The following is a 72,089-nucleotide window of genomic DNA, read 5'->3' on the forward strand; positions in this document are numbered from 1 at the left end:
CGGGGACCGTAACTATAGAAAGGTAGTCCCCATTGCATGAAACAATCTGCCTTTCATTTTTTTTATTTTTTAATATTTCAAGGTATTAATCAAAATTTTGAATAACCCATCTTTTATGCACTTTTATTGACTTTTATGAACTTCTTATAATTTTGCTTTTTAGGGGGTAGATCAGTAAGGATTACAGATCCCTACCTGTTTTTTAAAAGATTCAATTTTTTTTTAAAGTGTCAGTGATAATGGAGGCCATTACCTTTAACTAGGGCTCAAGTGATCTACCACTACGACCTCAACCCCATTCTCCATTTCAAATAAATTCTATTACTTATTTCATATTTTCCGAACTTCTAAGAATTTTTTGTTTTTTTTTGTTTTTTACTTGTGCACTACTCATCCAAGCCACTCAAAGTCGGCCTTAGTTACTCGGCTTGAAACATTGATAAGACACCATAAATTACTACTCTAAATATGCCGTTATAAAATGGAAACCTTAAACAATTGGTTCTCCACCATGACCCTCGTTTCAAAATTTGAACATTGGGACCAAAAAGGATATTTAGAGAGGCAAATATGGAAAAATGAGCGCAACATACAAAACAAACATAAAAGAAGCAACCCACTGGAGAAACATCAAGCCGACCAAACTACCAGTCTTTGAATCTAAAAGTTTCATCTCTCATTTCACATTGTAAACAAGAGAAAGAATACATTTTATTTTCTTTATTTTTCTATCATTTCGTGGCCATATGATATAAAGGTAGAGATTATTGAAAATATAGAGTAAGGCCCCCAATCATTTCTCTTAGTTAATTATTGGGGGGTTAGGGGTCGGAGGGTGGGTTCTTGGTGGATCATAATCAACATTAAAGGATGCAAGAACAACTTCTTCATTTGCCTTCTCTTCAACTTCATGTTTTTTCTCTTCAACTCCTGCCTTCTCTTTCATCGCAGTCTCTATCATCGCCATTTTCCTCCCTTTCAAACCTTTGGATTCCACCATGACATCCTGCAATTGATTTCTTCCATGAGAGAGAGACAGAGAGAGAGAGAGGCAGTGTATATTGAAGAACAGTGGACATCCACTTACTCGTTGAACAGCTTGCAAATTTTCGTCAGTAATTGGAATCTTGACTTCCTGTGCCTTAACCACTGCATGCAGGGCGATAGAATAGTGAGTATAAACTTCCATATAGACGGTGTTGCAAGAAGAATGAAGGAGATACTGAGAAATTATAAGATTTGCACAGAAGAGAGAGACGACAGAATGATATTTGCACCAACAAATAGAGACGGTAGAATACGATTTGCAGTGTTTAAAAGATCAACTTGGCCAAGGTACTCGGTCCTTGGGCAAGTAATTGGTAACTTGCCCGAGTTCTGCACACTTTTTTTTTTAAGAAAATGAACGTATGTATGGGATTTGGATCCGGATCCGGATCCGTATCCAGATCTGATCGGATCCAAAATCAGATTTGAATAGTATATATGGTATATGGATTCACATCCGATCGGATTCAAAAAACTATTTTATATTTATAAAATATTATAAAGTAATATACAAACAGAAAATACAATTACATATAGGGCAAACTTTCTATGCTTCCCCTACAACATAAAACTTAAGGAAAATATCATACAAAACCCTAAGTTTCCATTTTATTTCACGGTAGACCCTCCTTCCAATTTTCTTTCAAACGGTATAAATAAACCCTCAAATATTTCACCCAACCCCCTCATCCCTTATTTTCTCTTTTTTTCACTTTTGGGTATAAAAATTGACCCCAACAAACTATTTTATTCCGTTTTGTATTATTCACGAGTTCCTCTATCTTCCTGTTTGTCTAGTTTCACTCTCCATCTTTTGTCGATGTTTCTCTCTCGAAAACTGTAGATTGGTTTTTTTCTCTCTAAATCTAAAATTGTGTTTCCCTCTAACCTTTGAGAATGTGTTTCTCATTGAGACCATAAATAGGTGCCTCTGCTGCAAATGGGTTCCTTCCTCTATAAATTCTTAAGTGCTTAATATTTTTAGATTTTGAAAATGGATTGTCCAAAATTTAGATACACAAGAACCCTGATTTCTATAAGACAATGGAGGATTCGAAGGCAGAGAGAGAGAGAGTACCAGACAGTGAGAGCAATTGAGGTTTTGAAGGCAGGAAGAGAGAGAAAGGAGAGAGAAAAAGAAACTTACCGTGAGAAGTAAGCAAACTCCACTATGGTGAATGGAGATAGATCCCTTGCCATAGTAGAGAGAGATATTACCGTAGTGAAAATGACAATAAGGGAAAAGTAAAAAGGATTTTGGACTGAGACGGAATAAAATAGTTTGTTGGAGTCAGTTTTTATAGCCAAAAGTGGAAATATGGGGAAATACGAGATGAGGGGGTTGGGTGAAATATTTGAGGGTTTACTTATGCCGCTTGAAAGAAAATTGGAAGGAGGGTCTACTGTGAAATAAAATGGAAATTAGGGTTCTGTATGATATTTTCCCTAAAACTTATACACCTCCCCTTATCCAACCATCCATTCTGAATGGAGGTGTAAGATTGTCCCAATCACAATGTCACGTCTCTACACTATCTTTTTTTAAAAAAAAAATTTATAAACTATTTTGACACCAAATTTTGGACATTCAATCCTCTATTAAACTGGCACTAGCGAAAAAAATATATAAAAATATTTCCAATAAAATAAAATGATCAAAATACCCTTGAAAGTTTTAAAGGTATTTTCGTTATTATATTTTACAAAAAAATATTTTTAATATTTTTTATAGGTGCACCCCAATGAGAAAATGACATACCAAATCTCATATTCATACAATTTGTTTAAAAAAACTAAAAATAAAATACTTTGAGATGTCGAATCTAAGATCAAACGGTGAATGGCTCTCTTAATCAAAATTGGACGGCTTGATGGTGGGGGAAGCATAGTTCTTCTATGTAGTAGGGGAAGTATAGAACCTTTCCCTTATGTATGTGTGTTTATGTCTATATATATATATATATATATATATATATATATATATATATATATATATATATATATATATATGTAAATATATATGAGAAAAGTTTATATAGAGCCTAGGCTCTAAATAATCAAATTAGAGCCTACCTCAAAATTTTCGATAGAAGAGGTTGTTTTGATGCCCAAATATCCTCAAATTGATCATCTTGACATCAAGATGAGTGGACTTAAGAAAAAAATGGATTTAAAGTTTTTGAAATAGTGCATCTTGTAACGCATTTTTGGACCGTCAATTTTTAAGTTATTCAAGTTTTCATAGATCTGCTCCATATAAACTATTTTTGAAGCTTTAAATTTTATAATTATAGATGAAAATATATTTTAAGGCTGGTTAAAGATTTTCAGAATTGAAACCACATTTCTCGACGCTATTTGAAGGTGGGCTCTAATTTGATTGTTTAGAGCCTCGGCTCTATACAAACTGTACCATATATATATATATATATATATATATATATATATATATATATATATATATATATATATAGATCAAATCTAAATCAGATCTACCTCTAGCCAAATCCGATCCAAATGACTATGTAAAGATTATATATTCTCAAAAACTTAGGATCGATTTATATTTAGAAAATATATTTATTGCCAAGCCAGCATTTCTACAATATTGGGGCTGGCCGTATGCTAACCACGTCCTAAACATTTTAGCGGCCTTTTAGGTAGCATACTCGCCTACTTGTCATCGCGGAAAGGATTCGAGATGCATGCTAAACGCATTATTTTTTTTTTCTTTTTTTTTCTTCATATTTATGATCAGCTTGACTTAAATGATCATATTTATAATCAGCTTGGCTTAGATGATGAATCCCTAAAATATCAAATAAAAAATTCATCGCTATGGTAAAGTTTAGAGGGGGAGCGCATGTAGATATGAGTTGTCTGACTCATAGAAACCCCATCCATAATAAAAAAAAGTAAATTAAATATGTACATTGGATGACTAAATGCCATTCAGACCTTTTCTTCATTTCGAGTAACATGGATCCATGGTGAGAGTGATAGGCCCCCAAATTGTCATCAATTGTTACTGGCCCAATAAATAAAGGGTACGGTTTGTATAGAGCCGAGGCGAAGCACACCTTTAAATAGTGTTGGGAAATGTAGTTTCAATACTAGAAATCTTTGTGATACCTTTAAAACATATTTTCATTTTTAACTATACAATTTAAAGCTTAAAAAATATTGTAGATCGAATGGATATATGAAAATTTGAAAATCTTAAAAATTGACGATCCAAAAATACTTTACAAGATGCACTATTTCCAAAACTTGAAATCTATTTTTTACTCATTTCCATCCATCTTGATGTCAAGATGATCAATTTGAAGATATTTGAGCATCGAATCGACCTCTTCTTGTGAAATTTTTGAGGTGGCTGTTAATTTGATTGTTTAGAGCCTCAACTCTATTGAAACTTTTTTTAAAATAAATAAATAAATACGAAATAATCGTTGTGTGCCTTTAAAAATATTATAAAAAACTCATCAAGCGAACCATTAGGTCACCAAACTACTAAACAAACACAAAAACATCCCCTGATGTAATTTGAACCCCAAAGACAATATTTTCCTTCAAGATTTTCATAGAGTGTTGAAGATTAATTGCCCTTCTTAAAGATATTCCTTTTTTGAAAAGGATAAAGATTTCTTATGCTAGGGCTTTAAGAAGAAACATAAATGCACACTCAATTTCATTCAAGACCAGAGAAAGTACTTTTCAAGGAAAGGAGCTGGGGCTGTGGTGGTAGCATCCCCTTATTAAGTCGCCACATATCCATTCTTACCGCTGACACACCCAATTAGTACCTTCAAAATATAACATTCTAATCTATGCCTAAACAACGAGCAAACACTCGAACGTGAGTGCAAGGGCATATCTTCCCTACCGAATTACCCCAAAAAAAAAAAAAGTCCTAGTATTCTAACATTTAGGTAGGGCAAGTTGAGAAAACATACCTTGAACAAGAGCAAAGAGGGCAATTAAGACGGCAAAAGTGAGGGGAGGGCGAAAGAAGGCCATCTTTTGGCAGTGGTTAGTACTGGATGGGTTATATATCTTGGTATGATTGCATGTAAAGGTTGAAGGGTGATTTATAATCGTTTAAGGTGAATGAATCCATAGGATAAATATGAATTTAATGGAGATAAGCATTTGTTTATCTTTATATTAATGCATGCAGATCAATTTAGAATGTAGCCAGGCAAGAAAGACTGGCCATTTAAAGTAATGCTAAGATTAGGAAATGATTAAAAAGCCTAATGGTAGGTGGGGCCATGCATAGTCTGCACTTTAATAATTGATTGTGGCCTTGAAACCTACTCTGGGAAATTACTCAGGCCCGGTGTCTGGGTTTGACTAGGCTTGGGCTGCATTGGCCTACAAAAAAGGAATATATACTCCAGCTAGATCACAAAAGTCTTTTTTCAATAAATAAACTTCAAATAAAATAAAAGAAATAAATCTAGGATCTCAAAACTTGATGCCACATAAAACATTTTTTTCAATAACAAAAAAAAGACACAAACTATGTTTGGGAATGATAAAATACATAAGAAGTAAATATACAATAAACAAAAGAAAGTGTCAGAGATTACCCATCTTTTTAAAAGTAAATAATTTAGAATGTGACCTCCTTTTTTTTTTTTTTTTTTTTTTTCAGAATATTTCAAGGTATTAATCAAATTTTTGAATAACCCATCTTTTATGGGCTTTTTTGAAGGTGTCAAATTATTTTTTTTTTTAAAGTGTTAATGAGAATAGAGATTGTGACCTTTAAATGGGGCTCAAGTGATCTACCACTACAACCCCAACCCCAACCCCAACCCCATTCTCAACTTCTAGTAAAATCTATTATTCATTTGACAGTTTCCTATGTTGTAATAAATTTCTATGGTTTTTCTTTGTTTTGACTTGTGCACTACTCGTCCAAGCCGACTCAAAGTTGGCTGAGTTACTCGTCTTGAGCCAGAGCCGAGTAGCTCCACCAAGTCGAGGGAAGAGACACCAAGTCGAGGGAAGAAACATCGGTAAGACACCATAAATTAATAGTAGAAATATGTTACTATAAAATGGAAAACATAAACAATCGGTACTCCACCATTACCGTCATTGCAAAATTTGAATTTTACGATCCAATAGGATATCTAGAAAGGCAAATATGGAAAAATGAGTGCAACATACAAAACAAACATAATAAATAATAAATAATAAATAATAAAAAGCAACCCACAAGAAAAATCAAATCAACCAAACTACCACTCTTTGAGGATAAAAGTTTTACGTCTCATTTCACATATAATCAAGAAAGATAATACATTTAATTTAATTTTCTTTATTTTTATCTCATAGTATGCCCATTTGATATATGGGTAGAGGCTATTGAAAATATATAGTAACGTCCCCAATCATTTCTCTTAGTTAAGCAATGAAGGGGGGTTATGAATTGGAGGCGTGTGCCTTGGTGGATCATAATCAACATTAAATGATGCAAGAACAACCTCTTCATTTGCCTTCTCTTCATGGTTTTTCTCTTCAACTCCTGCCCTCTCCTTCATCACAGTCTCTATCATCGCCATTTTCCTCCCTTTCAAACCTTTGGATTCCACCATGACATCCTGCAATTTATTTCTTCCATGACAGAGAGAGAGAGAGAGAGTATTGAAGAACAGAGGACATCCACTTACTCGTTGAACAGCTTGCAGTTTTTCTTCAGTAATTGGAATCTTGATTTCCTGTGCCTTAACCACTGCAATAAGGGGGGTAGAAATTATAAGATTTTCCCCCAGAGAGAGAGACGATAGAATGATATTTGCATCAACCAAATAGAGACAGTATAATGCGACTTGCACAATGTTTAGAAAATTGACTCGACCAAGATGCCCTGGCTGAGGCTATTGACTCGGGTGAATCTTTGTAACTCACCCGAGTTCGGCTCACTTTTCTTTTTAAAAGAAAATGAACATAAAAGTGTGCTATATATAATTAGCGGGAAATGTTTCTTATTAAAAAGCTAATTGCTAGTGGGTTAAACTGCCTGACATAAGAGGTGTAAAGTTCGATTCCTAAGGGGCTACTTTTATCCCGTTGCAACACAATGCTGCGTTACTCAGCCGAGTCCAATTGGCCTCGGCCAAGTCTTTGAACTTGCACCACCAAGAAAAACGTGGGAGAAAAATATGTTAGAAATATGGAGTGGGAGAAAAATATGTTAGATATATGGAGTGTGTTGCTTAAGAGAAAGCAATTTAGAAAGGAAAACATTGTATTGTGAAAAGGTTATATTTTGGGAGTAAAAACAACTTCCATTTATTTATTTAAATGTCCTTTCAAGTCATGCATGGGACTTTTTAGTGCATTGTGACTAGTGTTGAGAATGGGCTGGATAGGATCTGGATCGACCAGGATATAAATTTGGATTCGAAAACTATACATAGGATTCAGATCTAGATCTAAATCTCATCGGATCTAAAAAATTATTTTATATATTATTTTTATCTAAAATATAATATATATTAATATACAAACAGAAAAATACTATTATATATATATATATATATATATATATATATATATATATATATATATATAATATCAATAAATGGGTCGGATCAGAATCAGATCCACCTCTACCTAAATCCGATACAAATTACTATTTGGATCCAAATTTCAGATTCGGATCCAAATCTTGGATCCATACCCAAATCCAAATAAAATATAAAATTCGAATTACGGATCCAAACTGGGTATATTCTCAGCCCTACTTGTGACAAGCTACAACCCAGGCTTAAGGCGTCCCTGTGCCAATGCTTGCACATAAAGCGCCCTCTTGAACAATATGCATTGAGTCTCCCCTTCCTTAGTTTTTAAAATAGAATAAAATGGATATTATTGTATTTAAGCATAAATTTTTTTTTTCTATTTTCTAACGTGAGACTAAAAATCCATTACTTTTTTATATTAATACAATGTCAAATTTTTCAAAAATTAAGATTTAAAAAAAAAAAATTTGTTTTGAACTAATACCTAGTATTTTACTAAAGCATAAATACTAGGTGTCAGTCGACTTGAGAGAGAGAGAGAGAGGACCACCAGGTTTGAATGATATTTACAATAGAGTTTGCAAGGGCTACAAGAATAGGCTCTCGGCAGAGGCAGCCATAGCATGACATCTAGAGTTTTATTCTAACCGAGACCCACTGAAAATAATAAAATAAAAATAAAAAAATAAAAATCAGCCATCGCTAAGCAGAGTGTCCATCAAGTGTAGATCAACGACTGATTGCAAAAGAGAAAACGCACCTTGACCAAACACACACATTAAGAGGACAAAAGTGAGAGGTGGGTGGAAGAAGGCCATGGTTTGCTGAGCAAGCTTTTAGGCAGTGTTTGTAGGAGAAGGATTGTTTATCTTGATAACCCTACACGGCATAGATAGAGGAACAAGGTGTTTTATAATGCTAAAAATATGCATGAATACATAAGATGAGGAAGAATCTAATGTAGATAAGCATGAATTTCCTTTTAAATGCAAGATTCTATGACTGTGTTTCTATTCTTTTACTATCTAAAAGGAAATAAGATTTAATGGCCTTGCCCTAAACACAGGCCCTGTGGCTAACATAAATTAGACCATATTTCTTATTTGTACCAAAAAGTAAGTTGTCCTATGGTTCTTATTGCCAGTATTAAAAGTTAAGAGTGATAAAAGATTTGTTGTTACACCTTTTAATTTGTTGAAATAAAATTAGGGACATTTATGCTAATGTCCTTTATAATTACAGTTAAAAATTGTTTGTAGTATTTTATGTTTTATGTTCATGCCCTTTTTTTACTTTTTGCTTTTCCCAAACGCCACCGATTTGGAACTCGGTGTGTCGAACTGGACTCTTTATCGTAGGTTTAGAATGACACATTTTTATGTATAAAACGCTAGTTTACCAGGGCTTAATTGGTTAGCGCATGACAATTTGTAATGTTACTTTCTACGCTCAATTCCTACCAAAGGTAGTAGCACTCTCCCCACTTACTCACCCAAAAAAAAAAACACAAATATATAATCGACCCAGTGCTAACTCTTAAAGGGTGTTCCATTAATAAAAACATCATTTTGGAAGCTAGAACTCAGGGACCAATGATAGATGTATCAAGTTGGAACTGTTAGTTTTGAAGTGGGGCCCTTTGGAAAAAATGAGGAATAGGAAAAAAAAAAGGGTCATGAAGGTAAAATATAAAATATCGTGGAAGTTCTTCTAATTCTTCAAATTACAGGGGATATTAACGTAAATTTCAATAAAAATAATAACAAATTCATAATAACAAATTTAGTCATAATCTTATATTAACTTTGTAATTCTACCTTACTGGAAAAAAGGGCTGGGTCGTCGTGGTAGCACGCCCACACCCTAATCACCATATGGAATATGAATTTGTTTTACCTTATTGTGCTCACTATTTGCAGCTATTGTTTAACCGTAGGAAAATTGTTTCATACGACCAGGACTGCAAATGTAGGTATAAGGCATCAATCTTAAAGATGGATCCAAATAGGTGGTCAATTTAAAAACAATTGAATCTAACAGCCCAAATATTTTTCTATTAGAATTATTATTTGTAATTTTGAAAATTTATTTATTTTTTCATATTCATGACCTCCATAATAAAGATTACATGTCCTTTAAAATTAGGCTAAAAAATCCATCTTAAGATTAGGTTTTTAAGAGGTGACTCATTTCTACATAGACACATAGAAACCGTGTCCTTAACTGTAAGAATACGATTTATTCTCTCGAGCCACATTGTTCATTGTATAAAGTGATGTGCGTTTTTTCAAGCATCAGAGTGTTTTTTCAAATTATTTTGGATCAGCTGGATGTGCTTTTTCGCAATATGGGATTGTATACAATGGGACCGTTTTAACTTTGATATAAGGAGGGTACAATTACTTATAACATTCCAATGTGAAATTGATAACTTGAATGTGTCACAAAAATTGAGAAAATATATTTTGAGCTTTAAACTTAGTCAATGGATTAAACAGCTACCCGATTTCACATCCAATGGTCAAGATTAATTGTGACCGCCTTGTATCAAAAGTAAATGTATTTTTGCTTTCACATCCAATGATTAAGATTAATTGTGACAACCTTGTATCAAAAACAAATGCACTTCTCCTTTCAAAATTCTACGCCTGTAGTATTTTTCTCTCCCGGCACCTAGCACCTGGACTGCACAAGTTGTAAATTGATCATATTTCCAGACTAAATAAGTTCTAAAATGATCCTCAAATTGTATGCTGTCTCCTTCTCAAAATCAAATACATGGGTCACAAAAGACATTCGGCTCCTACTTAGAGTATACTGTCTCAAAAATTTCTAATTACACCCTCTATGCAGTTAAAAGGAATTATCTCAATATTGAGTAGAGACTATCTAAACTTTGGATGGTGGAATCGAACTGCTAGATACTTCAAAATTAATATTTTTTTTTTTTAAGAATAATCATCTAGTAATTCTTAGATGATTCCCAAAATTTCAGATTGAGAAGATGCTCCCAATAATTTGTTTAACGAGTACATAAGCTTAACAAACATGTTCTTTGGACAATGCATATCATGGTGTATAATTGTAGCAGGGATTAGTTAATACGAGGGATGGTCAAACATTATACATTGTTGCAGGGATTAGTCAATACGAGCGATGGTCAAATATTATGGATTTTTTAAATGTAAAGTATAAAAAGAGACCATTTATCTTTGAATCAAGGTGTTGTATTAATCTTGACTATTGGAGGTGAAATTGGGAAAATGCAATTATTCTATTGATCAAGCTCAAACTTCTAAAGAAATTTTCTTGAACTTTATGACGCATTCAAGCTATCTAATTTTACATCATGGTGGTAAGTAGTTGTGACCACCTTGTAATGGTCTCATTGTATACATTCTTTTTTAAAAAATACATAGGAAGTGCATATCACGTAAATGTCGATATATTGGATTACAAATCTGAGAAATAAGACGGCATAGATGAATACAAATCCTACTGCACATTTTATTTGGTAAAAACATTGGCATCATAGCTGATATAAATCTCCTCATTTCCGGTAATTCACCAAAATAATGCCCAAATGGAAATTAACGGGATTAATGGGAGTTTGCATGAATGAACGTATTAGAAGACATGAAGAAATTCGTTGGCTGGTGTGTTTCTCCGATACTCTTACAGGGGATTGGTGTCGTGTATCGACACGTGTTGGCACATAGATACTACTTACGTGTCACTGTAGATAGAAAAACTAATATCAAAGACATGCAGCACAGCACAGCACGGGGCTTTTGAAGCTTGAATGTTACATTTGTGGGGCTTTTTAGGCAATGTTACATTTGTGGGCCCTTTTAGGCACGCTACCGTCCAAGCCACTCGGTAGGTTATGTCAAGTTTTGGAAAATTTTATATAAAATAAGGTGTAGAACACCATATGGACAAGTGGTCACTTTTTAACATCCCGTACTAGAAAACGGTTAGCTACCGATGTGAGTTTTAGTAACACTGCTAATGGATGCAACATTCAAGGGTTAAATCATCATTTATATGATTTTTATGATGATTTGCGAAGTTTTTTCAACATCCTCGTGTTTGTGTTTGTGTTTTTTTTTTTTAATATTTGAACGTATTAATCAAATTTTTGAATAACCCATCTTTTATGTAGTTCTTTAGACTTTTAAGGACTTCTTCTTCTTATTTTTTTTACTTTTTAATTTTTTTTCAAAATATTTCAACGTTTTAATCAAATTTTTGAATAACCCATCTTTTATGCACTTCTTTAGATAAGTGGGGATTACAAACCCCTAACAGCTTTTTGAAAGTGTCAATTCTTTTTTTTTTTTTTAACGTGTTAGTGAGAATAGAGGCCGTGATTTTTAATTGGAGCTTAGATGGTTTACCACTATGGCCCCAACCCCATTCTCAACTTCTAATAAATTCTATTATTTATTTTACATTTTCCTAACTAGTGAGAAATATTTATAAGTTTTTTTTTCTTTTTTTACTTGTGCACTACTCGTCTGAGTTCATTCAGAGTTGGCCGAGTTACTCGTCTTGAGCAAGAGCTGAGTACTTGGGCCAAGTCGAGGGAAAAACACGGGTAAGACACCATAAATATTCACGGTTTCTTTTCTTTTTTTCATTGTTAGTCACTAGTTTGAAGAAGTTACACCTCAAAACTTTGCACCTAGGTAGCTAACCCTATGGATTGCTTAGAAATTCTCAAACTTTCAGTCTTAAAAATTTAATGGCACTTCAATTTAAAGTAGTGTTTTAAAAGAAAACAAATCAGTGGGATACATTGTCTACTTACCCATCTTGATCTGAATCAGCATTATGCTAAAAAAAAAAAGAGAACAATCCAAAAAATGAAAAAAAAATTGTACATACCCATCAAGAAGTATTCAATCTCGTAACAAGACCGACGTTACTTTTTTAATCTCGCGACACTCAACTATATATCATCCCACCCCTTCCACACCTCCATACAAAATATGCAAATTTTATGCGAAGTACAAATGACAATCTATGCTAACCATGCTATTTTAGCTTCCTAGAAATAGCATTTAATACCATGTATTATATATTTGACAGAATTAGTATAGTGTTCACCGATTCCCAATCTAAATCGGCAATTTCCAATCTTGATAAATGATTTATGGTGTTATGTATTTTGCACATTATGTAGTTTTAGCTCCTAATCTTTTGTATCCACAAATGTATAATGAAATATTCTGCGTAAAAAAATTTTAAATATTTTCTCTTTTTATTTTATAGATTTTCAGGTTTTTTTCTATTTTTATTCATTTTTTTACTTTTCCATTTTTATTTTTATAATTTTAACTTATTAGTTTTCTAGAATTTTTCTTATAATTCTAAATTTTTAGTTTTGTCCTATTTTCTATATTTAGTTATTTTTATATTCTTACAAAGGGTTAGGTTAGGTTGCGAATACAACGGAGTAATTTATCATTATACTCAATAAATCGTGAACACTTTTATACCATTGTTTTGAATGTGAAGCATTTTTTATCATTAGGAGGGATATGATGTCATCGACATGAGGTATAATATCACACACATGAAACACACTAGTGGTATCTAATATTCTATGTGGGTGATGTAGATGACATCACACATCTCTTAATGATAAAAAATACCCTTATTAAAAAAACTCTATATACAAAATAAATGTATATAAGTAACTAAATTTTGTTAAGTATACAGATAAATTATTTCATAGTATGAGCACCTTAACATAACACAAAAAAAAAATTATATTTTAAAATTTTGATAAGTTTGAACAGTGAAGCATAGTGGTCCACCCAAAACAATGACAGTGTTAGGGAATAGTTCTTCCAACAATCATCATGCATCGAGATTAGAGATATAACCTCGTACCCACGACACAAGTAGCGTGTCAAGTCTCATACCCTTAAGAAGCGGAACGTGTCTATTGTAAGAAATCAGGTTTCATCCCCACGATAATGATTCTAAACATGTAATGCAACATGTACCAATTCTCTATGCATGCGTACTAAAGTGATGATCATATTCCTATGTTCCGAAAGCAATTGGCAAAAAGTTTACATATGGTTAGTACCTTAGAAACAGAAGTAAGATTAAAACAACCTATGTATTTTATTTGGACAGTATAGATTTGGTATTATTTAAAAAAACGTACAGCTTTTGATACTATTTGAAAAGATATGGAAAAATATATAATGAGACCAGTGGTTTAAAAAAACGAATCGATGCCTTGGATTGGGCACCCCAAAAACCCATCCGGATCTTCATCGATTCAGATCGGGAGTCGGCTGAATCGATTAGATTAAGCCTTCAAAAAAATCCCAAAAAATTATTAAATTTTATTATAAATGTTGTTTTTTAATAATCCAATAGGAAATTGGGGTACTATATTATTAACTTTCATTTTTTTTATCAATATGCGATATTGAAATTCTCGTTCCCCGTATGAAGATTTTAATCAAATATTTATTAAAATTAACTAAAGACAATATTATACATTAAAATTAGAATTATTGGTATGTGTTTTATTATTTTATCATTATTTTACTATACAAATAAAAATAAATTTGAAATTTATCTTATAATATCATCTAATTTAAAAATCTAAAAATTTAACAATAAATTAGGAGAATCGACCAAATGAGCAAATTTTGCCTCAAAATATTTTAAAAAAATCATTATAATTATTTTAAAATAGTGGTCTTTTAGTTTCTAAAAGAAATTAGTTGCCTTAGTCTAACTAAGCCTTTATACCTAAAAAGGAAAAAGTTTACATATAAGGTTACAACCTTAAAATATAGAACTACGAACACACCTCAAATATCTATCGGAAATGTTGTTTTAGTAATGAAAAACCCTCTAATTGATTGTATCAATGTCTAGATGTATGACTATGAAAAAATAAAGGATTTTGAGTCTTAAACGTGATGCATCTTACAACACATTATATAGACCGTCCGATTTTCATATGATTATAGATCTACTTGATTTTAATCATTTTTAGAATTTAAAATTTTATAATTAGATATGAAAATAGATTTTGAGATAATCTTAATAATATTTTTACATCAATATAATATGCTACAATGGAAGTGCGCCTTAAATAGATTGTTTAAGATTGCAACTTGCAACCTTATGGAAACTATACCCTTATAAATGAGCTCCAAATAAGTCTTCCATCGCACTCAAAAACCAAACCCGAATTGTCCCACATCCATCAAAAACCAAACACGAATTGTCCCACATCCACCGATTAAAGGCTGGATAGCCATATAATACTTTATCTATTAGCATTTCTTGCAAAGTTGCATGCTCAGAATGGTGGTGGGTAAGGAACTAATGGTAGCTGCAGGTATGTATAAGAAGTTTTAAATAAAATAATACAAATGGTGAAATAAATTCTACATTAAAATAATGTAAAAAACCTGATTCTTTCGGATCTTGATATATCATTGGATTCGGATCATTTTAAACGATATTTGATCCAAATCGAGTGATTTTGATCCGAATCGATGATTTTTCAAACATTGAATGAGACCATTTACCTTTGTACAAGGTGGTCACAGTAAATCGATGATTTTTCAAACATTGAATGAGACCATTTACCTTTGTACAAGGTGGTCACAGTAAATCTTGAACATTGGATGTGAAGGTGGTCACAGTAAATCTTGAACATTGGATGTGAAGTTGGGTAGTTGCATTTATTTTATTGAACAAGCTCAAAGTTCAAAAAAAAAAATTTCGAAATTTTTTTTTGAACTTTGTGACATGTCTAAGCTATCAGATTTTTTGTTGGATGGTTGTAACCAATGGTTTAAAAAATAGATCGGTGCCCCGGATCGGGCACCCCAAAAACTCATCCGAATCTGTGAATCGGCAATCCGAAATGGAAATCGACTGAGTCAATCGGATTAAGCCTTTAAAAAAATCTAAAAAAATTATTAAAATTCATTATAAATATTATTTTTTATGAATCCAATAAGAAGTGGGGGTACTACATTATTAACTTTAATTTTTTTCATCAATTAGTGAATATTGAGATATTTTTTTCTGTACGAATTTATGTTAACCATTAAATTTACATCACACAAAAGTAAAATCATAGAATTATCATGGATGAAGTATATAATCATACATGGATAAGAAAAATATGATATTTGTTGTAATACCTTTTACTTTATTTTTTTGACAAGAAATACTTGTTGCATTACTTTTTATTTTTTGACAAGAAAAATAAGAAAATAACAAGAAATACTTGTTGTATTAAGAAATACCTTTTTTTCTTTTTTTTACAATAAATACTTCAAAGGGTACAATTTAAGCTGGAGTTGTGGAAGCCTAAGTACCTATCCCTGGGAGGTCGCGTTACTTTACTCAACTCTTGTTTAGCAAACCTTCCAATATATCAAATGTCTCTGCTGCGTATGTCGAGAGCTATGACAAAGCATATCGAATGTATGATGCGCAATTTTTTATGGGGCTCGTTCAGGGATGAGAGGAAATATCAACTCATTTAGTGGGACAAGGTTTGCACACCTAAGAGGGAAAGAAGGTGGTTTAGGGGTGAGGAGATTGCCAATTTTGAATGAAGCGTTGCTCTGAAAGTGGAGGTGGCGAAATCTTACATGCAAAGAACATCTATGGTGTAGAATACTCTTATCAAAGTACGGAGTCCATAGTTTTGGTATGTAGATTTGCAGAGGAGAGAGTAGGGAAAGCACGTCTCCTTTATGGAGAGATATTTTTACCCTAAGACAGATAGTTGATCGTAACACTCGGTGGTTGGCGGGTGCGGGTACAGTGGTTTCGTTCTGGCATCATAACTGGCTAGGAGATGAGCATTTGAAACATGTTTTTCCCCTTTTGTATGAGAAGTTCAACTTTTCGCAGGCAACGGTAGCATATGTGATGGAGTTTAGAGGCAACAAGATTAGCTAGAATATCATTTTTCCTTATGATAGAATTCATAGTCATCTCTACCCGCCTTTTGTTAATCTGTTACGAGAACTTGAGCTTACTTTTATTGCGCAGCATAATAAGGATGAAGAGGCGTGGGAGATTGAAAATGATAGCCAATTTTCGGTTTAAGTCTATCTATAATATTATGTTCTTTGATAGGATTCGTTGGACTCTACCAAAGATTTCACAGATATGGAGATGGCCTATTCCACATAAAGTTCAAGTATTCCTTTGGTTAGTGGCCCAAGACAAAATCTTCACTATTGATAACTTGATTAAGAAAGGAAAGATTATCACTAATGTGTGTCTCATGTGCAAGGCAAATGGCGAGAGAGGGTCACACTTGTTTATTCATTGCTCGTTTATATCCAGAATATGGTGGTGGTGTTTTCAGTTGCTAGGCCTTAACCTGACCCTACCACAATTTGTCCTTGACCTGATAAGCCAACTTGAGGTGCCTTTACGGAAGATTGGGAATTCTATCTGGAAGATTCTCCTATGTGTTATTTTGTGGAAAGTGTGGTTGGAGAGAAACAGAAGAACGTTTGAAGGAAGAGTTTGTAGCTTTAATATGGTGTTAAATAAAATCAAACGTTCCCTATGGTCGTATTTATCAGTGACCAAGGAAGGTTGGGGCTTGTCGAAGGTTGATGTCATGATTAACCTTTCCAACCTCTTTCTTTTGGATGTGTCAAAGATCAGATCATGCACCAGATGGAAACCATCAGATCAATGAGTGCGAAAACTAGACTTTGATAGAAGCTCGTTGGGTAGCCCAGGCCCAGCAGGTTTTGAAGGAGCTATCCAAGATTGACAAGGTTAGGTTATTCTCGCTTTTACTGGGCCGTGTGGAGTTACCACGGCTAACCAGGCTGAAATGCTCGCAATTCTTAATGGTCTGAAATTATTATTAGTATAGTGTAATGTTGGGCCGTGTCGAGTTATCGCTATGAATGGAATCACTGTAGTGTATCGCCGACAAATCGCCTCTAGATATGCCCGATTTCCTGTTATAAGCGAGAATCGGCACGAGATGACCGATTCCCAGATAAAATCCATCGATTCTGTGCTGACTCGACGATTTTTAAACCACTGATTACAAGTAATTATAACCTTCTTGGACCAAAAGTAAATGATCTCATTGTATACAATTCCCAAAAAAATATATCAAATCCATACCGTTCAACTAAAATAGATGGTATAGAATATCACAACTCTAAGGTGAAAGTCCACACCTTTTAACATAATATCACAATAGAACGGCAAATCCATGATGAGGGTTTAAATACAAGGGCTATTACTAATTTATTAGTGCCCAAGAAACCATATTCTCTTAGAGAGAGAGAGATTTCCTATCACTATTTGGTGCAGTCAATATAGCAATCACGTTGAACTGAGAAGCAATGTCCAGTCTTTTTGCAACAGTACATTTGGCCAGTTGGGACACAGCCAAAATAGGGCACATAGGGAGGATGGACAAATGGTCCATCATCTTCAGAGGGAGAATTATCATTACTTGTAAGAGATTGGTCATGGGGCCCTTGCCTCCTACGCAAACTATGGGTTCCTTGGGTCTCAGCACTGCACTTCAATACCATCTCATTCACTGCAATCAAAGTATGGTATTATAATTAAGCACCTTGATCTAATGACCCATGTATAAATCCATGTAACAAGCAATTCAATTGGTCACTTTTTTGGAATAAGATTTGATAGTCCCACAATACCAAATTGTAAATTTGGGCAACTGCCGAAATACCATGTTAAGAGGTCTGTTTGACCCCAAATCTCATATCACGTCTACTCATCTCTAATATTAATCAAAAAGCATAATGCAATGCTCTGAAAATGAGGCAGTTCCCCTTCAAAAGATTATTTGTGAATGACCATTTGATAAATGAATAGGTTTTAAGCTGGCTGTTTTCCTTTTTACGAAATATAGAAGGAGAAAGTTGGTATATAATTACAAACTAGCTCGTAGAAGTAAGATTGCAGTAAACTAAAATTAAACAGTGAAAATGAGTCTGTTATTTGGTGGTCCCACAACACCAAGTTGTGCATGAGGTCCACTACCAAAACTCTAAAATTATTTCAAAACTTCAAAACTCACAAATCATAAAAACTCTTGTCTACGATTATTTCAAAGTAATAACAAATATATTTTATGGAATACAAACCGGAACTGCCACAATAAAAGAAGGAAAAGTGTTCTATGAGTCAGTGGGTGCAAAAGCCCGCTAAATCATCAACGATCAAATTAGATATAGATGGTGCCAAAAACATCTCCAAAAAAAAGCACATTACAAAGTTTTTTTCTATTTTTTTTCATACATTAGCTTGGTTTAGATGGTGAATCCCTAAAATATTAGATCAAAAATTCATCTTTATGGTAAATTTTGGAGGGGGGGCGCACATGTACATATGAGTTGTCTAGCCTATAAACCAACCATTTATAGGGCCTTGGTAGACCTAACATATGGAATTATAGGTCATTCTGAACCTTAGTACCCATCTATAAGCACCTGTCCCGAGGCCCTATAAATGTAGACCAACTATATAGGGCTTTTATCTGGCTACTTGGCCTATCTTGGAACAAACTGTTACAAAGACGGGTACTAAGACAGGATATCAGCCTCCTATTCTTATATCCTGTTAAGTTATCCCACGAGTTCCCTAAATAGGCCCCTGTGGAACTTGAAACCACGGATATAGAACCCATGCTCTAGTGAGTGGCCTTGGGCGGTGCGTATCATGAAGGCCTCTGATATTGTGTCCCCAAGCCTAGCTTCTATGTAGGCTACATTAATGCGTACAATCATGCGTGTACGGGCTTAGGTCCTTTTGTTCGATGTCCGATAAGTGTAGGCTCGATAAGTGCAGTCCACCGCTTCTATGCTGGCAAAGGGCAAGTCCACTACCCATCCAACGGGCTTCTCCTACCCAGGGTAGACAGGTCAGATTCGGAGTTAGCCCTGTAGAGGCAGGTCAGATACCCACCTTCAACCTTCAAGCTCCCAACCGGATGGAGTGTAGGCCTCCAGTAACTCAAGGGGGCTCAGCCATAGAAGCTACTAATCGATGGATCGGGATTGACATACATGCCTTTTTTTTCATACGCCCACCAACCTCGGTGTCCCATCCTACTAACGCCTTAGGGTGTCCCAGGTAGGTGGGGCAGATAAACGCATATAAGCGGAGCTTAGCATTAACTGTCATTAGTAGCTTGCTTTTAGTAGTGACCGACTCCTAAGGCACACTTTTAGTAATCCGTTCTGTCTTCTTAAAGCTTTCGAAAAGAGACTATGAACGACCTTGGGACTCTGAAAGCGCATTAAGGCTAGTGGAGCAAAGGGCACCTTGGGAAGGGGCACGAGTGGAACGGCTTTAGTGTCCGTAGTTGCTTTAGTCAAACCAGCCTTTCTAGCTAGCCAACTAATAGGTCGATCAAACCCCCTTTTAGCAAACATAGCACTAAGAGCACCTTAGCTAGTCCGTAGGTCCATTAAGGTTAGTGTAACGAAAGGCGACAAGTGAAAAGGAGAGAAAACGAAGAAGAGAAAGCAAGGGATTTCCCTTGGTGACTTAAAGGTCTTCTTCCGATAGGTATTGGAAAATTAAGAAAGAAGGAAGGAAGAGAAGTTGTCGTAAGCGTAAGCAAGACGAGAAAGCAAGCTGGCAAGAAACCCATCCATAAAAGAAAAAAAGTAAATTCAATGTGTACGATAACTAAATGCCATTAAGAACTTTTCTTCATTTCGAGTAACATGGCTCCATGGTCAAAGTGATAGACCCCCAAATTGTCATCAAATTGTTTCTGGCCCAATAAACAAAGGCTGCGGTTTGTATAGAGCCAAGGCTCTAAACTATCAAAGTAAAGCGCATCTTCAAATAGTGTTGATAAATATGGTTTCAATACTGAAAATCTTTGTGATAGCTTTAAAATATATTTTTATCTTTAATTATAAAATTTAAAGCTTCAAAAATAGTGTAGACCAAGTAAATCTATAAAAAATTAAAAATCTTGGAAATTGACGATCCAAAAATGCGTTACAAGATGCACTATTTCCAAAACTTGAAATCCATTTTTTTCTCATGTCAATGCATCTTGTTGTCGAGATGAACAATTTGAGGATATTTAGCCATCGAAGCAACCTCTTCTGGTGAAAGTTTTGAGGTGGACTCTAATGTGATTGTTTAGAGCTTCAGCTCTATATAAACATTTTTCATAAATAAATACAAAGTAATCCTTGTGTGCACTTCAAAATTATTATAAAAAACACATAAAGCAAACCATTGGGTCACCAAACTACTAAAGAAACACAAAAACACCCCCTGATATAATTTGAACCCCAAACACAATATTTTCCTTCAAGATTATCATAGAGAGTACTAAAGAAGGTGTTAATTAATATTGTCACCGGTAGGAATGGATACTAACTGAATGTAGGGATGCTACCACCATGACCCTAGCCCCTTTCCATAGAAAGTACTTTCTCTAGTTTTTGAATGAAATTGAGTGTGCATTGATGTTTCTTCCTAAAGCCATAGCATAAGAAATCTTTATCCTTTTCGAAAATGGATTGAGATGAAATGTTCCATTTCTTCAAGAATGGCAATTAATGTAACTCCTTAATCTATTGAAAAAATGAGTAGGGGCCGGTCTTCCCAACTAAATAACCCCCAAAAAAAAAAAAAATCGTAGTATTCAACATTAAGGAAGGGCGAGTTGAGAAAACATACCTTGAACAAGAGCAAAGAGGGCAATTAAGAGGATAGAAGTGAGGGGAGGGCGAATGAAGGCCATCTTTTTGGCAGTGGTTTGTACTGGATGGGTTCTGTATCTTAGTATGGTTACATGTAAAGGTTGAAGGGTGATATATAATGGTTTAAGGTAAATGAATACATAGGATAAGAATGAATTTAATGGAGATAAGCATGCATATATCTTTATATTAACGCATGCAGAGAAATTTAGAACATGTGTCCAGTTAATGCTAACATTAGGAAATGACTAAAAAGCTAACAAGTGGCTATGGGCTGGTAGGTGCGACCATACATAGCCTGTACTCTAATATTTGATTTTGGTCTTGAAACCTATTCTTACAATTTAACCAGGCCCAGTGTTCGGGTCTGACTAGGCTTGGGCTACAATGGCATTAAAAAAAAGAATATATACTCCGGCTATATTACAAAAGTTATTTTTTTAATAAATCAACTTCAAATAAAATTAAAGATATAAATCTAGGTTATCAAAACTTGATGCCACATAAAACCATTCTATCAATAACTAAAGAAAGACACAAAATAAAAGATAGAAGAAAAAAATATACAAGAAACAAAAAAAATGCCGGAAATTACCTCAACCGGGCTTCTTACACCCCACACTGAGCCACCACCTTCTGATGGCACATGATCAATTGTCAACCTTCAATCTCAATCATAGGAAAGCAATTTAGGCCAAAACCCCCCAATGGAACAAGAACTCTTTTTTCAATTAAATCTCAAGTTCAAGTAGAACCCTCAGATGACCTAGTTGACAGATATAACATCTCTGTTACGACACCCTAAACACTTAGCTTCATATCACAAGATGAGAAAGAGAGATCCAAGAGACCAAGAGTATGGTGTGCCCCTTTGTTTAGCAAAGGGAGAAAGAGAAAGTTTCCATGAGAGATTTTCTAAGAGATCGGCTTGCCCCCTTTGTGGGATTATGAGAGAGAAAGAGAGAGAGAGAGAACTTTTTATAAGAGAGAAAAGAGATATTACGTAGAGAATATTGGGTAGGATCCATCTGTTTTTTATAGTGCTTCATGGGATTTTAGGGTTTCTTATGGTTTTCTATGGGTTGTCTCTTCTTGTGATATTGAATATGCATTATTGATCTTGGGTGACTTGTGGGGTGAGAGATATGAACTCTCTATTCAACAGATAGGTCATCAAGATTATATGGAATGTGCTAGAACCATTATTCCCCATTTTCTAAATCATTTTCCCATCAGTTAATTTAAATAAAAAAATAATATATGATAATATTGTGCTTTTTTGTTTCATGCACAAGTCTTTTCACACATACCAAATTTTAATTAAAAGCTTCGTCAAAGTACAAACTTTCAAAAACACAAGATATCTTTTCCATCAAGCCATGAGCTTGAGCTCACAAAATTAGAAGTCTTCTCAAGGTGGGGTGTGCCACCCTAGGTAGCACACTATGGGCCCCAGGCAATTGACATGGTGGGCATACATATCTTATTGAGCTTCTTATGCAATATAAAAATATTAAAAATAATATTAGAATATTATTTTAGAAAAGTTACTAATACTGTTCTTACACACTTTTACTGAATATTCTTACACACTTTTACTGAATATTCTAAAATTTCTAAGAAAATTTTAGAAAAATTTTAAAAAATTTTAACACTAAAATTACGTTTTTATGGCAAAGTTTGAAGGTGAACAACATCCATAACAAAATGTGGTGTATATTCGCCAACGTAAATTTGCAGAGGAGTTTATTTATCGGTATTATCGTCATTAAGACTGAGTCTTCACCATCGTACAATTCTCAAGCAAGTTGTTGGGACCCTCCTAATTAGGTAGGGGAAGGCTCTATGGGTATGGCATGGGAGAGAGATTTGGGGTGCTTTTGATATTTCTTAATTGTTGGGTTGCTTTTTCTTTTTCATTTGGCCAATTTACCTGCTGCTGCGTAGGTTTTAGAGGGATGGGTTCTCGCTATTTGTGTGTGTTTTGAATTGTCCTTTTCGCATCTTTCTTTAGCACCTAAGCCAGGCCCGCCCTATTTATTCATTCATGGACCGACTGTTGTCTATGACACTACTCGTATCATCTCTCTCCAAAACAACAGTCACCCGTCTCTCTCTCTCTCTAACAAAAATTACACGAAAACTCTAGCAGATAGATGAGGTTGATTGTTCTTATCATGTGTCCTCTCTTAACTGTAGAATGCCCTTGATTGAGATTCTAGCTATAAATGAGAGGGGGAGGAGGAGATGTTGGTAGTGAAGTATCTGTGAGATATGATGATGATGATGAACAGTATGAATGACGCGGAGAAGGAAGGAGGAGAGGAGGTGTTGATGCCAGGTTTCAGATTTCACCCTACAGAGGAAGAGTTGGTAGAATTCTACTTACGCCGTAAGGTCGAAGGCAAGAGGTTCAGTGTTGAACTCATCACTTTCCTCGACCTCTACCGTTATGATCCATGGGAACTTCCAGGTCTCTCTTTAATTCATGCTCTTCAATTATGGAGGAGCTTCTAATTACTCACTGACTGACTTAATTATGTTCTCTTTCTCTCTGTACATAAATATAACAGCACATGCAGTGATAGGTGAGAAGGAATGGTTCTTTTATGTGCCGAGGGACCGCAAGTATCGGAATGGCGACAGGCCGAACCGCGTAACGACATCCGGCTACTGGAAGGCCACAGGTGCGGACCGCATGATCCGTGGTGAGAGGAGCAGCAGGCCGATCGGTCTCAAGAAAACCCTTGTCTTCTATTCGGGGAAGGCCCCCAAAGGCACCCGCAGCAGCTGGATCATGAATGAGTACAGACTTCCCCAACATGAAACCACTTCCGCTGATCATAATCATCATATATTCCAAAAACAAAAGGTACTAATACTGTTCTTACACACTCTAATTAGATCCCAATTTTAGAAATTCATAAAATCATATTTGAATAATTGAATTAATGTAAAATTAATATATATATTTTTATAAATTCAAATTTGATAAATAAAATATCCAGAGATTTAAAAAAATTCAACTAACAATTCTAAAAACCATATAACATTAAAACAAAGTAATTACATTGATGATATACTAGTCACCATTTTTTAATAATTTAAGTAGCTACTCAACTATAATTCAGAATATACCCAAATTCCCCAAGATAGAGGTATTTTAGTAATTTTGTCATGTAAGTTACATGAGCCAAGTTCCCTAAATAGCTGGGTTCCCTAGGTTTTAAAGCGAGAAAAATATAATTTCATTAAAAAAACTCTTGCTCTAGGTTGCAAACCATAGTAAGTTCTTTTTAATAAAGAACAACTTCATGATATGTAAAAACTAAAAATGAATAAGCTGGGAGCTACTGGTCATTACACTCGAGTGACTTTTGTTTCTCAAATTCCCAAATGCCCTTATTTGTTCAGACATACAAACTCGAACAAGGGTAATTTAGGTATTTTTGATAAAAATTCATGAGGGAGAATCTAGATAAATGATTTTTTAAAATGAATAAGTTTATATAAGGCTGAAGCCCTAAACAATCAAATTAAAGTGCACCTCAAAAATTCATTTGAAAAAGTTGTTTCGATGCCAAAAAACCTTCAGATTTAATCATATTGATCTTCAAATACATGGACCTTAAAATATTGATCTTCAAATACATGGACCTTAAATAAATGGACTTGCAGTCTTGACAATAGTGGATCTTGTAATGCATTATCTCAACCGTCAATTTTCAAGATTCTCAACTGTTCTTAGATCTGCTTGATCTAACTTATTTTTAAAGCTTTGATTGTTATAATTAGAGATGAAAATAAATTTGTAGGCCATTATAAAAAACAATTGACACTAAAACTATAATTTTTTACACTATTTGAAAGTGTGCCTGTTAGTCCCAATAAAGAAAAGTAATAAATAAATAAAACCGATAAAAAACCTACTCGGATATATCCTTAAATCATACGATGAACTTAAGGTTCCACGCCAAAACCTATAGACCAAGTCACCCGGTGACAGGCTACCGTGATAATCCTCTTTGATGAATCTCCTTCACCTATTTTACATCATTCTCTGTATCTTTTCTCATGACGGGTAACTTCTTTTTATAGAGATCTTATTTTGGTTTGTAACTCTCGCATTCAAGGTCTATAGGAGTTGAGATTCAAGTATAACTCTTATCTGAATTCCCTTAAGTGAAGCTAATTAGTATTAACAAGTTGTCACCAAACTATTAACCATATGTAATGAGCTAAACCTGTCATGCATCCACTAATGACTCACATAATAGGATTTCATCCAAGTATTCCTACAATTTAATATATTTAAAAATTAAATAAACTTTATATATCTATAATAGATAAAAAATATTTCTTATAAAGAATTTAAACACACCACTTGTTTTTCCCTGCAGTGCAACACCTTATTAAAGCTCAAAAATAGATCTAAGTATATAGCATTGCTCTAGTTAACCATATGAAATTTCACATTTACTACAATATAGCTTTTAGACCATTATTACAAAAGAAATTGCCCAAATAAAAAGGCATCTTAGGCTACATTCCCAACAATGCCTTACTTGGATGGTTTAGGCTTCGCCCTTATACAAACTACACCGTTTTTAACAACTTTGTTGGTAAAACTGTGTACATGATACCCGAGATGATTTTTTTTACCAAAATAATACAGACCATCCGTCCATCGCTCTTACCCAAGATTTGCAACAATGTTTCTTATTTGAATATTAGGTGTGGAAATACTTAGCATTAATGTTTTTTATATAAAAATATTTTGGTGTTTCTATAAATTTTTTCAATTTTCAATTTTGTGGCAAATAGAAATATTAAGAAATAAACAATAAATAGATAAATAAAAACCGTAGTTTTGCCTTTTCCAAAATCACACATGATTTCTTATTCTTACATATATCATTTCGGATCTTAGGAAAAATAAATGATACTTATACAGATAAAAAATGGGGTTATTTAAAAATTTTATTTTTAATTTTTTAAGCTTTTTTTTTTTTTTTTTTGGAATTACACTGGGGGTTATGTAAGGTGTGAGTAGTAAATAGTCCCTTATTTTCTTTAAACCCAGCCCTATTCCCCTTATGGCCGGGCGAAACCGAGTAAAATTGAAGGAAAACAATGCAAAAAAAATGAAAAAATATAAGGTCCAGCTGGTTAAATTGGTCTGGGCTTGTCTTGGCCTAGCCTAGGCATGTCCCTCGGGCCACATTTTGTGATCCAAGCCCTTGTTTTTTTAGGGCCAGGCCGACCAATCGGACTAGACCACCTCGCCCATTGCCACCCCTAAGATCTATGCAGAAAAAAACTTAATTTTTTTGTTGGAAATTATTCACATGTTGATTCCAAAAATGTTACATCAAGCAAATCCTCCTAGTGGGTACTTTTTTTTTAAAAGCGCTATTGGTCCGATGTCTCAAACATCGAAATTCTATTTTAACCAAAAATAAAAAACAAAACGACAATCAAATGTTGCAATTATGGGACCATTTTTTAAGCCTTAAAAAGAAAAAAGGGGGTTTGGTTCGAATGCTTGAAACATTGCACCCTTCCAAAATAGAGGAAAATGACTACCATAGGGTGGTCCAATATTTGGGACATCGAACAACCCTACTTTTGAGCAATCCCATCTGGACTCTCGGATAATCCTAGAGTTCATGAAAATATAAATAATGTCACGCCTCAAGAATTTAAAATACTGGTATTCTTGAGATGTGACAGTCAAAACATATATACTTCTCATTGATAGGATAAATTTACAGTGGCGAATTCTTACAAAGTAACAAAAGAAAGTTTAAGCACAACTACAGTATCTTCCAAAGTTGATCCTGACGAGCACTCAAAATGTAACCGCAGTTATTCTGAAAAAATATTTACTATAATTTGATGAGTTTGGCTACTCAGTAAGTGATCATCATAATCCTAAAAATAATCATGATTGAAAGATATCAATATTTTAAAAAATGAGATCTATTAACAGAAATGCATTAACAGTTTCACTTTCAAAAAAAGCATAATTAAGTATAATCCGAATAATTGAAAGGCAAATAACATTTTAACGGCAGTGCATAATTCAAATGATTTCACAAAATACCCTACTGGCGTCCCAAGTAGGTCACCTATATACCCCATCAGCGTCTTGATGGGTTCACTTAATCCCTATCGGCGTCCCAGATAGGTCCACTTAATCCCTGCAGGTCCACTTATACCTCACCGACGTACCGGATGAGTCCACTTAATCCCTACCGGCGTCCCAGATAGGTCCACTTATACCTCACCGGCTAATCGGATGAGTCCACTTGCGTACTTAAAGAATTTCTAAATCTCTTTAAACATTCGAAAGCAGCAATATCATGTACTCAACATATCACTGAAATCATTAATATGAATTTCACTTAAACCATTAATAACAGTCACTTTCAATAACATTTTAAAAACACCCAGTCAAATATTTTGGGCTCAAATTTAGAAAGGTAGCAATTCGTAAAAACATTATAGCATAATTGCCAATCTAATATGTATAGAAAGACTCTTATAGAAATTCAAGAATACGGAATCATCACAATTTATGGGATGTCAATTCGCAAATAAATATTTCACAGACAATGCTTTAATCAATTGCAAAAATATCAGTTTTTAAATAATAAGGCAGTCATTTGCACAAGGATTTCACAATGTCTAAATATTCAAAAACAGTAGAAAGAAATCTCACAATTTTAGTAAAAGCAGAACTATCACATTTATTTCTAATAATTTTATTTCTAAAATTTTCTAACAATAGACAAGAAAAATAAATAAATAAATTTATTTCTAAGAATTTACAGCATTTAAAATTTCTAATATCATAATTTTATTAAAAAGTTTATTTTCAAAATAATGAGGTCGCTTGCACATAAAATTTATCGCACCTAAAATTCATGATAATAGGCAGAAATAATTATTTCATTTCATTTTTATAAAAAACGGATTATTTTTCAAAATAATGAAGTCACTTACCTAAAATATTTGAGAGGGAGCTTTCGATAAAAATTCGGCTAGAGAGAGAAAGAGCTCACTGTGTTTCGACTAAAGAGAGATCTTGAAACTTTCTAGGGTGGGAATCTTCACGTCTCCAAATTTAAATTCTTATAACATAATATTATATTATTTTATTAGGCTCCACCTCATACTTGAGGTGCTACCTTAATATTATGTGAGGGACGATTAAGGCCCAGGTCAACTAAGGAAGGAAAAAGCTTAAACCAAAAGCTTTTGAAAGTAGTGATGGTCCCTAGGGACCATCATGCTCATATAGATCATCACTTATTAAAAGTTTATTTTCTCTCTTCTTTTTTTTTTTTTTTTGAAATTTTAGGATTATTATATTCTTCCCCCCTTTGAGAAATTTAATCCTTTAAATTTGTGTACCTGATTACTGAAAAAGATAGAGATATTTTTCTCTGATATCGTCTTCTCGTTCCCAAGTCAACTCCTCTCTTGAATGGTACTGCCATAATATACGGACCAAAGGAATCTCCTTGTTGCACAACACTTGTACCCTTCTATCCAATATCAGAATTGGCTGCTCAATGAAGAATAGGTCCTTCTTGATCGGTAAAGGTTCATATTTCAAGATATGGGATGGGTACGGCTAATATTTTCGTAGTGATGATATATGGAAGACATTATGGACGTTTGCCAATTCGGGTGGTAAGGCAAGTCTATAAGCGACACCTCCGATTCTTTCCAGGATTTTAAATGGTCCGATGTAACGTGGGCTCAGCTTTCCTTTCTTGCCGAATCTCATAATGCCTTTTGTTGGTGAGATTTTTAAGAAAACTCAATCACCTTCCTCAAATTCAAGATCTCTCCTTCGGTTATCGGCATAAATATTTTGCTTACTCTGAGCTGTCTTGAGCTTTTCTCGAAATAATGTTATCTTATCTGTGGTTACATGGACAATTTCTGACCCCAAAAGCTTTCTTTCACCAACATCGTCCCAACATATGGGTGACCTGCATTTCCTTCCATACAGGGCTTCATAAGGTGTCATCTGGATACTGGCTTGGAAGCTATTATTATAAGCAAGCTCAATCAGGGGTAAATGGTCATCCCAACTTCTTGTAAAGTCAATGACATAGGCCCTCAGCATATCTTCCAAAGTTTGGATGGTCCTCTCCGATTGTCCATCAGTTTGAGGATGAAAGGCAGTGCTAAAGGTGAGTCTCGTCCCCATGGATGACTGTAGCCTAGCCCAAATTTAGAAGTAAACCAAGTATCCTTGTCCGATACAATACTGACCGGAACTCCATGCAACCGCACTATTTCCTTAATGTACAACTAGGGCAGTCGATCCAACGTCTATGTCGTGCGAATCGGCAGAAAATGGGTAGCTTTGGTCAGCTGGTCCACAAGTATCCCTGTCCGATACAATACTGACCGGAACTCCATGCAACAGCACTATTTCCTTAATGTACAACTAGGGCAGTCGATCCAACATCTATGTCGTGCGAATCGGCAGAAAATTGGTAGCTTTGGTCGGCTGGTCCACAATGACTCAAATGCTATCATGTCCTGAATTTGTTCTAGGCAAACCAAAGACAAAATCCATAGAGATGTGCTTCCACTTCCACTCTGGCACGGGTAAAGGCTGGAACAACCCGGCGAGCCTTTGATGCTCAGCTTTTACTTGCTAGCATGTTAGACACTTAGACACAAATAGTGCTATCTCTTTTTTCATATTATTCCACCAAAAGGTTTTTTTTTAGGTCCTAATACATTTTAATACTTCCGAGATGTATCGTATAACGAGAGTGATGTGCTTTTTCCAATATAGCTTTCTTTACACTCTCATCATTCGGGACACAAATCCGACCTTTGAATCTTAGCAAATCCTTACTATATATAGAGAATTCGTCTCTTTTTCCCAGCTTCACCTCTTCTACAATTGTTATAAGCTGAGGGTCTTTCATTTGTATCGATCAAATCGGTTGGATTAATTGGGGTTCTGCCTTAATGTTGGCAATCATACTTACCACACCATTAATGGACGGAGCTGGATGTCAATCTACTATTTCCTCTAACAATCTCATTTCTTGGATCATTAGATGAACTAAGACTCCCGTAGATTTTCTACTTAGAGCGTCGGCCACAACGTTAGCTTTTCCTTAATGATAATGGATTGTACAATCATAATCTTTTAAGAAATTCATCCATCTTATCTGTCGCATATTAAAATCCTTCTGAGAGAAAAGGTATTTCAAGCTCTTATGATATGTGTATATTTTGAATTGCTCACCATATAGTTAATACCTCCACATTTTCAAAGCCAATACTATTGCAGCCAGTTCCAAGCATGAATTGAATATTTTTTTCTCATATTCTTTCAACTGTCTCTATGCATATGCCACTACTTTCCCATATTGTATTAATACACAGCCCACGCCTTTATTTGAAGCATCACTATAAATCACAAATCCCCCACTCCCCTCAAGAATAGTTAAAATAGCTGTTGAAGTTAATCGAACTTTTAGTTCTTGAAAACTCTCCTCACATTCACTTGTCAACTCAAATTTGATATTTTTATGTGTCAATCGAGTCAATGGGGTTGCAATTCGAGAAGATCCTTGTACAAATTTTCTGTAATATCCTATCAATCCCAAAAAGCTTCGAACTTCAGTCACATTACTTGGTTGTTTCCAATTAACAACGGCTTCAACCTTTGAAGGATCAACTGAAAGACCTTCCTTTGATATGACATGTCCTAAAAGTGTCACTTGTCCAAGCCAAAATTCATATTTACTAAGTTTGGCATACAATTTCTTTTCTCTTAATATTTGCAATACCATTCTTACATGCTGCTCATGTTCCTTCTGATTCTTGGAATAAATCAAAATATCATCGATGAATACCACAATAAATTTATCCAAAAAGGGCTTAAAGACCCGATTCATCAAATCCATAAATGCAGCCAGTGCATTGGTTAATCCAAAAGGCATGACTAAAAATTCATAATGGTCAAACCGTGTTCTGAAAGTTGTCTTGGGAACATCTTCACTTTTAATCTTAAGCTGATGGTATTCAGATCTAAGATCAATTTTGTAAAACATTTGTGATCCTTGTAACTGATCAAATAAATCATCAATTCTAGGTAATGGATACTTATTTTTCACTGTCACTTGATTCTAGGTAATTGACACACTGGGCTTGATAAAACTTTTATCTAATAATTCTTCCAATTGTTGTTCAAGTTCCTTAAGTTCTGCAGGTGTCATTCTGTAAGGTGCCTTAGAAATTGGGGCTACCCCTGGCAATAATTCAATAGAGAAATCAATTTCTCTGTCAGGCGGTAATCTTGGCAATTCTTCAGGGAAAACGTCGGGAAATTCTCCGATAACCGGCGTGGTATCCAAATTTATCTCTTCCTTCCTATCTTATTTGATATATGCAAGAAAGCCTTGACACCCTTTTTGAAGGAGGCGATTAGCTCAAATACAGGAGATTAAATATGATGGGGAGTCTCTTTGATACCATTGAAATAAAATAATGGTTGATTCGGAATACTAAAGGTAACCATTTTCTTGTAACAATCAATACTTGCATGGTATGCAGAAAGCCAATCCATGCCTAAGATTACATCAAAATCTTGAATTTTTAGGAGTATTAAATCAACTAACAGTTCCTTTTCTTCTATCTTTATTACACAGGATTTGTACACTATATTGGTGTCACTTGAATTTCCCATCGGTGTGGCTACCTCTAGAATGTATTCTAATTGTTCTAGTTCTACCTTTAAGTGGCATGCAAAGTGTGGCGACATAAATGAATGAGTAGATCGATCAATCAAAACATGAGCTACTTTTTGGAAGATAATAATAGTACCTTGAATCACTGATTTTGAGGCCTGAGCGTCTTGCTAGGTGATCGAAAATACTCTTCCCTTCATCTGAGGCTTTTGAGCTATCTCTCCCTGCTTTGAAAGCTGTTGCATCTGTAAGCTAGGACATTCTCTAATCCAGTGCCCCAATTTTCCACATTTAAAACAGGCTCCTGTATTCCAATAACAAGGGCTTGATCCATGGTTTTTCCCACACTTTTTACATGGTTCTATTAGGCTTTGAAGTGGCAAGAGCCTTGGCTTCTTGTTTGCCCTTTCAAGCTGATGTCGATTAGATGGTGTGCGTCTAACCTGACTTTTCTAATTTTTCGTCTTTTGGTAATCTTCAAAATCTTTTTTGACAATTTGGGCTCGATCCACTATTTCAGCATAAGTTCTCAATTTGAAGACTGATATTCTGCGTCTAATAGCTGGTCTGAGATCCCTTTCAAATTTCTTCACCTTTCTTGCCTTATTGTTAATCATATGTGGTGCAAACCTGGCCAGTTCAGTAAACTTGGCCTCGTACTGTGCGACTGTCCGGTTTCCTTGGATTAATTCCAGAAATTCCATTTCTTTTTGGTCTCGAATAAAATCTGGGAAATACTTTTCATTAAATGCCTCTAGAAATACTTCCCAAGTTATTTTCTTTGACCAATACTCCTTTTGCCATTCGCCACCAATGTTGAGCTTCACCTTCTAACATAAAACTGCCAAGGCCACCTTCCTATCATCAGGACATTCCATAACTTCGAATATTTTCTCCAATTGCATAATCCATCCATCAGCTTTCAGTGGGTTTACAGTACCCTTAAAAGAAGGTGGGTTCCATTTCTTAAATTGTTCGATATCACTCCCACAATTTCCCGTAACTGACTGCCGGGGTGGATTGTTGTCTTCCATCTGATGTTGCATTAGAGCAACCATATTTTCCAAGGCTTTGTGAATTCTTTCCATATTAGCTTCAGTTATTCTGGATCTTCACTTCGTCTCAGTCTATACACGCAATAAATGTGATTTTAAGTACATTCTTTTTAAATTTCCTAAGAATCTTAAACCTATTGCTATGATACCATAATTGTCACGCCCCAAGAATTTACAATACTGGTATTCTTGAGATGTGACAGTCAAAACATATATACTTCTCATTGATAGGATAAATTTATAGTGGCGAATTCTTACAAAGTAACAAAAGAAAGTTTAGGCACAACTACAGTATCTTCCAAAGTTGATCCTGACGAGCACTCAAAATGTAACTGCAGTTATTCTGAAAAAAATATTTACTATAATTTGATGAGTTTGGCTACTCAGTAAGTAATCATCATAATCCTAAAAATAATCATGATTGAAAGATATCAATATTTTAAAAAATGAGATCTATTAACAGAAATGCATTAACAGTTTCACTTTCAAAAAAAGCATAATTAAGTATAATCCGAATAATTGAAAGGCATATAACATTTTAACAGCAGTGCATAATTCAAATGATTTCACAAAATACCCTACTGGCGTCCCAAGTAAGTCACTTATATACCCCATCAGCGTCCTGATGGGTCCACTTAATCCCTATCGGTGTCCCAGATAGGTCCACTTAATCCCTGCAGGTCCACTTATACCTCACCGACGTACCGGATGAGTCCACTTAATCCCTACCGGCGTCCCAGATAGGTCCACTTATACCTCACCGGCTAACCGGATGAGTCCACTTGCATACTTAAAGTATTTCTAAATCTCTTTAAACATTCAAAAGCAGCAATATCATGTACTCAACATATCACTAAAATCATTAATATGAATTTCACTTAAACCATTAATAACAGTCACTTTCAATAACATTTTAAAAACACCCAGTCAAATATTTTGGGCTCAAATTTAGAAAGGTAGCAATTCGTAAAAACATTCTAGCATAATTGCCAATCTAATATGTATAGAAAGACTCTTATAGAAATTCAAGAATACGGAATCATCACAATTTATGGGATGTCAATTCGTAAATAAATATTTCACAGACATTGCTATAATCAATTGTAAAAATATCAGTTTTCAAATAATAAGGCTGTCATTTGCACATGAATTTTACAATATCTAAATATTCAAAAACAGTAGAAAGAAATCTCACAATTTTAGTAAAAGCAGAACTATCACATTTATTTGTAATAATTTTATTTCTAAAATGTTTTAACAATAGACAAGAAAAATAAATAAATAAATTTATTTCTAAGAATTTATAGCATTTAAAATTTTTAATATCATAATTTTATTAAAAAGATTATTTTTCAAAATAATGAGGTCGCTTGCGCATAAAATTTATTGCGCCTAAAATTCATGATAATAAGCAGAAATAATTATTTCATTTCATTTTTAAAAAAAAATGGATTATTTTTCAAGATAATGAAGTCACTTACCTAAAATATTTGAGAGGGAGCTTCCGATAAAAATTCGGCTAGAGAGAGAAAGAACTCACTGCGTTTCGACTAGAGAAAAAGATCTCAAAACTTTCTAAGGTGGAAATCTTCACCTCTCTGAATTTAAATTCTTATAACATATTATTATATTATTTTATTAGACTCCACCTCATACCTTAGGTGGTACCTTAATATTATGCTAACGACGATTAAGGCTCACGTCAACTAAGGACGTGGTAAAAGAAAGAAAAAAGCTTAAACCAAAAGCTTTTGAAAGTAATGATGGTCCCTAGGGACTATCATGCTCATATGGACCATCACTTATTAAAAGTTTTTTTTCTCTTTTTTCATTTTTTTTTTTAAAAATTTTTTAGGATTATTACAATTAAAAAACTATTGCAAAACTGGAAAAACTATAAAAGGCAATAAAGGAGGAGTCTGCATAAATTTCTGAAAAATTAGACCATTACAAAATACCCAAAAAAAATAATATCTATACATAAATTTTCTAAAAATAACTAAGGATTTCAAATTATTATTAAAAGTATACCCGTGACAACCAATGTTGTACTCTTGAGCTGTACAGAAGGGTAGGGAGATATCATTCTTGATCAATGGAAGATAACTGAGACCAAAGAACTTTGCCTGGTGACGTACTTCTTTGTGTGTATTTTTATTTATAAATAGGGATTGTCTGCAAAGTATGTGGAGGTCTCAATCATTATTATCTATTGAATTTAAAAATGAGTGGTTGTAAGACTGTTATTGAATAGATATAAAGTTTCAAAAAAAAAATTCATACTTCGTGACTCACCCTAAGTTATACAATTGGAGATCTAATGAGTAAAAACCAGTGATTAAAAAAATGCCGTCCGGTTCGACTCGGAAATCAACAGGAGACGTCTCGAATCGCTCAAAAAATCGGGAAACGCCCGGTTCTAGAGAGAACCGGGAGATTCTGTACAGTGACTCGCCGATTCACTGTACGGACTCGGCAAGTCCCGTGAAGAACACGGGCTGCACAGTGTTCTTCAAGGGATTCTTCAAAATTTATCATTTTTTTATCATTTATCTTGTTTTTTTTGACATGTGATCTAATAAGCAAACTTTAAACAGCTTTATTCAGCATTTTCACGAATTAAATAGTTGAAAAATTTTGTGTTCTTGGATCACGAAAGTTGCATTTTTTGGGTTTCCGCCTTTTCTTGTGTTTCATGCCAAATAGGGCATCAATCTGTCAAAATTTGTAGGCATTTTGATCGTAAAGTTGTTCATCAAAACCTTCTGTTACGAATTTGTGATAATCGTTGAGAAAAACAAAGTTATTTGGAGATTGAAGGCTCGGGTTCACAAAACCAAGTAAGAAGTTTGGGTTTTTTTTTTTTTCCTCCATATGATTAATTTCACTGCATATTATGAAGATAATGAGTTCAATTTATAGGGTTTTTAATCTTTATTGTGTCTATTATGATTTAACATATTTAATTTTATTTAATTTGGTCAATTACAGCATAAATTTTTAGATGAACACAGTGATGTCTGTGGAAAAAAATTTCTGCTGTTTTGTTTTTTTTTTCTCCGCCTTTCGATTTTTTGTTCATGATATATTACAAATAATGTGTTAGATTTCTAGCGTTTTGAATCGTTATAGTGTTTTTTATAATTAGATGTATTCAATTTGATATGATTTATTCAATTTGAGCTTCATTTTTTAGATTCAATGACTGTTGTCTGTGAATAAAAGAACTGCGTTTTTTTTTTTTGCTCAATTTAATCGATTTGAATTGACTTATTGATGATAAAGCGTTCAAAATTTAGGGTTTTGATTCCTTATATTGTTGTTTATCAGAAAATATACTCAATTGGATGTAATTTATTCGCTTAGAGGTGGATTTTTTTGTTAAAATGGCTTATGTAAGATGGTTCTGTGAAGAACATAATTTTTCTTCTTCTTTTTTTTTTTTTTTTCTTTGTGTAACCATGATCGAATTTTTTTGTAATACATGATCGAATTTTTTGTAATCCATGATCGAATTTTTTTTTTTTTTTCTTTTTAATCCATGATCGAATTTTTTGTTTTTGTTTTTTTTTTTTTGTAACCCATGATAGAATTTTTTGTAATCCATGATCGAATTTTTTGTAATCCATGATCAAAATGTTTGTTTTTTTTTTTTTGTAATCCATGATCGAATTTTTTGTAATCCATGATCGAATTTTTTGTAATCCATGATTGAATTTTTTTTGTAATCCATGATTGAATTTTTTGAAAATTTGTGATTTTTTTTTTTTAATCCATGATCGAAATTTTTTTTGTAATCCATGATCGAATTTTTTGAAAATTTGCTATACTTTTTTTTTTATTTTTTTTTTATCCATGATCGAATTTTTTGAAAAATGATGATTTTCCGAAAAGATGTGAAAATCGTGATAAGGTTTTGATTATCATGATGTATTAAACCCAATTTTAAATTTTTATTGTTTGAGTTTGCTTTACTTTTTTTTTTTTTTTTTTTTTTTTCCATGATCGAATTTTTTGAATAATGATGATTTTCCGAAAAGATGTGAAAATCGTGACAAGGTTTTAATTATCATGAGGTATTAAACCATATTTAAATTTTTTATTGTTAAAGTTTTTGTTGAAAAAATTGTATGTTGATAGATTATTTATGCAAAAAAATGCATGTTATTATATTTTTAATGCAAAACTATATTTTTTTAATCTGTTGTTAATGCATTTTTTAGTTGGAATGACTAATGTTAGGTGGCTCTTTGAAGAATTGTTTTTATTATGAATTTTTTAATGTAAAAAATGTATGTTCTTGATAATTGAGTTGTAGCCATGTTTGGAGCTTGCATTTTGTATTATATTATCCTGAATGTTTGTAATTGATATGTACGAAAATATTATTGCCAATAGAGGTATTCTGCAATAACAAATAACAACAAATATGACTACATGAACTACCCCAACATATTATCACTACACATGGTGATTCTTTTTCTTGTTGAACTGTCAAGTTAATTTTTAACTTTTTACATCTTAAAACAGTTGAATCATGTCAAGATCTGCAGAAGACCCTGCATGACAACATGGGGTCAGACTTGATCCCAACAAAAAAGATAAAATTATTTGTAATTACTGTCAAAGAGTGATAAGTAGTGGGGTACATAGGTTCAAGCAACACTTGGCAGGGGTTAAGGGAGATGTTTCTGCATGCACTAGTGTCCTTAGTAATGTAAAAAAAACAGATGGCGGCAATTCTTAATGCTATCAAAGATAAAAAAATTGCCAAACATAGGATGAATGAGGAGATAGCTAGTTTATATATGCCATCAAGCAGGAATGATATAGAAGAGCAATATAATAATGACCTAGAAAAGCAATATAATAATGACCTGGACATGGCCACAAGATTGAGTTTACATGAACAATATCAGAGGGAACATGGGTTTAGAATGCCCGGTGGGTCTAGCTCAGACATGCATGGTGGGCCTAGCTCAGACATGCATGGCGGGCCAAGCTCGAGCATGTATGGCGGGTCCAGCTCAAATATGTATGGAGGGGTTGGTGGCAATATGTATCAAGGAGAATCAAATATTAAAGAAATTGTTTCTAGGTTACCTAAGAGTGCCAGTATTGCAGGTCATGGTCGTAAAGACTCATTTCTCTCAAAGCCTAAGTCACAACAGATGACCCTAAAAGGCATGGTTAAAGGTACAAGAAACATGTTGTGGAAATATGTTGGTAAATGGTTCTACGATAAAGGGATTCCCTTTGATGCAGCCAATAGCCCATATTTTCTACCTATGGTCAGTGCAATCCAGATAGTCGGGCCCGGGGTAAAACCCCCGACGGCATATAAGCTCAGTGGGCCAATATTAGATGAAGAGGTGGAGGAAGTTACAAAGTGGATTGAAGAATATAAATAGAGTTGGCCAAGGACAGGCATTACTCTCATGATTAATGGTTGGTTGAATAAAGTTAGCAAAAAAGAGTTTTTAAACTTCTTGGCCTATTCCCCAAAAGGTATAGCTTTTTTGTCTAACAAGAAGAATCAGGGACGAAGAAGGATGCAAACTTCTACGTATGACTATATGATCAGATAGTGGAGGAGATGGGCGATAAGCATGTAGTCCAGTTTATTATGGACAATGCACGTGCATGTGTTTCTACGGGCAGCAAGTTAATGGATAAGAGGAAGCATCTAGTATGGACGTGTGATGCACACAGCATCGATCTTATGTTATAGGAGATCGGTGAGATCAAAATTGTGAAGGAGACTCTAGAGGAAGCAAGGTTGGTGTCGAGATTTATATACAACCACTCTAAAATTTTATTTCTGTTTAGAGAACCCTCTAAGAAAAAAGAGATAATGAGGCATGTCATAACCCGCTTTGCGACCGATTACTTAGTTGTGAACTCCATTCGAGAATCTGAAGGTGCATTAAAGAGATTGTTTACCTGTGAAGAGTGGTTAAATGACCGCCTCTCGAAGTCCAGTATCGATATAAAAGTAGACAACATAGTCTCAAATAGGCGGTTCTGGTCTCGATGTTCCAGTGTTGTAGAGGCCACTGCTGCCCCTTTGGTCACGGTGTTAAGAATGATGATGCTGACAAGAAAGCTACCATGAGTATCCTTTATGAAGGTATTGAGAGGGCGAAATCAGCTATTGGGGAGAAGTGTAGTTTTGCTAGCAAAGTGATCGAGATTATAGAAAAGAGGTGGAACACCAAATTTGGATGTCCAATTCATTATGCTGGTAAATATATATTTATATCATTACAATGTTTCATTTTAAATCATTCTTTTATGAAATTGTAAATGACATTTTTCTATCTATATATTTTGTAGGTTACTACTTCAACCTAAAAATTTTCTATTTGACACCTAAACATCCCCACAAGATTATGGAAGGGGTCTGATACATTATTGCAAGGTTGGAGAGAAGCCATCGAAACCAAGTAGCAGCAATACAAGAGGTATTATTTAATGTTTGGGTAAGAACTTCATTGAGTTGTTATATTTGTGAGGAATAATGCACTAAAACGTAATATATTTGTTTTAGCTTGCTATGTATAGGGACGCTATAGGATCCTTCGGAACTAGAATTGCCAGGAATTCTCAAACTATGATGGATCCAGGTTATCCCTTCGCTAATATTTTGTTCATTCATATATTTAATCTTATGAATTGTTCTTGTCCTTATAATGCTTTTTGCATTTTAATCCAGCTGAATGGTGGGAGATATATGGTACTGATACACCTCACCTAAAGAAGATAGCAATCAAGGTGCTCTCCCAGACATGTTCTGCTACTGGCTATGAGCGCAACTGAAGTACGTTCCAATGGTTGCACACTACTAAGAGGAATCAACTTGCTTCTGAGAAGCTTCATAAACTAGTGTACGTTTATTATAATTTAAACTTCCGAGAGCGACAAATAAGAAAGAAGCTTGAAGACTATGGGCCGATAGACGTAGACACAATATTTGTCACAGACACAGCAAACCAATGGGTAGTAGAAGAGGAGGAGCCAGTATTGCACAAGAGAGCGTTCCTTGAGGCTATTGATGAAGAAGATCTTGAAGAAGGTGATGAGCAGCATGAAAGAAGAAGCAGCTAGCCAACGTATCCACAATTCGTCGGAGATGTCGGTGATATTGCACCTAATGAGGGAGAGTGGGAAGGGGGTCTAAGAGAAAATGAGAGAGACGATGATTCTGAGGCCACCCTATCGCAGCCATATTATTCACATATCGAGTCCCAACAGCAACAGTGTAGGGATGAGCACGACAATGTAGGTGAGCAGGAAGGATGGACAAGCTTCGGGGATTTTGGATTAGGAACACAACAAAACACTAACACTCAAGGATTTGGATATAATCAGACGCCTGCTAATATCGATGATTCGTTTTTAGATCGAATCAATGAATTGTCAAACGGATTCAATCAATGGCACCAGCGTGACCAAAAAGAACAACAACGTCGTCTGTCATTTTATTTTTAGATCGTATGTTACTAATTGTATGCTTTATTGTTGTCCATGTATATTGATATACTTATTCCATGATAATTCTATGTTTATCCTTTTGTGTGATGTAAATTAAATGCTGAATAGTAGTTCATGTAGGGAAAGAACATATCAATATTCGCATATTCAAGCAAAAACATGAAAATTCTTAATGGAGTACCCTCATTTCTTATTGAATTCCTAAAAAACAATATTTATAATGAATTTTAATATTTTTTTCGGATTTTTTTGAAGCTTTATTCTGACCGATTCACCCGATTCTCGATCCGGATCCCCGATTCACCGATCGGGATCGGTTTTTGAGGTACTCGATCTGGGTCACCGATCCACTTTTTAAACCATTGGTAAAAACAATTGTGACCTTCATATACAAAAGATAAATGGTCTCTTTGTAGAAAATCTTTTATAAAAATTTGAGAGGGAGAGAGTTGATCTTGCCTCTAAGCGCACTCCAATTTGTTGTGGTAATGTACAGATTTATGAGAAAGTGATAGTGGTGCAAGGTGCCAAAGATGCTAGGAATGGAACAATAGAGCCATTCAGTTAAGCACAATATTTAACATTCATGTTACATTTTTTTGTGTATTTAAGAGAGAGAGAGAGAGAGAGAGAGCATATGATAAAATGAGGTTTTAATTTTAGCTCCTCCTATGTCAATAACTGGCCAAATATTTCTTATATACTTGCTGGGCATCAAAGAACTCCTTTGAGCCGTTTTCAAAACTTCCTACATCAAAAACACAAAAGCACAATACCAGTGTTTAAAGACTCGGCCCAGTACACTTGCAATCGGCCAAGTAACTCCGCCTGTGGCCGAGGTGACTTCCAAGGGACAAGTCGACGCCATTTAAAATTGATTCAAACTGTTAATTTTTGTTAGAAAATCACTTTAATGATTTAGAAATATAAAAATCTCATCAAATGTTTTAGAAATATGTTTTTAGATCATTTATATGATTCTATTGATGATTTAGGATGTTTTATCCCAACATGCTCTTTTTTTAATTGGACACGATTTTTATGAGTCATGTAGAAATAAGTCACCTCTTAAAAATCTATTTTTGAGGTGGATTTTTTAATCTAATTTGAAAGACATATAATCTCCAACATGGAGATCATGAATATGAAAAAATAAATAAAATTTGAAAACTCAAAATTATTATTTTTTGCATTTTTTTTATTTAATTTTTTTTTTACTAGTGCACTGAACGATGCATGTCCAAGCCTACTCAAAGTCAGCCGAGTTACTCGGCTTGAAACATTGATAAGACAACATAAATTAATAGTCTAAATATGTTATTATACAATGGAAACCTTAAACAATTGGTTCTCCACCATGACCCTCGTTTCCAAATTTGAACATTGGGACCCAAAAGGATCCCTAGAAAGTCAATTATGGAAAAATGACTGCAACATACAAAACAAACATAAAAGAATTAACCCACACATCAAACCAACCAAACTACCACTCTTTGAATCTAAAAGTTTCATCTCTAATTTTCACATTACCAACCGAACTACCACTCTTTGAATCTAAAAGTTTCATGTCTAATTTCACATTATAATCAAGAGAAAGAATACATTTAATTATCCTTATTTTTCTCTCATTACATGGCCATATGATATATGGGTAGAGATTATTGAAAATATATAGTAAGGTCACCAATCATTTCTCTAAGTTATTTATTGGGCAGTGAGGGGTTATTAATTGGAGGGGTGGTGCTAGGTGGATCATAATCAACATTAAAGGATGCGAGAACAACATCTTCATTTGCCCTATGGGAGGGTGAGGGATTATTAATGGGAGAGCTGGTGCTTGGTGGATCATAATCAACATTAAAGGATGCAAGAACAACTTCTTCATTTGCCAGTCATGGTTTTTCTCTTCAACTCCTGCCCTCTCTTTCATCACTGTCTCTATCATCGCTATTTTCCTCCCTTTCAAACCTTTGGATTCCACCATAAAATCCTGCAATTTATTTCTTCCATGAGAGAGAGAGTATGGAAGAACAGTGGACATCCACTTACTCGTTGAACAGCTGGCAGTTTTCGTCAGTAATTGGAATCTTGATTTCTTGTGCCTTAACCACTGCAAAAACGGGATAGAATAGACGGTGTTGTAAGAAGAATGAAAAAGAGTGAGAGTGAGAATGATAAGATTTGCCCAAAAGACAGAGACGAAAGAACGATATTTGCACTGACAAAATAGAGACATTAGAATGCGAGTTGTACAGTATTTCGAAAATCGACTCGATCAAGATACTCGGGCTTTGGGTGAGTATTGGTTACTCGCCCAAGTTCAGCTCACTTTTTTTTTTTAAAAGAAAATGAATATAATTAGCAGGAAACCGTAATAACTGTGAATAACATTCTATGGGAAAATACTAGCGATACGTGAAAACACAAGATCAAACACATATCTTTTCAGTGTAGAGAACAGCAAGATATTAGAGCACTAGAGTTGCCTTTGTTTAAGAGAGAGAGCAATTTAGGAAGGAGAAGATTGTTTGTGAAAAGGTTGTATTTTGGGAGTAAAAACGATTTCCATTTATAAATTAAATGCGTTTTCAAGTAATGTATTGGAACTTTTTAATGCATTGCGACTAGGGCTGAGAATGGGTCGAATAGGTTAAAGATCCATCAGGATATGAATTTGGATTTGAAAAACATACATGGTAGCTGGATCCAAATCCAGATCGGATCCAAATCCAGATCGGATCCAAAATCGGATCTGAATGATATATGGGAGTTGGATTCACATCCGATCGGATCCAAAAAATTATATCATATCTATAAAATAATATAAAGCAACATACAAACAGAAAATATTATTATGTGTATATATATAGGAAAAAGATTGGAAACGCCTGCTTGGGTATGGGCTAGGAATGCCAACGGCCTCGATTTTCAATCCCATATCCCACGGCCTGTGTTACTTTTCTCTTGGCTCTCTCCGGTGTGCAAATTAATTAACATACCATCTCTCTCCCCTTCCTTCCTTCCTCTGCATACGATCTCTGCATCTCTCTCTCCATTTTTCTCCACCCCTTGTCTCTACCACGTGTTACGAAAAGCAAGGAGAAAAGTACCGTGGCCGTGGATATGGGATTGAAAATCGAAGCTGTTGGCGTTCCTCTTGGCCCATACGCGAACAGGTATCTTTTCCCTTTATAAATTCCACTACATTTGATATTTTCTACATATCACTTGCCATAATGTTACTAAATTTTCTTTTAATAGGAAAAGGGCAGGTCAACTTCGTTTTTTACGAACAAACTTCATGGCATGAACATTCGATCTCCCACTTCAACGCAGGGAGTCTTAACACTGGGCAGATTAAAAACCATTTTTGATTAATTTGTGCAATATCCCTCCAAACAACTGTTAATTAAGAAAAGGAATTATTAAAAATATCATTTCCTTTTTGAAAACTACATCCATATCCATCATTTAACTTTCTATAAAATGAGACCATTTATTTTTAATACAAAATAGTCACAATTAACTACAATCATCCAATATGAAATTTAAAAGCTTGGACGTAAAACAAAATTCGAAAAAATTTCTTTTGAAGTTTGAATTTGTTCAATGAAATAATTACAGCCACCCAATTTCATATCCAAAAGTCCAGATAAATATCACCACCTTGTACCAAAGATAAATGATCTCATTCTATACTTTCCCTTCCTTTACCAAGAATTCCATACACAGGTCCAACACCCAACACTCACGGCTCAAGTTATTTTATAACCCACTACGGTATTAACAATACTATGATGGTTCAACGTTCTGTTCTACATCACGGACCATCAGAGTATGATTAACGCCACAATGGTCCCTATGATCAAATCAATAAACATATGGTCCAAAGATCCTTGAATCATTAATGGGGTCGTGATCATCATTTTAGGACATTTGACCATGACGGTACCATTGGTACCATTATGGTCCACAAACTGAATTGGGTGCTGGATCATCAGAGTTCCTAAGAACCATGAAGGACATTTTTGGCAAAAACTTAAAAAAGTTCAGACGAAAAACTTTTAAGATATTTTTCAAATTTATTTCAAAAAGAGATATTTCTCGCAATTACTCTTTAAGAAATCTCCCCAAAAAAACTTGCTTTCACATTCATTCCCCCTTTTTATGAATTTTTTATTTTTCCCAAATCCCCCCTAGATCGGACCTAAAGGTCTGAAGTTTAAAATAATCTTCAACCTATAGCATTTTGACTAAAAATCATATTTTAGTTATTGAAAGTCCAAAGTTGTTCCGAACCTCAACTTTGTACCTCCAATGCCCAAAGTCGTAAAGCTTAAGAACGTTTTGTTGCAGGAAACAAATCCAAAATCTAGGTTTGCTTTCTGCACTCTTCTTAACCCAAATTTGGATATTGCTGCCAACAGCTGGTGCTCCACAATTTGGTCACCTACTGTTACATACTCGTGTGTGTGTGTGTGAGAGAGAGAGAGAGAGAGAGAGAGAGAGAGCTCCACAATTTGGTGCTCTGCTCTGACAAACTGCATTCTGTGTGTGCATGTGTACAAGTATAAGCGTGTTGTGGTGTGTGTGTGTGAGAGAGAGAGAGAGAGCAACCCATCACTAACAGAGATGAAAATATAACTCTAAATGTAAGACAAAATGGTCAGTAATTCTCGGCAACAGGCCTAGATGGGAAGAGCCTAAGAAGAAAAGTTGTCAAGGACCACAGGCATACAATACCAAGCAATTGAAGGACAACCAACGTGGCTATTAGTGCTCCTCTTCTCTCTAACATCACTGGAGACATTGCTGAACCCCTCATCAAAAACATGATTTTTTCAATGAATAATGCAGCTTTGCTCAATTGAAACAACCTGTACACCTGCAAATATCACATTTCCAACTATTTAATTCCCCATAAGGGAAGAAAACCTTAAAAATACAGCATATGTGAAAACAACCAAAATTAAGTGCTAAAGTCCCACTCTCTAAGTTGGGGGACAGAGAGAAGTAGGGACTAGTCTCAATGACTGGCACCCAGGCCTGAGAGAGAGAGAGAGAGAGAGAGAGAGAGGTTCACAAGATAAAATAGATGTCTTCAATCATTTTTTCTCTCTCCAAGAATATGAGTTCAGGCTTATGTGTGTGTGTGAGACAGAGAGGTCCTTAATAATGAAACAGGTGTCTTATCAAGTTTCATCATCTCTAACAAAATAAATGAAGTTTCTCATTGTTCCAAAGTCCATAACCACATTGTTATCTTTATAAAACCGGAAACATTTAGGTACCATTCTTTGAACTAAGTGACTTGTTGTGAGTGTCTATCTGAAAGAAAAAGAAGACTATAAGCATGAAAAACCCATGACTGTCTCAAATTACCTCAAATATAATCGGCACAAGGGGCCAAGAAGATGACTGCTTTCTGCTAAGATAAATCTCAAAGGCCAATTGGGCCATGCAACCGAGTAGGAAAGGTCCCATTGCAACAAGGGAAGCCACACGAAGCACTGGCCACATAACATAAAGGGCCATTGTAGGAGCAAATACTTTGAATCCCATCGATAGGAAAGCAGAATGGAGGTAACCTCTGAGGCCCGTGATAAGGCTCCATCTCTTTGAGCTGAATTGAAGATATGGCCTCTGCACATGATCTGTTATGACTAGGAATGTCGCCAATCCAATATAAAACATGACCTCAGAGCATAGAGTGGTTATAATGCCTACACACACATGAACGTCCCGAACAATGAGTCCATAAAACCTTGAATGATAAATAAAAGTTATAAGTTCAGCGCAAGCACGCACACATGGACAAAGACACATACAAGCACGCACACATGGACAAAGACACATACAAGCACGCACATGCATGTACATGCACGCGCAAACACACACGCACGCACACATAGGGAGAAAGAGAATACAGTTATATGTATGTGCAACATGTAAACATGAGTAAATTACGGAAACCTAGCACCTAGGGTAGCATTTTGGTTTTCAGCACAAGGAAATTATTCTTCATGGAAGTTTATTTTGATAATGCGAGAATGGAAAATTTCAAGGAATTAATTTACAAATGAGATGGCTGTGGTCTAGAAAACTTTAGCAGGTTCCATTGCACAAGTGGTATCCAAAGCGCTCAAGTTTAAACCACTCCCTCCTAGATGGGTTTAGCACATAAAGGATCATTCTCATTAAACATAAAATGTTGGGTGAACAAGGCTTCCTATATTCCATAATGCAAATGCCCTTCAGGGATCCTACAGATCACTTGTTCTATAAAGTATGATCATCTCTTTTCTCCATGTCCATACGGATTCCATTGGTGATGGAAACTCCATGGTCCAAATCAGGGATGACAATGTGAGGAATAGCTGTTTGGCAATCTTTTCCTTTTTCGTAACTCTTTGACTCTTATATACGTCTCCTTGTACTACTTTAGGAATCATTAAAATTCCCACTAAAAAAAAAGTTGCCATGCTAAACGTCTTTTATAAAATAATAATGGCTCATTGAAAGAAAGTCTCTTTTTTTTTTTTTTTCCATTTTTTGAATGCTAACTTGGAGCTCAGTTGGAATGGAAGTCTAGATGTCAAGTTGTGGCACCCACCACCTTGACCACCTCTGCCCAGAGCCTCCCAAAAGACGAAACAAAATATATATATAAAGCATGTACACACTATATTCTGATGATTATATAGACAGAATTAGCTAAACAATACATCCATGGTACAAGAGAGCAGTAATATACTGTGCCTGTTGCACTACATGCGATATCACAAGACTTAATTTGCCAGAGTCCCCAGCAAAAGCCTAACACAATGGGGACAGCACTGAAATGTAGAAAGTGGAATAGAGATGAAAAAAAGGCAGAGGGTTCTATCCATCTCTAACCTATTAAAAGGGAATGAGTGACATCTTAACAGGGAATGGAGCAGCATCTTGCATAGTTGCACTCCATATATTGGTCGTTGGCGAACACTGCCAAACACTTGCCAAAAACTCCCCAATGACCACTTTGAAGCTCTTAACTATATTGCATATTTTATGCAATAAAAAGCCCTTTACTTTCCCAGAGTAACCTATAGTTAATTAGTTTTATGGTACAGATTTATAACTTCACATATACTGCTAAGTTACATTATAATTTTATATAATGTTTAAACATCTGACTCCACCGAGTTACTCGAAACCAGCACCAGAAACCTGCCTGATCCGGATGACTCCAACTTGGACAACTTGTGTCATGATAGAGTCTTTAAAAAAAAAAAAAAACTGAGATTCTGTTGAGAATATTGACGGAGTCTAGATTGGTCAAACTCAGAACTCAGCGACCGACTAGGATTCACCCCCTGCGAGGTTGCGTCTCCAAATCTGTGTTTTCCAAAAGTTGGTTATACAAGAAGAACATTTTTAGAATACGCATAATTGGGCAACAAGTCCCTGTTTATATTTACCTACTATGTACCTACTTACATGCAAACTATAGTACATGAAACTTACATTTTGAGTTACAAGAATCTTTTCGTTCTTTTTTTATAAAACAGATTCTGGCAGTTGTACCATGTTCATGAAGCATACAACCAAAAGGACATAGGCCCACAAATACTTTGTTGAAATAAACAATGAGTGATTCCCTTTGTGTGGTAAGCAAAGGATTCAGCTCAGACATTGTGTTTGAATAGAAGAGCGGCATACCATCTAGCCATTGTGCCCAAACCGTAGAATTTCTTTGAAGTTATATGCCGATTTTCTTTATGTAATTCAGATTTTATCTGTCTCTGTTCATGCTGTCTATTATTTTTTGTTAAAATATGTCAACAGATTGGCTTTTTTGGGGTCGACACAGTCCTGTACTGGGCACCAACACCCCTGACGTGTCAATGAACACTTTTTTCCGCCCCTTATTAGTAAAATGTCAATGAACAGTTACTGTATTAATTTGATTAACAATAGTTCAACCCATGAAAAAACAAATTTTTGAAAGAAGAATATTTTCAATAATATTAATAGGCACAAATTCTAAATATAACAGCAAAGATGTTTATCCATTTAAATGCAATTAAGTTTTTTTTTTGAGAGATTTAAATGCAATTAAGTTTGTTCTGCATAAACCAATAACCGGTAAAGATGCACATCGAAGAACTTTCTTCTCAACAATCTAGAGTAAAAGTAGGAACCCAAGCACAAACATGAACATTTCAATTAGAAGAACCATATATAAATAAATTTAACAAAAAACAATCAGTCAACATGCAATCCTAAAAAGAAAAAAATTGAGTGCACAATAAAGTACAGATCGGATTCTAGTTGGGAAAGAAAAGGAAATAGCATGTTACCTGACAAAATTTCATCCTGAAGAACCGATTCCACAAAATTCCCAATGTAAAACTGAGGAAGCACCAGTGAGGATATCAAAACAACCGGCCCCAAAATCCAAAGGAAGGAACCAGTCCCTTCCTTGAATGGCGAGGAGATTAATTGCCTTTCCTCTACATGTTGATAAGTCAAACCGCAAAAAGAAACAGAACCAGGTTTCCCATTAAAAGGTTCTCGATAGTTAAAGTTTTCTCTCTTAGCAACAATCCCCATAATAGGTATGTTTTCTGACTCTAACTTTGTTTCCACATCTTCAATAGCAACAGGATCAATGACCCCAGTTCCATCTTTTTGATTGGGTAAATAGAAGACAAGGGGTTTTCTACTGGACCTAGAAGATTTAGTAATATGCATGGCCCCACTGTCAAAGGAAGCGATTGGCATCAGGGAACCTGAAAAATGGAGTAATTATCCAAGAAACAAAGAGAAATAGATGTAAGCATGTAAGAAATTCAGCTTACAATTGAACAAGTGCCAGAAATTCTTCAATCACTTTACATTTTGTTGAGGTCCTAACTGATATGCTCTGACTTCTCACGTTTGCAGATTTTCCATTTATCTTCGGCTGAGAGGAACACAGATTTTAAACTTTGTTTCAGTATTCAAATTAAATTCAATAACCAGTACAATAGAGTTTTCCACGCCTTCTCAAGGTTAGATGGGCTCTCCAAGTAATTAACTTTGCCATTCATATGATTTAAGGCATTGATCTGCCAATTACTTTCATCACAAAAACCATTGTAATGATAAAGAAAATCCATGTTCTATATGCTATGCCCCCACAATATTATAATCCAATTCAATTAAATTATTTTTGAATAACTCATATTGAGTAAATAACCACGCAAACAAAACCAGATAAAACTAAAACAAAATAATGATATTGATTTTTAGTAAACAACCATGAACTCAATAAATATTTCTACCAAATAATTGAAAAAAGAAAAGATTCTTGATCAATACAATCAAATGTTACAAAGACAGCCAACATTGCCCCCAATTAGCTTCATGACACACAAACAAGAAATTGTTAGGATGATGAAGAAAAATCACAGATGTAACCAATTATGAGGCCTCTGACGAGATTTTCATATGATGTGGGCCTCGAAGGATTATTGGAAAACAAAAAACTAGTAATTTGAATAAACTTTTGTTGGACATGTTACTAAACCATGTTTAGGGATATACTCAAAATATAATGAGTAGAAGAGGAGCAGAGGTGATTTGTACCTCTATTTCATAAGCAAGACAAATTAACATCAAAACAGTGGCAAAAGCCTAACAAACGTCAATCAAATCAGAAGCATTGGATAAAAGAAAAATGTTAAGAAACAAATACAAAAAAAACCATAAATAATTATGCATACACTTATCAAATTCCATGACTCTTCCATTCACATTTTCACACTAATCACTTACATTAGAACAACAATTATCGAAGCAATTAACTCGAACAAGCTAAAATAGAGGCAATCAAAACCCTAATTTCAGTGAACCGAAAGCAGAATAGAACCCTAAATAAGTAACAAGTAACCCAGTAACAATATTGCAAGAAATCAGAGCAGATGGTAAATTCAAATGTAGAAAAAGCACCGAAACAATACAGACCAAAGCATAATTTCAAATTTAGAACGAAACGCTAAAATTCGAATCGTAAAGACGAGCAAAACATGCATTTTCTCTTAAGAGAAGATTCAAAAGTTCACTTACAGTGAAATGGCAAATGGGCGGGGTTTTGTTCTTGTTCCATGAGGAAGGATTTTGCAAGGGAGGAGCATAGCAGGGTGGAGCACTACTAGCCCTCATACTCTACTCGCACCGCAAGAACCCTAAACCCTAATAACTCTTCTTTCATCATAAAATTGAAAACTAAAAACCCTGGCCTGTATTTGCAAGCCCCAAAACTGGGGCAGTACAGGTGTGCCTTCTTTCCGAAACGTACGTATTGGGGCTTTCTGTTGGTGCCACGCGGGTTCAGACACTATTATGGTCCTGCAGCGAAGACACAACACGTAGGGTTGATAATGGTCTGAGCCGGGGCGACCCAACGATGGCCGTAGCTCGGCCCTAGTCCCCATAGGGGCAGCCTAGGCCCTGCCCGGCCGCCAAAGGAGCTTAGTCCGGGCCAAACCAATATAAAAGAAAACAATTTGCAAAAGATGGTTGGGCCAGGCTGAACCGGGCCAGTGTTGGCCCAAGCGCCTAGCCCAAGCCTATAGGTGCCTAGAAATAAAGAAAAGAATAACACAAAAAAGACAGAATTGAACTACTGTACCGGCATCTTTTGTACGTTGCATGCTCTGCAATGCAATCAACTCTTCTATTCGATAAAGAGACATAGAATCTATTAAACCCAAGTCTTTAGATGATTCATTTACCACATTTTTTCTCGAAGGGTAAAAAATAATAGCCTGGCCCTTAAGCCATATTATGCGGTCCTCAGGCCTTAGTTTGTTAAATCGGCTAACCGAGCCAAGCTGGGCCAGCACCCCTACCACCTGCAGGACTACTTTTAGTTAGGCACCAAACGAGTATGGCATTGAGGTGTGCTTGCCTTTAAGGATGGCGATGGGCCAGGCAGCAGGCCTTGCTCGAAAAAAACGATGCTAAGGACAAGATATGGCGCAAGGGCCAAGGCCAGGTATGCCCATGGCCGAGCTTGGGCTGGGGGACCTTCGACCTAGTACAGTCTGAGTTGGCCCCATAGGGATCAGTCCAGGGCTGACCCGGCCCATGGCTAGCCATATATTTTGAGGTTTGACCCATTTAATATGAGTTTTTTATGGCTTGTCCGACCATCTTCAGGGCCTTAGAGAGGACATTTATTTAAACTTCATGTTCATGGGATGCTATGTTACAAAGAAACAGGTATACATTTCAACAATTATCATAGATAAGTGTGTTAATGGTGATAATGTTAAAAGTAGTAATTCATTCATTGCATATCTGAACATCATTTAGGTAAAAGGGAGGTAGGATTTTCGGTGACAATAAAGTTCATTTATAATAAGATTTCAACAAGAAAACATACCAATAAGTATCTAAATTTTTAAGTATTTGATATCCGTATCATATTGTTGATGCATCAACATATGTTGGGTTTGGTGATAGCCAAATCACCATACCTATGGAAAAAAGAGAAGGGGTTTTTTGGGGAGTAAAAAAGAAGCTCAAATGATCTCTATAAAAGGGGATCAAGGATAGCATAATACTCATCTTTTTTAAGGCCACCCTTTTGGGGTTATGGGAATGGATCTCCAAATATGGGGATTGGTCTCAAGAGAGAGACATGGCTTCCGAGAGAGAGGTGGTATCCCATGGGTTTTGTGTTTATAAGGCTTCTACTTCTAGAAAAAAAATCCTTTGGTTACTCTCGAGGTTATTTTTTGATACTAGTATTACAGTGGAAAGGAAGATATTGATCGACAGTGTTGTTCAGTCGTGGAGAGCGAGTTTAAAAGGGAAGATTAGTGATGGTTTTTTACCTTATTATGATAATTAATTTCTACTTGCCAATGCCGTGGATGCAGCCCTTCGGGGTTGTCACACCCCAAGAATTTACAATACTGATATTCCTGAGATGTGGAAGTCAAAACATATATATACATCTCTTTTTAGGACAAATTTACAATGGCGAATTTTTAAAAAGTAACAAAAGAAAGTTTAAGCACAACTTCAATATCTTCCCAAAGTTGATCCTGACAAGCACTCAAATGAAACCGCAGTTATCCTGAAAAATGTTTATCATAGTTTGATGAGTTTGGCTACTAAGTAAGTGATCATCATAATCCTAAAATAATCATAATTGAAAGACATCAATATTTTCCAAAATGATATCTATTAACAGAAATGCATCAACAGTTTCACTTTCAATAAATGCATAATTAAGTATAATCCAAGTAATTGAAATGCTTATAACACTTTTAACGGCAGTGCATAATTCAAAGGATTTCACAAAATACCTTACTGGCGTCCCAAGTAAGTCACCTATATACCCCATCAGCGTCCTGATGGGTCCACTTAATCTCTATCGGCGTCCCAGATAGGTCCACTTAATCCCTGCAGGTCCACTTATACCTCACCGGCGTACCGGATGAGTCCACTTAATCCCTACCGGCGTCCCAGATAGGTCCACTTATACCTCACCGGCGAACCGGATGAGTCCACTTGCACACTTAAATTATTTCTAAATCTCTTTAAACATTCGAAAGCAGCAATATCATGTACTCAACATATCACTGAAATCATTAATATGAATTTCACTTAAACCATTAATAACAGTCACTCTCTATAACATTTCAAAAATAACCAATCAAATATTTTGGGCTCAAATTTAGAAAGATAGCAGTTTGTAAAGGTATTCTAGCATAATTGCCAATTTAATATGTATAGAAAAACTCTTATAGAAATTCAAGAATACGGAATTATCACAATTTATGGGATATCGATCCACAAATAAACATTTCAAAACAATACTATAATCAATTGCAAAAATGTCAATTTTTAAATAATAAGGCAGTCATTTGCACATGAATTTTACAATGTCTAAATATTCAAAACAGTAGAAAGAAATATCAGAATTTTACTAAAAGCATAAATATCACATTTATTTCTAACAATAGACAAGAAAAATAAATAAATTTATTTTTCATAATTTACAGCATTCAAAATTTCTAACATAGATAAAATATCACAATTTTTATTAAACAGATTATTTTTCAGGAAGACGACGTCACTTACACACAAAACTTATAAAATAAATATCCTGAACGAAAATATCACTATTTATTAAAAACAGACTATTTTTCAGGAAGACGATGTCACTTACACACAAAACTTATAAAATAAATATCCTGAACGAAAATATCACTATTTATTAAAAACAGACTATTTTTCAGGAAGACGATGTCACTTACACACAAAACTTATAGAATAAATATCCTGAACGAAAATATCACTATTTATTAAAAACAGACTATTTTTCAGGAAGACGATGTCACTTACACACAAAACTTATAAAATAAATATCCTGAACAAAAATATCACTATTTATTATAGACTATTTTTCAGGAAGACGATGTCACTTACACACAAAACTTATAAAATAAATATCCTGAACGAAAATATCACTATTTATTAAAAACATACTATTTTTCAGGAAGACGATGTCACTTACACACAAAACTTATAAAATAAATATCCTGAACGAAAATATCACTATTTATTAAAAACAGACTATTTTTCAAGAAGACGATGTCACTTACACACAAAACTTATAAAATAAATATCCTGTACGAAAATATCACTATTTATTAAAAACAGACTATTTTTCAGGAAGACGATGTCACTTACACACAAAACTTATAAAATAAATATCTTGAACGAAAATATCACTATTTATTAAAAACAGACTATTTTTCAGGAAGACGATGTCACTTACACACAAAACTTATAAAATAAATATCCTGAACGAAAATATCACTATTTATTAAAAACAGACTATTTTTCAGGAAGACGATGTCACTTACACACAAAACTTATAAAATAAATATCCTGAACGAAAATATCACTATTTATTAAAAACAGACTATTTTTCAGGAAGACGATGTCACTTACTCACAAATATTTGAGAGGGAGCTTCCGATAAAAATTCGGCTCGAGAGAAGAGTTCACTGTGTTTCGACCAGAGAAAAAATCTCAAAAGTTTTCTAAGGTAGGAGTCTTCACCTCTCTGAATTTAAATTCTACTAACATATTATTTTATTCTTTTATTACGTTACAGGTATGAGCGTTAGTTTACGCTTTAAACACCTCAAGCTTTTATTACGTTACAGGTGTGAGCGTTAGTTTACGCTTTAAACACCTAAAGCCCACGTCCTTTAGTGGACGTGGCAAGAGCAAGGAAACACAAAGCTTTTAAACGAAAAGCTTTGAAAAGTAGCGATGGTCCCTAAACACCATCATGTTCAAACGAATCATCATGTATTAAAAGTTTATTTTCTTTTTTCTGTTTTTCTTTTTTTCTTTTTTTTTCTTTTTTTGAAAGTTTAGGATTGTTACAGGGGTGAACCACATAAAGTGTGTATTGTTGTGGTGTACTTTTTATGTTTGTTTTATTTTCACACTCGATTTTTAGTTGTATTCGTCTATTTCGCATTTAGTCAATCATATACACGATTTTGAGTGGGATCCCAGTATTTGAGATTCTCGGCTCCACAAGCTAAGGGTTACCAAAAACCCTACAATTGGTATCAGAGTACAATGTATGTGCAGGGCTAAGGGTTGCAGTAAGAAAAAGATGAATGATGAAAGTTTGATGGATACATGGTTTAAGGTGGAGAAATATGGAGACAAAGTATTAGGGAACATTCCACAAGGCAAGTGAAAAAAAATTTATTCAATGAAGGTTGCCAAGGCATTTATGGTAATTTTGCTATCAAGGTTGAGATTGTTGGGTTTGGTGACAGCCAAATCACCATACCTATGTTTTTATTAAAAGATTAAAGGTATTATGAGAAAAAGAGAAGGGTTTCTTGGGGAGCAAAAAAGAAGCTCAAATGATCTCCATAAGAGGGATCAAAGATAGCATAATACTCATCCTTTTGAAGGTCATTCCTTAGGGATTATGGAAATGGATCTCCAAAGATGCAAATTGGTCTCCAAAAGAGAGAGACATAGCCTCCAAGAGATAGGCGATACTCCCATAGGTTTTGGGTTGATAAGGCTTCTACTTCTAGAGAGAAAATCTCTCGGTTACTCTCGAGGTTATCTTTCTGGTAATGATATTGCATTGAGAAATAAGATATTGATCGACGGTGTTGCTCGGTCGGGAAAGCGAGTTTAGAAGAGAAGATCGGTGATGGTTTTTTTACCGATGTTTAGAGAGTATTATATCTCTTGTGACCCAAAGCTATAACCTTCATTGTGATAATTGATTTCTACTTGCCGAGGCCGTGGATGTAGCCCTAAGGGGTGAACCACATAAATTGTGTGTTGTTATGGTGTGTTTTTTATATTTGGTTTATTTCTTGATTTTTAGTTGTATTCGTCTATTTCGTATTTAATCAATCATATACACGATCTTGAGTGGGATCCTGATAGGGATTCCAGATTCCACAAGCTAGGGGTTCTCATGAACCCCTACAACACTAACAAAAACCATAGACATTTGTGTTCATGTTTCCCGAATAAATGTTATACTGGTAGCCATCCAAATATAACTAAATAAAAAAAATTACCATGCACCCCCAAATAGATGAAACATTCTTCAATGCACTTCTCAGGTGGGAAATTGGTGGAAGCACAATTTTCAATTTTGTCACTCTTTAGTAAGACAACTTACTTGTGGGATATTGTTCTTTCGAACACCAATATCTCATTTTAAACATCATGTGAACTATTGGTATTTCTAAACATCGATATTGTTGTTTCGAACACCAATACCTCATTTTAAACATCATGTGAACTATTGGTATTTCTAAACATCGATATCTCACTAGTCTGATTGTGAGAAGTGTCTTTTCCAATGCTACTACCTCACAAGTATGATGTACAATGTTGGCAGTATTTAATACCATAGGGCATGTCCTTTAAGAGCTTTCCTAAACAAGGGTCGGGCATGACCTGTTGTGTCCCTGGACCCAGCCTGCCCTACAAACCATGGTGACCCAGGGCATATTTTGTGGCCCCAGACCTAGTTTTCCTAGGGCCCGGCTGACCGGGGTGGGGATGGACCACCCGACCCGCCCCACCTTCTATCATCTACTCTTGTCCCGATGATTTTATTTTTGGATGTCGCAAATACGTGCCCAATGTGCGTTTGCTTTTGCATGTAAAACACCGAGCTACTGAGACCTTTACAACAAGAATCTCCTAAACTGTTCGATAATTGACTTTGAGCTTAAATACCTCAATCTGGTCTGATCCAGTCTCACACTTGGAGAAGATTTAACGAAATGAATTGTGTCTACAAAGCATTGTTTTGAGAACCATAAAATTAAAATAAACTAAAACAGGAAAATTAGCGCAACTTCGAGGTTCCCCATATATAAATTGGCCATCTCTAAATCCCGCTCCAACTCGGGCTATTCCAATTCGAATCACAATTCTTTAATTACTACTATGAATTTACCACGGGAAAATTTGTGAATATGAAGCTATGAAAGGGTTCCACAAAGACAATCTCAATCGGTTCAGCAAGACTCGAGCAAGCTGGCTAGATGAAGAGGACACCCCAAATTTTGTGAAGACTCTCTACAAGTTTCAGCCGATTTTACTTGCAGAATACCAAGCTTAATCAACTAGCAAGTCATTGCTAAACTTGCCAAGAAATTGGCAAGATTAACTCGTAGATTGCCAACTTAATCGACTAGTCAGATGACTCAACTTTTCCATTGCCATCAAACTAAGCTTGTTGTGAATTTTTGAGTAAACCTAACTTGCCCCAATCCAATAATAATAACATTATGTTTTTCCTATGGGAAGATACTAGGTATTATTTCAAATAATATGCTAATCATAATAACGTTGTGTTTTTCCTATGGAAAGGTATTAGGTGCTCTTTCAAATGGTAGTATTTTAGAACATGTGTTTTGTCTTATTTTTAGAAAAAAAAAATAGTGAGTTTCATGTCACATATTGGAGAACAGAGAAAGTGAAGTCATGCTTAAATATAAGAACACCCTCTTTCATCATGTTCTAAAACCTAATGAGAGAGAAGGCTTAAGCATAGCATGAGTCATGAAAAGAGCGCAAGATTTACATCCCTTCGCAAGTGATGAATCTTTTTATGAAAGGGCACACACTCTATAAATGGGACTTGAATTTTCATGTGAAAACTGGGACTCGAATTCTTCTTATCTTGCTAAGAAGCTACTCATGTGAAAGGGCCCTCTGTCTCTATAAACAGGACTTGCATTCTTCTCTTCTTCCTAAGAAGCTATTTATATGAAATGGCTCTTTCTGTCTCTATAAACAGTACTAAAATTCTTCTCTTGCTAAGAAGCTTTTTCGGCCGAATTTTACTTTCTGTGAACCTTCTCTCTCTAGAAAAGAGACAGCTTTGATGTTCTAGATCTCATTGTACAAGAAAAGTGCCAACTCCGATGTTCCAGATCTTATTGTACTTGAACATTTGTACAAGCAAGATAGTGCATTCAATCTTCTACATGGCCGACCGTGGTCCAAGCCAAAGTAAGGCCTAGGCCAACAAACTATAGTCCAAAAGCCAAGCTAGGGCCAGTGTTGGCATGTCCCTAACAGTGTTAGGGCTAGGCCTAGGCCAGCCCTATGGGGATAAAGGCAGGGCCAAAGCCAAGGCAAGCTCGGGCCATTGCCACCCTTATCTTCTATTTCTTTGCATCGTGAGAATTAATTTGCCTAATTTAATTATATATTTATTTATATAAGTAACAAGACAAATATTATCTCTTAGAAAGCAATGTTACCTTTCCAAAAGATAAAGTTTCTTTCTTTGGATCAAAAGATCTCCACCACTCTCCTTATCTTGCCCCCATCTCACCTACCAATTTGCAACAACTAAGCTTACGGATTCATTGAATGGGGGATTAAAAGTAGAGCAGGTATGGAACAATTGAGATGGCAGAGGTGTGCAATCCCATCTCTTTTCAGCAAGCTTTTTTGGTTTTACTTCTCGTGTTGAAAGTGGGTTGACATTTTTCACTAAACAAATGTGGGTTCCAGTTAGGGCACATGCATCATGGGCAACACCATAAAACCTAAATTTTTAATAACGATATGAGTAATGATCCTAAAAGACCCTCCCTCATTCATGTGTGTAAGACCCCAAAGGATCACCATTAAAGTTGGCATGGATCTTTATAAAAGTTATCACATGGGTGTGGGATTTGATTTTTCTATAGATCCTTGTCAAATTTAATGGTGATCCTTTAGAGTCTTATATACATAAGTGGAAGATGGTCCTATAGGATCATTTCTCTACAGATATATACACTTGAGCTTCTAAGGTTAGCGGCGATATTGCCTCCCTAGAATTCTTACGCTTAGGGTTAATGGTGATTTTAGTAGATTCTAGAGACACCACTGGATTTGAGGACCCACCATATTTGCACTTCTTTTTCAACTTTTTATATTTATTGTTGAGCAAGCCTAATAATTGAATATATCTTCTTTTCTTTTCTTTTCTTTTTTTTTTTTTTTTTTTTTTTTTTTCCTGGTGAGTTAGTAGTGAGAGGTACCTCCTCTTGATAGAACTTGAGCTTAATATGTAACATTGTAAATTGTCAAACACTAACCAATTAAGTTCAGGCTCTTTTCCTAATTGAACATGCCCTTACTAGGAACAATTTTGTGTACCTCTCCTCGAGAACATCATGCCTGCATAGTTTAGTGAAAGGACGTGGAAATCATCAGTGTGTCAATTTTCTATCAAGTTTGCAAAGTGTTATATATAGACTGAACTTTATAAAATTTCACGTAGAAATTGTTGTAAATTATTTTTGTATCTTACGAAAGAAAACACAATGTTTCTTATGGAGAAAATGCTACAAAGACGTGTGATATCATGGTTTCTTTTAGAGAAATTTTAGATGTTCTTCTAAAATGAATTTTGTAGACATCCTCCCCCCAAATAATTTAAGTATCGCACCTTAGATCCAAACACTATTTTGTATTAAATTTTGTAGACATCCTCCCCCCCAAATAATTTAAGTATCGCACCTTAGATCCAAACATTGTTTTTTCTTGTATTTACCCCAATCAAAAAATTTGACACTAAAATACCCTACTCCTCTCTCACTATCTCTACCCACTCTCTTTCTCTACCCGCACTCTCTCTTCCCACTCTCTCTGTACCCGCCCTCTATACCCCCTTCTCTCTACCCGCAGTCTCTCTTCCCACCCTCTCTGTACCCGCCCTCTATACCCCCTTCTCTCTACCCTCCCTCTCTCACTCTGCCCTCTATCGATATCTCTCTTTCTCTCTCTCTCTATGCATCGTGTCTCTCTTTCTCTACTCGCCGAAATGGTATTTCTGCTGAAGTTGTGATACGACAGGAATCCCACGACCCTTTCTTGTTCCTTATTGCCAAAGTCTCAAGGTCCAAACTAAGTGTCTTACGCATCAAAAATTTCCTATTTCTTATTGCCAAACTATGAAGATCCAAATTCAACATCTTACAGATCAAAAATTTACGAGAGAGAGGGGGTAGAGAAAGAGAGAAAGGGCTCGTAGAGAGAGATAGAGAGGGCAAGTTGAGAGAGGGTGGGTACAGTGAGAGAGGGTGGATAGAGAGAGAGTAGAGAGAGTGTGGGGTAGAGAGAGAGAGCAAGTAGAGAGAGAAAAAGAGATGGTAGGTACTGAGAGTGCGAGAGGAGAAGGGATTTTAGCCTCAATTTTTTACTTTTTGACTGTCTATTAGGAGAGAAGATGTCTACAAAGTTCATTTTGACGGGAAGGCGGGGTAGTTCCACTTAGACTAGGCCAATGCACATGAAATGAATGGAAAGAGTTGCGGGATCTTTATCGACTGCTAAAATATGCTTTGTACTCCACCACGGTGCACATTTTCCACAAAAAGTTATTCGTGCTAACGTGGTACCCATCAGTGTTCGATTGAACCAACCAGTCTCGAAAACCAATCATGGACCAAGTTAGGGTAACCCAAAACCGGTTTGGGTAATCGATCACCGACTAGAGAAAAAATAAAAAATAAAGAACAATATGTTAGTCTTAAAAGGGTGAGGACCTTAAATTTTTCACTAACACATCCCAAGCTTAGGTAAAGGAGGTGGGTTGTGTTAGGTAGACGGCCAATGTAAACCATTGCCAATACTTTCTTTGAATCCTGAATCTACACCATCTGCTCATGGTAGTGGATTCCCCTTAAGCAATGTGTTAGCCACATTGAGGGTATGGTGCTCAATAAAACAAAATGGCGGATCGAAGTTCGTATAGCTGACTCCAAATAGTTGGAAAAAAAGGCTTTGATGATTATGACTAACTAGGCAAAAAGGTATTAACAAATAAAAAATAGAAAATATATAATTAAAATATAAACAAAACACATCTAAATGAAGTTAAAAAATATAAAAAAAATAATTCTAAAAAAAACTTAATTGGTGACATGGGGTATTTTTGAAATAATCCAAAAAATATAAAAAAAAAAATCATTATATTTTTATCAGTGTAATATCTATGAGACATAATATTCGAGCATATATTTTTAACAAGGGCATGTGAAACATGGGGCATTTAAGAATGGTACGAGACTTTTAGATAGTGGCAAAATATGTTTTGAGGTCAGATTAACGGCCTATTTGCACCATATTTTGCTAACAAGGTGGCTGTTGTTTTCCTCCAGGCATTTGGTGCACTCATTACGTTATATTTTTTGGGTAAATATCAGCATGCATAGGTCAGCTGTTTCATTATATATTATATACTTTACAAACAAAGTAGAAACCTCATTTTCCCCATTTCTGAATAACTTATTTGCTTCTTGAGGTTGTTCAGCTCTCTAAATCAGGCCTAGGAAAAGAAATAAAAACATCAAATTGTAGTCACCCATTTAGTATTTTCCTACGATTTTTAAGTATTTATGAGAAAGTCAGGTGGGATCTTGATCATGTATAAAAACACACCGAAAATATCAATGTCATATCCTAAAAATGCTAGATCACACTAAGCAAATTGTGTTCTATGTATTGTGTTCTTTGGATTACAGGTAATCAAGTACATTAAGAAAGTTTCTAAATTAATTTCCTAAGTGGTGGGTGTACGTGCAAACCACAAGTTCTTCATTAAAAGATGGAATATCATTTTTGAGAAAAATTAAAGACTCCTTAGAGAAATATGGTATGAAGAAGGGGCTTTCAAAGAAATTTATGCTTACTTGATATGTATCTCATAAATAGATAAATACAGTAGTAAATTTTTTGTAATTGACTATACCCATATTATAGAAGAGAAATGTATGCAAATAGACTATTTACTTTTAATACAAGGTGGTCACAATCATTTTTATGAGCCAGATTTCAAATTAAGTAGTAGTGAGTACGTTACTCATTAGACCAAAAGTTCAAAAAGTATTTTTTTGAACTTTGTGATACACCCCAAGCCATTCGATTAGACATCCAATGGCTAGTAAGAATTATGACCTCCTTTTAACAAAAATATAGTCTCATAGTATATAATCCCTTACAGAATTCACATAATCTAAGATTTGGGTGTGGGTCCTTTTTTTTTTGGGGGGGGGAATGCGGACTCAAAACTTCTTGTTTTTGTTCCTTTACTATGATTGATTAGATGAGCAGGAAATGATAAGAGGGAAATTATATTAAAGATAAAACATATGTAACACGAGATCAGACTAAGAAGCATATTTTCATATAATTGTCCTAGGCTGCAAAGTGGGAGAGTGATCTAAAATTAAGACAACACTTTTAGGCATTAAACCATAGTTTGTGTAACACAATAGAAAGATGAGAAGGTCACTGCGACATATAAAAAAATTGCATATTTTTGCAGGCTACAAACACTATCTAAGGAGAGCATAAAACCATGTGCATTGTCTTCTCTTTCCACGGCACGAAAGCTACACTTTACAAGGCCTGGATAACATGGAAATAAACTTTACACTCTCTCCTTCTCACTCACTCCCTCCCTCCCTCTCTCTCTCTCATAAGATATTGGCATTGCCACTCTTTTATGTATCTATATGTTTAGTATTCATGAATCCTTAACTACTTAATAACAGAATAGCTGACCATGATTTATGTAGCCAACTCCGATTAATTGAAAAAATGCTACGATGATCATGATATTAAAACAAAGAGCAACAAAGATCTAAAATATAAAAGCAGTGATTAAAGAATTGTTAGGTCGATGCAGAACTCACCCAAACCTACTAGATCAGGACCGGGGCAATTCCAAAATGAAAAACCTCCAAATCGATCCGAATCATGCTTTTTCTTTTTCTTTATTAAAAATATCATTGGTCCAATTCAGAACTCACTCAAGTTGGGCTGGTGATTCTGGGATCATGGACCCTAGTGAGCCCTAATTTCTAGTTATAAATAACCTTATTCTCACATAAGTCAATCATACATTAAAGTTTTTGTTAATTAGATGGTGGTGCTTGTTAAATGAATGAGATTGCAAAACATGGCTCATTCATGGTACTCTAACAAAGTGGACGTCTAGATCACATAAAAATAAAAGGGTTTTTGGATGAATTGAGAGCATTAATGGGATTTTTAAATTATATTTTATTTTGGTTTTTGGATGAGTTGAGAGCATTGCTGAGTTTTTTAATTATATATTATTTTACTGTTCATCAGATTGAGCCACAACTTTTGGAGTCTATAATTCTCAGTCACACAGGTATAAAAAATATATTGTCATCCCTAACTATAAAATTTTGAACTCCAAAAATGGTTCAATCTTGAAAAGTGGATGGTCCAGATAATATGTTACAAGATCAGACTTGAATTTTTCTGTTGTTCCCCATATTCATATATCTCGATATTGGTTTTCCACTCTCAAAATAACATTTTCCAATAGATTTTTAAGTTGAACCTTAATTATTTTATTTTTTTTTTTTAAAAAATCGTAGGCCATTTTCTGAAGGACAAAGATTCTATAAAGCCAAGGCTCTAAATATTCAAATTAGAGCCCACCTCAAAAATTTCACCAGAAGAGGTTGTTTTGATACCCAAATATCCTCAAATTGATCATCTCGACATCAAGATGCATGGACATTACAAAAAATTCGATTTCAAGCTTTGGAAATAGTGCATCTTGTAATGCATTTTTGGATCATCAATTTTCAAGATTTTCAAGTTTTCATAGAACTGTTCGATCTACACTATTTTTAAAACATTTTATAATTAAATATGAAAATATATTTTAGGACTATCATAAAAGTTTCAGTATTGAAACCACATTTCTCAACACAACTTGAAGGTGAGCTTTACTTTGATTGTTTAGAGCCGAGGCTCTATACAAACCACACCCTTTTCTGAAAGGGAAAAGTTTAGGCTCTAAACAATCAAATTGGAGCCTACCACAAAAATTTCACTAGAAGATATTGTTTTGATGCCTAAATATCCTTAAATTGATCATCTATGAATGGAAAAGAAAAAAAAAAAATGCATTTCAAGTTTTGGAAATAGTGTATTTGTAACGCATTTTTGGACCTTCGATTTTCAAGATTTTCAAGTTTTCACAGATCTGTCGATCTATACTATTTTTAATATTTAAAATTCATAAATAAAAATGAAAATATATTTTAATGCTATCACAAAGATTTCCAGTATTGAAACCACATTTCTCGATACTATTTGAAGGTAGGCTCTAATTTGATTGTTTAGAACCTAAGCCCTATACAAACCGCACCATTTCTGAAATCCAACCTAGAAATAATTTTTGACACGTTGTAGGCAGCTTTTGTTCTCGTGAGACAAAAAAACCTTCTCAATAATCATCCTGCCAGCCGATTAGTTATTATATGTAGACCCGGTTTCTATATGGTCAAGCCTGCATAAAAAAAGGTGATGGATTTTAAGACTTAATTTTTAAGGGCATATAATCTTTAACATGGAGACCATGAATATAAATAAATAAATAAATTTTAAAAATGATAAATAATACTTTAGTAAGAAAGCATTTGGACATTTAGTTTTCATTGTTTTAGATGGAACACCTACTTGTATTTATCTTTAAGATGGATGCTTCACACTTTTTGGACCCCATATGTAGAATCCAACCCACATGAAACAATTTTCCATTATATAAAGGTTGCGGTTTGTATAGAGCTTAGGCTCTAAACAATCAAATTAGAGCCTACCTTTAAATAGTGTCGAGAAATGTAGTTTCAATATTGGAAATCTTTGTAATAGCCTTAAAATATATTTTTATATTTATTTATAAAATTTAAATCTTCAAAAATAGTGTTGGTTGGCAGATTTATAAAAACTTGAAAATCTTAAAAATTGACATCCCAAAACTACATTACAAAATATACTATTCTCAAAACTTGAAATCCATTTTTTTCTCATGTCCATGCATCTTGATGTCGAGATGATCGATTTGAAGATATTTGGGCATTTTAACAACCTCTTCTAATAAAAATTTTGTGGTAGACTCAAATTTGATTGTTTAGAACTTCGGCTCTATATAAACTTTTCCTTTAAGAAAAAATATGCTAGTTTTTATCTTGTAAAAAAAAATTTGTGTTTTTTATTTTTTTATTTTTTATTGACCAATCCATTGATCTTCGATGTAGACTACTCATCCACCGTTTGAAACCAATTTTCAAGGGGGACAACCTGTCCAACCAATCCGATAACTCGAAAGAAGTGAATTTTGAATCTAATATTTGTTTTCCAACCACTCATTTTAAGTCTTTGAAGTTCGTCAAACCTTCACCGTCTTTTCAACTGCCACCTTATAAAATTTAAGGCAGAAATACATTTACAGTAATTCAAGATATGTCTAAGTTTCTTCAAAGCAGCGTTTGAATGCCCTCCAATTTGGATCCAGAAATGACATGGGACAAATCGGTTCCCAACAAGTTTAGGGAACGGGTACGAGTCCACACCAAAACCAATAAAATGAAAAGCAAACCAATGGGAAAGCTGGAGAGAAGGTCCCGTAAAGTACAGAAGCGAACCAATGGGAAAGGTGGAGAGAAGGTATTGTAAAATACAGGTAGCAAAAGACGATGAATAGTCGTTGAAGAATCTAAAGATTTTTTTATGATAGCGCGAGGAATTTTTTTAATCCAATCAAGAACGAAAAAAAACAAATGTTATTTTATCCCTTGAGCTTCGAAGGGAAGATCTTTGCTTGATGAAAATTTTTATTTTCTAATAATTACAATATTCTAATTTATCGGTAAAATTAAGAACCAAGCTAAGTTGAGGGATTTTTGTTGTCCCCTCTCCAACTGACCTTTCAACCACTTTGTTCGTTGCCATTTCCACCAGAGTCGGGAGAAGATGTCCCCTTGCTTCCTTCAGAGGAGTCCGGGTCCTGTTTCAATCCTGGTGTGGCTAATCACCCCTCTTTGTACTGTACTAGTGTGGCTGATCACCCCTCTTTGTATTGTTCGAATGACTTCGAAGAAAAAGAAACAAAGAAAGGGGTTGATTATTAGGCTTCTATCAAAGAATTAGCTATATGTTCCCATATTTTATATTTTTTATTATTATTTTTTATTTATTTTAGAAAAATAACGTATATATCTGTTGTCGCATTATTATGGAATTACAGTGAAGTTATATATATATATATATAGAGAGAGAGAGAGAGGGGGTGCGGTTTCTATAAAGTTGCAACCGTAAACAATCCAATTAAGGTTCACCTCCAAATTTTATCATAACATGTAATTTTGTTGTAAAAAATTCTTAGGATTATCTTAAAATCTATTTTCATATCTAATTAAGAAATTTTAAAATCCAAAAATAGTTAAAATCAAGGAGATCTATAAACATATGAAAAACTTGGAAATGGATGGCCTAGATAATGTGTTGCAATATGCACTATTTATGAGACTAAAAAAAAAAACAAGTTCTATTCATACATCACGATGTCGAGATGATCAGATAAATGGTTTTTCAACATTAAAACACCCTTTCCGATAGATTTTTGAGGTGCATATGTAATTTTACATTTTAAGGTTGCAAACTTATATAAACTTTTCCCATATATGTATATGGAAGATATTACAAAACGCATATAGCCGAAAATGAACAGTGAATTTGCCTACCCTCTTCACTGTTCAAAGTTCATCGCACGGTCACGATTGTCCGGTAGTATTTTATTTTACATTTTTTTTCTACAAATTGAAATGATCTAAAATTTAGAACATGTGTACATCTTAGTGAGGCGCACCTAATAAAAATATAAAAAAATAATTTGTAAAAAAATTAACCAAAATACCTTTGAAACGTTTCGGAGGTATTTTAGTCAATTTATTTCATGTAAAATATTTTTTTGATATTTTTCGTAGATTCTCCTATTTCTTATGAACGCACGCCTTAAATTTCAAATCATTCCGATTTGTATAAAAAAAATAAAAAATAAAACACTACTGGACAATCGTGACCATGTGATGAACTTTGGACGGTGATGAGAGTAGGCGAAATCACTGTTTATTTTTACCTATAGGCGTTTTGTAGTATCTTTCATATATATATATATATATTTATATAAGATATATAATTGTGAATACTTTGGAATTAGTTTAGAAAATGAAATAAAAAAAAGAAAATATTTTTGTAAACCCTATTTTTAGATTTCATTTCTGGACCCAAAGTTTCAAAACAAGTCCACAAACGTAAAACTTCTATTTATTATATAAAGTTGCAATCTTAAACAATCCAATTAAGGCTCACCTTAAAATTTTATTACAACATGTAATTTTGTTGTAAAAAATACTTAGTATTATCTTAAAATCTATTTTCCTACCTAATTAGAAATTTTTAAATTCCAAATATAGTTAAAATCAAGTAGATCTATAAATATATGAAAATCTTGAATGGACGGTCTAGATAATGTGCTGCAAGATGCACTATTTTCGGGACTCAAAAACTTTTTTTTTTTCATATTCATGCATCTCGATGTCGAGATGATCGATTGGAGGGTTTTTTCATTATTAAAACAACATTTCCAATAGATTTGGGTTTTTTCAATATTAAAACAACATTCCGATAAATTTTTTAGGTGCATATGTGATTCTACATTTTAAAGTTGCAACTTTATATAAACTTTTGCCTATTATATCTTTTAACCCTTTAGTTCCCTTTCTTCATTTTTATCCTCTCTTTTTTTACTCAAACAAATTTAAAAAATACATTTTTTTTAAAACCCCTCTCTCCACGTATTTCTCTTTCTCTCTCTTCTCTTTCCATGTTTTTCTCTTTGTCTCTTCCGTGAATCGCCCTAACCCACCCCTCTTTCTCTCTCTCCCCATGTTTCCTCTGATTTCCCCCTCTATCTCTCCTTTTTTTTCCTATCCTCTCTCTCACATGATTCCACAAATCCCTCTCTCTCTCTCTTTTTTTACCCATCATCTCTCTGTCGTTAATTCATCTCTCAAAATCCACAGGCTTGATAGACAGAGGCTGTCCCTCCATTATTGAAAAGACATAGGATTCTGAGGTTGCCAATATTGTTGCCTTGTTCCCAAATGATGAACCTCAAAATGGAGGTTAAAATCAAATGCCCATAGGGCCTGGATTGGAACGATACCAATGGATACGGAACTCCTACCAAAGAAGCAATGGAGGCCTTAACCACTGTAAAAACTGGAGAGGCTCTCAATTTGCCCCTTGCCTTGTTTAGAAGAGAGATAGTAATGGTAGAAGAAATTTTTGAGCTTTTCACTGTGGGGTTATGCATAATGGCTAGGGTTTCATAACGTGCTTATATATATATATATATATATATATATAGGAAAAGTCTTTTCAAGGTGAAGGGAATAGTGATTTTGTCTATCTTTATCACTGTTCAAATTTTATCGCGTGATCACGATTGTCCAATAGTATTTTATTTTTTATTTTTTTTTTGCAAATTGGGATGACCTAAAATTTGGAGGGTATGTACATCTTATTGAGGCGCATCTAATGAAAATATAAAAAAAATTATCCTTGAAAAATAAATTGACTAAAATACCCCCGAAACTTTTTGGAGATATTTTGGTTAATGTTTTTCATGTAAAATATTTTTTTTATAATTTTCGAAGATTCTCCTATTTTTGATGAATGCACGCTCCAAATTTCAAGTCATTTCGATTTGTAACAAAAATGAAAAATAAAAAACTATCAAACAATCGTGATCGCACAATGAACTTTAAACGGTGATGAGGGTAGGCAAAATCACTGTTTATTTATAAGTATTGCGTAGTGTTTTCTATATATATATATATATATTCATGCATAAAAAAGAGAGTAGTGAAAAGTAAAAAACACAAGTGAAGATTTTTTTATTTTTTTCTTGGGGAGAGAAAATATCTCCTGATGACTAAAAGCACCAATGAATAATCCCTGCTTTAAAGCTGTCAGAGCCCTCATCACTGTCATGACTTTGTAAGAATGTTGCGCAATGAGCATCACTGTGACAATAAAATCCATTGTGTGAAAGACAAAAACATAACTTTCTTTTGAAAAAAAACAGAGGGAGAGGGGTTTGGGAGATTAAGGGGGAGAGAGAAAAAAAACGCACGAAGACAGAAGAAAGGTTTTAAAAAAGATGTTTTTTTAAAATTTATTTGAGTTAAAAATTATGGCAAAAAAAAGAAAATTTGGTTCGAGGGATAAAAGATATAACAAATAGAATATTCATGTCACCGGATACATTTTAAAATTGAGAAGTGAAAGTTAAAAATAGAGTCCACAAATATATTTTCCCAATAAAAAATATCACTATGTAAAGATGACATGTAAAAGAATTATGATTTGTAGGTATTATAAAGATACATTAAAGTCAATGAACAATATTTATATATCTTTACTTGATATTATTTAAGGTCCTACTTAGGCAATTATTTTGGTCTAAATTGTTTTAAATAGAACAACAATTTTCTATATATAAAACATGAACCGGTTTGGTAACAAGTGTCAATCAAGAAATTGTTTTCAAGTTAGGAGCTTGGTTAGGATAAACATTATATTTAGGGTGTAGTTGGCATACGGATGCATCCGTAGGTGTAGCGGTAAGGTGCACCTTCAAAGTTTATCATGGCATATAATTTTGATGTAAAATATTCTTAGGATTATCTCAAAATCTATTTTTATATCTAATTATAAAATTTTAAATTTCAAAAATAGTCAAAATCAAGTAGATTTATAAACATATGAAAATCTTGAAAGTGGACAGTGTGGATAATATGTTGTAAAATGCACTATTTCTGATACTTAAAATCTTTTTATTTTTCATATTCATACATCTTGATGTGAGATGATCAATCAAAGGGTTTTTCAACATTAAAACTACCTTTTCCGATGGATTTTTGAATGGCATCCACAGTTCTACATTATAAGGTTGCATCCTTATATAAACTTTTTTCTCATATTTATTATGTACATGTATATGTAGTAAGGTATCATATTACATAGAATAAGAATATAGTATGCTATGATAAGAGCATGTTATACAAACAAAAGATTATAGCATCTATTTCCCTAGGACGTGGCAAAAGTAACGTAATTGCTTCCTATATTTTACAAAATGGCAAGTTTATATAGAGCCCAGGCTCTAAACAATCAAATTTAAGCCTACATCAAAACTTTCATTAGAAGATGTCGTTTTGATGTCCAAATATCCTCATATTGATCATCTTGATATCAAGATGCATGACCATGAAAAAAATATAGATTTCAAGTTTTGAAAATAGTATATTTTGTAACTCATTTTTGGACCGTTAATTTTCAAGCTTTTCAAGTTTTCATAGATATGTCGATCGACACTATTTTTGAAGCTTTAAGCTTTATAAATAAAGATGGAAATATATTTTAAGGCTGTCAAAAATATTTCCAGTATTGAAACCGCATTTCTCGATACTATTTGAAGGTAGGCTCTAATTTGATTGTTTGGAGCCTAGGCTCTATACAAACCGCACCCTTTACAAAATGACCAAGATCTCTTAAAAAAGAAAGACAATTGAGTCCTTAAGCATCTAATAAAAATACGGGAAAAATTTACATAGAGCCGAGGCTCTAAGCAATCAAATTCGACACTACCTCAAAAATTTCACTAGAAGAGGTTGTTTCGATGTCCAAATATCCTCGAATTTAACATCTTGATATCAAGATGCATGGACATGAGAAAAAAATGGATTTCAAATTTTGGAAATAATGTATTTTGCAATGTATTTTTGGACCATCAATTTTCAAGATTTTCAAATTTTTATATGTGTCGATCTACACTATTTTTAAAGTTTTAAACTTTATAAATAAAAATAAAAATATATTTTGAGGCTATTACAAAAATTTTCAATATTAAAATTACATTTCACGATACTATTTAAAGGTAGGCTCTAATTTGAGGTCCTGAGGTGGGACGGAAGAGAGAGAGAGAGAGTGAGGTAGTCGAGGAGTGGTATAGGAGAGAGAGTTAAACTTTATGATGTAATTCTCAAAGGAAATCGGGAGAAATGGGACAAATTGTCCCACATCGAACGCTTAAATTTCGTTAAACATCCATTGAAGGTTCACACTCTCAAAGAAGATCATCAAGTGGCCGACGTGACGTGCTATTTGATGCGGGTGCAGGGGTTATACGAGTGCCCCCATAAAACCGGTTTAGGATAAAATGATGCACAAGTTTGCCGTGTGAACGGGCTGGATCCCATAATTGGAAGTGAAAAACTATCACTATGACATCCAATATCTCTAATTCCGTGCGCCATGGCCGTAAACCATGTCGGAGCTCAATTGAACATTTTAATCGGTGTGTTCTTGGCCCCCTACCATACTTGTTCATTCACCCAAGCGCAGTCTGTCATACGAAAAGGAGGTAGGAGAGATAGAGATTTGTAGATTTGTTTTGTTTTATTTATTATTTTTTTACGTGTATTTAAAGGAAAAACGTCAATTTTTTTTGTAAATAAAGATTATTAGTGATTGAGTAAAGAATTTGATCTCAAAAAAAATAATTCAAGTGGATTTTCTTGTAGACCCCAATCTCTCACCATCCTTTTTAATTTTTATTTTTGTTACTATTTCTCCTTATATCACATAGTCTCCTTAATGCGCACTGTAACTCTATGTAAATTGCGGACCTCTGTTTTTATTTTATTTTTCCAGTGAATATGCGTAAAATTTTTCAAGGGTTGTTCCTGTTTTGAAAGGCAATCGAAAGAAGTGATTACCCAAATTTCTTTTTCTAATTCCCCAAAACTCCTTTGAAAGAAAGCCGCACATTGAAGATAACCATGTGCACAAACATTAAAAGAAAACGGCATATTGAAAATAATATGGCCTCAAAACATTTTAAATAATTATTTGAACTTGTCCTAATCAGCGTTTCCTTTGCATTGCATAAAACGTGTTTCCAGGGTCCACCGGAAAGGAGCAGCTAAGGCACTTAAGTTTCAAGGGTCC

General features: G+C 34.5%; 2 protein-coding genes and 1 long non-coding RNA gene across 11 annotated transcripts; 1 reads left to right on the forward strand and 2 right to left on the reverse strand.

Moving 5' to 3' along the window:
• Positions 1–667: 667 nt before the first annotated feature.
• Positions 668–5,071, reverse strand: LOC148779307 (uncharacterized). Its single transcript, XR_016048391.1, has 3 exons — positions 5,004–5,071; positions 1,088–1,149; positions 668–1,006 (listed from the first exon to the last, which is right to left on the reverse strand). It is a non-coding gene; the product is annotated as an uncharacterized LOC148779307 (long non-coding RNA).
• Positions 5,072–23,275: 18,204 nt separating this feature from the next.
• Positions 23,276–42,729, forward strand: LOC18446006 (NAC domain-containing protein 35). 4 transcript variants are annotated; one of them, XM_020674706.2, is made up of 3 exons: positions 23,276–23,810; positions 23,911–24,209; positions 42,370–42,729. In XM_020674706.2, the coding sequence occupies exons 1-3, from the start codon at positions 23,612–23,614 to the stop codon at positions 42,388–42,390; spliced, it is 519 nt and encodes a 172-aa protein (XP_020530365.1). In that variant the 5' UTR covers positions 23,276–23,611; the 3' UTR covers positions 42,391–42,729. The 4 variants fall into 4 exon arrangements, with proteins under 4 accessions (XP_020530365.1, XP_088712909.1, XP_011627776.1 ...); XM_088856783.1 differs by having other exon boundaries at positions 23,320–23,810; positions 42,338–42,729; XM_011629474.3 differs by lacking the exon at positions 42,370–42,729 and adding an exon at positions 41,119–41,205 and having other exon boundaries at positions 23,320–23,810.
• LOC18446005 (tRNA-processing ribonuclease BN) lies at positions 42,170–51,261 on the reverse strand. Of its 6 annotated transcripts, none has more exons than XM_088856781.1 (6): positions 50,715–51,255; positions 49,503–49,569; positions 48,965–49,396; positions 46,005–46,345; positions 45,366–45,507; positions 42,170–42,732 (listed from the first exon to the last, which is right to left on the reverse strand). In XM_088856781.1, exons 1-6 carry the CDS (start codon positions 50,808–50,810, stop codon positions 42,668–42,670), a joined length of 1,143 nt encoding a protein of 380 aa, XP_088712907.1. In that variant the 5' UTR covers positions 50,811–51,255; the 3' UTR covers positions 42,170–42,667. The 6 variants fall into 6 exon arrangements, with proteins under 6 accessions (XP_088712907.1, XP_006856193.2, XP_088712908.1 ...); XM_006856131.4 differs by having other exon boundaries at positions 48,965–49,365; positions 49,466–49,569; XM_088856782.1 differs by having other exon boundaries at positions 49,466–49,569; positions 50,715–51,114.
• Between the last annotated feature and the right edge of the window lie 20,828 nt (positions 51,262–72,089).

Source organism: Amborella trichopoda, chromosome 13 (assembly GCF_054954075.1).
Source record: "Amborella trichopoda isolate Santa Cruz 75 chromosome 13, AtrichopodaSantaCruz75HAP2 v2.0, whole genome shotgun sequence".
NCBI classification, from domain to species: Eukaryota; Viridiplantae; Streptophyta; class Magnoliopsida; order Amborellales; family Amborellaceae; genus Amborella; species Amborella trichopoda.

Excerpts from the sequence above, each read along its gene's own strand:
- LOC18446005 (XM_020674703.2), bottom strand. The coding sequence starts at position 50,810 with ATGAGGGCTAGTAGTGCTCCACCCTGCTATGCTCCTCCCTTGCAAAAT. Across the intron at positions 49,366-49,465 it reads TTTCTGGCACTTGTTCAATT|TGGGGCCATGCATATTACTA; the intron begins GTAAGCTGAATT and ends TTCCTTTGACAG. Across the intron at positions 46,346-48,964 it reads TCAGGATGAAATTTTGTCAG|GCATTATAACCACTCTATGC; the intron begins GTAACATGCTAT and ends ATGTGTGTGTAG.
- LOC18446006 (XM_011629474.3), top strand. The coding sequence starts at position 23,612 with ATGATGATGATGATGAACAGTATGAATGACGCGGAGAAGGAAGGAGGA. Across the intron at positions 23,811-23,910 it reads TGATCCATGGGAACTTCCAG|CACATGCAGTGATAGGTGAG; the intron begins GTCTCTCTTTAA and ends TAAATATAACAG. Across the intron at positions 24,210-41,118 it reads ATATATTCCAAAAACAAAAG|ATTTATGAGAAAGTGATAGT; the intron begins GTACTAATACTG and ends GGTAATGTACAG.